General features: G+C 58.5%; 1 protein-coding gene across 2 annotated transcripts; it reads left to right on the top strand.

Annotated features, from left to right (window-relative positions):
* Positions 1-28,374: 28,374 nt before the first annotated feature.
* On the top strand, positions 28,375-65,983 carry HTRA3 (HtrA serine peptidase 3). Of its 2 annotated transcripts, none has more exons than XM_014788842.2 (9): positions 28,375-28,878; positions 41,576-41,675; positions 45,979-46,201; positions 49,497-49,691; positions 50,960-50,992; positions 52,815-52,929; positions 61,391-61,439; positions 63,056-63,151; positions 64,825-65,983. In XM_014788842.2, exons 1-9 carry the CDS (start codon positions 28,494-28,496, stop codon positions 64,988-64,990), a joined length of 1,362 nt encoding a protein of 453 aa, XP_014644328.2. In that variant the 5' UTR covers positions 28,375-28,493; the 3' UTR covers positions 64,991-65,983. The 2 variants fall into 2 exon arrangements, with proteins under 2 accessions (XP_014644328.2, XP_087290993.1); XM_087434867.1 differs by lacking the exon at positions 64,825-65,983 and adding an exon at positions 63,282-64,199 and having other exon boundaries at positions 28,455-28,878.
* The last annotated feature ends 3,316 nt before the right edge of the window (positions 65,984-69,299 follow it).

Below are 69,299 nucleotides of genomic sequence, written 5' to 3'. Positions count from 1 at the left end.
TGTGAGAGAAGAAATTCCTGTCGTTTTAAGCCCCCAGTTTGTGGCCGTTTGTTTCGGCAGCCCTGGGAAACAGTCCAGGACAACCGCTGTGTCCAGTCCCCCTGGACGCCGGGCCCAGGGGAGCCCCGGCGGCTGCAGTGGAGCAGACGCTGAGCGAGCCATCGGCTATGGGGGAGGGAAAGGTGACGGCCCCCCATGCTGCCCTCAGGAATGACGGTGGAGCTGGCCCTGCGGCCTCCCGGTGGTCCTCCCCACTGTGCTTCCCGCGGCTCCTGTCTGTCGGCGCAGGAGGCGTGGGGTTGAAGCGGCCATGGTGGAGGAGGGGGTAGAAGCAGAAATAACCTGGGTGATTTTGCACACTGTTGCCGTCCCGTCTACGAGTGCTCATGGCATTAGAAGTCGGAGCGTAGTACCTGCACCAGGAGGGGCCCGAGGGCCCCTGTGCTGGTCCCACCTGCTCTTGACCTGGGTGACATGGGAGGGTTGTCTGTGACAGTTCACCCAGCCGTACCCCTGTGACAGGCGCCCTTGGCTGCAGCATGCTGCGCGTCAGAGAGAAGATATTTGTAGTAAGAGCCTTTCACGTCCACAGGGCGACGTCCCTGCGTCCCCCATGCTCCTCCTTGTTGAACACGGGCTCAGGTCCCCGACTCCACATCGGCCATGGGTAGGGCCCTTCCCTCCTCGGAGCCTCAGTTTACACATCTGCCAAGTAGGAAGAGAAACAACCCCACCCCAGGGCGTGGAGAAGACCGGGAGTCTGAAATCGAGGTGCACCCAGTCCTGGCTGGAACTCGGGAGTGTGTGTGTCTTTGTTGACTGCCTCTCCTGGGTGCCCCCAAGCTCCGACACCCTCCAGCTCAAAGCGCAGCCTCCCCTCTCCTCTGCGGGTCCTTTTTAGTACGAGGAGCCAGGGACGTTGAGCCCAGTGCCCCCTGCACAGGATCTCAACCTCCTAACCTCCTACAGCCGCGAGACACGGGGCAGGCCCTCTGGTCTAACTCCAGGTTGATGGAGACACTTGCTGGCTTTGGGACGGGGGGACAGGCTTCCCTCTCGGACCCTCGGGTCTCTCACCTATAAAATGATGATGGAGAACGAGATGAACGTGTGTCAGAGCACCAAGAAGGGGATGGGCTCCAAACAGCGCCCTGAGAGGCTGCTCTGTGTCACACGGGTGAGATGGTGGGGGTCCCCACACCCTGGCTCCGGGGGCCCCTGCCAGCCGCTGGGCCGGGGCCGGCTGGGTGCTGCAGAGATGCACCAACAGCACAGGGAACGTGGAGCAGAGTAGACGCCCGCTTCTCTCTCCGTCGTGTGAGGCAGACAGGAGACAGGGGGTGGGCAGAGAAGGGGACAGAAAACCCGCCTGGGGACTGCAAGGCTTCACCAAGGAGGCGAGGGTTCAGTGGGGCCTTGACTGTGCATGACGTGTCGATGTCTCCCGCCTCCCTAAGCTCGCTCAGCTCCCTGAGTATCGTCCATGAGACCTGGACTTGGGGCTCGACCCAGAGGAGGCTCTGGGGACGTGTGTTGATGGACGGGGGAGCCGTGAGGGAGCCAGCAGGTGAGAAGGGAGGAGGGGGAAGTGGACTCAGGCCGAGGTTCTGGAACATGGTAGTTGTAGGCCGTGACAGAGTGTAGGCCACAGGGAGGCCGGTCAAGCAGGCTGCCAGGTGGGAGGGTTTTGAGTGTGAGCAGCTGCTGGCCAGACCCCAGGCGTCATCCCAGAGCACGGGCGACTCGCTGGTCTTCCGTCCTAGACAGCCTCCCCACGGCCTCAGAGGATACACATCCAGCAGGAACCGGGCTGCGGGGAGGTACTGTGTGGCAAATACTCTTTTAAAGACAATACTCGGTGATGGCAAATGTGCACTGAGTTAGGCCCTCCTGCTGGTGGAGGAATAAACCAGTAGAACTTTCTAGAAAGCGGGTTCACTCTCTGTGTCAAGGCTTAAAAGAGCTTATATTCACTGACCCTGCAAGTACTCTTTTTTTTTGTTTGTTTTATTGAGGTATAATGACATACAACATTACATTAGTCTCAGGTGTACGTTATAATGATCTGATATTTGTATACACTGTGAATGATCACAATAAGTCTAGTTAACACCCGTCACCACACATGGTTACAAATTTCTTTTCTTGTGATGAGAACTTATAAGATCTACTCTCCTAGCAACTTTTAAATACACAATATAGTATTATTAGCTATAGTCCCATGCTGTACATGACATCCCAGGACTTATTTATTTTATAACTGGACATTTGTGACTTTCGATGACCCCCTTCACCCATTTCACATCCCGCCCCCCCCCCCAACCCGGTGCCACCAATCTGTCCTCTGTATCTCTGAGCTTGTTTTGGTTTTTTTTGGTGGGGGTTGTTTTTGTTTTTTAGATTCCACATATAAGTGAGATCATATGGTATTTGTCTTTCTCTGTCTAACTTATCTCACTTAGCTTAATGCCCATGTTGTTGCAAATGGCAGGATGTCCTTCCTTTTATCACTGAATAATATTCCATTGTATATGTATATACACACACACCACATCTTCTCTATGCCTTCATCCACTGATAGACACTTAGGTTGCTCCCATGTCTTGACTATTGCAACTACTCTTATCAGACTACATCTCAAAGAAATCATCACAGATGCTCACAAATATTCACACCCAAGAACACCCATCACAGTGTTATTGACACCGGCACCCTATGCAACAATGTGGGATTGATGGAATAGATTATAATACCCACATGGACTAGATGATACGTACCTACTTAAAGCGTGCTTCTGAAAACGATTGACGCAAGGGCAAGTGGTCACTGTGCGACGTACGTAAGTCAATCAGCAGAATGCACCACCGGAACGTGAGCCCCTGCTGCACACTCCTGCTCATGGCCCTGGGTTCTCAACCCCTCCTTTGTCTTCCCACTCTGCTCTGTGTCTCAGAGAAGCCCTCTTCCAGCCATGCTCAGCTGATGGGAGAGCAGCGGGTGGGAGGCGGGGGGATGCCAGTGTCTCTCCACTCAGTGACCCCAGCTCCGGCTAGCAGACCCTAGGGCTCCAGAAATCCCAGCTCCCCTTCTGCCCCCCGGAGTGACTGCGGCTCCCTGCCCTGCTTTTCTGTGCTTCCCTCGCCTCTGTGACCAGGGCCCTCTGTTATTCACCTGTTTGAACTGCTACAGTAGTTTCTGGTTTCTATTTCATTTTTCTTTTTACTTTTTTTTCTGAAATAATTACTGATTTACAAGAAGTTGCAAAGATAGTACAGAGAGGTCCCGTGTTCCCGTCACCAGTTTCCGCAACACTGACTGGCGTCTTCTGTAACGACGGTATGACGTTGAAACAAGGAACATGACGTTCGCACAGCGCGTGCATAGATCCGTGTCATCTATTGTGAGTGCAGATTCCCCCGACCACTGCGATCACCCGTCTCCACCAGCACAGCCGTCTCCTAAGTCACGCCCGCCTCCCCGGCCCTGAACCCCCGCCCGCGAGAATCCGGTGTCCGTCTCTGTGGTTTTGTTGTTCCAGGAGGGTTGTACAAACGGATCATACAACACGTGACGTGGTGGGATTGACCTTTTTTCTCAGCACAGCACCTTGATCCCCACCCAGGACGTTGCCTGTGCCGACGGTCTCTTCCTCTTGTTGTGAGCCGCATCAGCGGTGGGGCTGGGCGGGATGGACACACCGCGGTTGGCATAACCATTCACCGAGGACGTCTGGGTATTCCCAGCTTTGGGCTATTACCAAAAAGAAGCTGCTATGAACGACTTATGTACAATTTTGTGTGGACGTTAAGTCTTCATTACTCTGGATGAGCTCCCAGGAGTGCAACGGCTGGGTCACACGCGCATGTTCAGTTTAGTTCTTTGTTTGTTTTTTTAAGAAACTGCCAAATCGTTTTCCAGAGTGGCTGCACCATTTTACATGTCCTGACAGGATTTTGACCCGTGCACATACCTAGAGGAAAAACACAAAAACGATGGTTCTCTTTGGTTGGCATAGTCAAATACAGTTTTTATTCCTTACGTGTATATTTCTGTCTTCCAAATTCTATGGAGCACACATATATTTTGTAATCAGAAAAAAAGTAAATTATGTAAAAATTATTTGATAGAATGAGAAAATTCTCATGAAATCGTATATTTGAAAATGAAGATACTGCAAGGCCTGTCAGTATGATCTTACCTACATAACACACCACCCATGCACACTCAAGCTCACACACACACACACAGACACACACTCAAGACTCAAGACCAGAGGACAGTAACCCAGACGTCAACAAGGACCCACCCTGACTGTAGGGTAGGGCTTAGAGTTGGTATGCATTTCCTGGGGCTGCCGTATAAACCACCACAAACTCCCTGACTTAAAACAGCAGAAACTTGTTTTCTCCCAGTTCTGGAGGCCAGAAGTCCAAACCCAGGTGTGGGCAGGGCCGGGCTCCCTCCGGAGGCTCTAGGGGAGGCGCCTTCCTGCCTCTCCCAGCTCCCAGGGGCTCCAGAATTTCCTGGCTTGTGGCTGTATCCCTCTAGTCTCTGTTCTGTCTTCCCGTGGACTTCTCCTCCTTCTCCTCTGTGTGTCTCTTACAAGGACACTCGTCACTGGATTTAGGGCCCACCCAGATAATCCAGGATGATTGCACATTGAGATCCTTAACTTAATGACCTCTGCAAAGTCCCTTTTTCCAACTAAGTCCATATTCACAGGTTCTGGGGGTTAGGATGTAGACACACATTCTTGGGGGCCATATTCACCTACTATGAGGGTGCCACTTAAAAAAAATTCTGCATACTCTTTGCTTCTTTCTAAATTATCCACAATGAGAATGGATAAGTTTCATTATTAGATGCAATCAGTAATACATAATACAAATAATAAGTGAGTTGCATTAAAACAACAGTTACTTTTCTCAACTTGAGAGAGAGCCACAAACAGAAAAGGAGAGACAGTTGACAAGGAGGGTGACAGAGTGGGTGAGACCCGTCCTCGGCGTGCAGCAGTGCCCGTGCCTCACCCTCCCTCCCCGCCCGTCACAGAGGGCTGGACGCCGCCTGAGTGAGCGGCTGTGTCAGCATGTCGGGGTGACATCACCACACAGGCATTTCCGGAGCCTGTGGGGACAGGCTGGGGGGTCCAGCGGCCGCAAGAGGATGGGGAGCCGCGGTCAGAAGGCTGTGACAGCTGTTTACTGGGCACTGTCTGGGCAGCACTGTGCAGACCGCATCGCCGGTCACTCATGGCCCCACTGGGTGAGGTCAGCGCCCTCTCCCCCTTTACAGGCCAGGAACCGGCGTCTCAGACGGTTGGATGGTTTGCTCAAGGCTCACAGCTCTGAGCGGCAGAGCTGTGACTTGCACAGGGCACGTGGTCTCAAGGACACTTTCCAACGCAGACTTTGGCTGAGTATAGACTGGAAAGCATGTCCCTTTGCCTGTCCTGGGTGTATACAGTGGTGCTCAAAAAATGTTCCTGGACCCTGTCTCCTCGAAGGCAGGGCTCATGTCTGTGTCTCACCCCGAGGATGAGGGACCCCTTGGGGTGGTGACTGAAGGGGCAGGGGTGGGGGCATGCCCACAGAGGCAGGGTGGGGGGGCGGCGGTGCTCTGAGCTGCAAATTTATGCCCCAACGGTGCCTCCCACTCACTCTGTGATTTGGGCACCTTTCATGCCCTCCCTGGGCCTGTTTCCCCACCTGTGCAATAGAGGCAATGCTCTCTCAGGCCCCCCCAAGCTCTGTTCCTCTGGTCTGTGATGACAAATGGGCTCGTTGGTGGCCCCAGCCTTCTGGAAGCAGAGGTCAGCATGAGCTCTCGGCATCCCAGGCCCCCCCCAGGGCCCAGCTGGAGGCGGTGAGCCTCCCCCCTCACCCCACTTCCCTCCGGAAAGAACCCCAGGACCGCAAGTCTGGGAAGAACTCTTGTCCTGGCCCCGGAGACCCGCCTCGGGGACCAGGACTGTCTGCTGGACGAGACAGTGCCTGGAGTGTAGACGCTGGCACACACCCATCAGAGCATGCACCGCACACGCATACAGGCAATGCACACACGTGCATGCACGCACACATCACACACAATGCACGCACACAATGCACACACATGGACTTGCGCACCCAGACAAAGCAATACACACTTACCACATAAACACGTAGACACACCACACACATGCACACACACACACATTGCTCTAAAATAACTATTAAAAGTTACGCCTTCAATACATATCAGAAGGCAATCTGTAAAAGAACAAGTTGTCCCGAGCCCCACCACCGCAGTGCACACTTTGGAGAATTTCCTCCCAGATTCTGGCAGAGGATGAGTAGGCATCTATGCTTGCTAACTTTTACTAACATGGCATCACACGGTCCCCCAGGCTCGTACCTCTGTTCTCACTCCTGGAGGCAGGGGGACGCCCTTTCACGGCCACCGCGGGGAGACTGCAGGCTGCCCGGCCCGCGGCGCACGGCTCCTCACGCGACCCGCCATGTGGTGCTGAAGTCGCTCCGATTTGTCCGTGTCGTGAAAGTGCTGTGGAGGCACCCACAGCCGAACGTTTGTGCGAGGCCTTAATTATTTCCTCGGGATGAACTCCCGGGCGCCGCGGAGCCCGTCATGGGCTGCGTTTGGCCTGCACGAGAATCTGTCCCCATCTGCCTATCTGTCCGGCTCTCCCCCGCCGTCCCCGAAGCGCCCAGCACAGCTCAGAGCACAGCGGGGCTCCCGGACGGGGTGGGCGGGCAGCACCGGGCCTGAAAGCGCCCTCAGGTTTGCACAAGGGGCCACACGGCTCCTCGCACCGCACGGTGCCGCCACTGACCCACCGCTGCCTGCACCTGAGGCCGGCGCGTCCTGAGCGACCGTCCCCCTGGCCTGTACCAGCGCTGTGAAGGGCCACTCTGCTGGGGACAATCCCCACAGGGCCTTGTCCATGGAAACATCCTTCCAGTGGATTCTGGGGAGAATTCCTCCCCATGGTATGGCCGCAATGCTGCTCACGGAGCCCAGCTCCGGGCTCCTGGCGAGGCCGAGACCACCCGGGCCCGGCTGCGTGCCCAGGAGCAGGGACCCGAGGGAGGGCCCGGGAGGCCAGACGTGGGGCAGAAATGCTGGGATCAGGCCCTACTCTGCGCGCTAACCAGCCTGGGGACCCCAGGACGGACATCCCCCGCCTAGGGTCCCAAAGGGTAACTGTGGCCGAGGACGGACCTGAGCCGAGCCTGCAGGGATGGTGGCGGGGGGAGGGAAGGGACTCCACGCAGAGGGAACAGCCTGGGCAGAGGCCTGGAGGTGGGAAGCGGCCGGCCCAAACCTTGGGGGTGGTGGGGAGGTGACGGGAATGGGATGACAGAGGCTGACTTTGGTCGTAGCATGAGGCCCTTTATTGACAGTAAAGGAGGTTCGATTTTTTTAAATTGTAGTAAAATATATATAACACAAAATTTACCTTTAAATCATTTTTAAGTGCACAGTTCAGTGGTATTAAGTACATTCACATGGTTGTGCAACCCATCCCCACTATCCATCTCCAGAACCTCATCTTCTCAGACTGAAACTCTGTCCTCATTAAACAACAACTCCCATTCCCCGCCTCCCGGCCCCTGGCATCCCGCATTGGACTGTCCGTCCCTATGGATTTGACTCCTCTAGGGCCCTCCTGGAAGTGGAATCATCCAGTGTTTGTCCTGTTGTGACTGGCGCATTTCACTCAGCATGTTGTCCCCAAGGTTCATCCACGTTGCAGCCTGAGTCAGAGTTCCCTGCCTTTCTAGGGCTGAATAATATTGCACTGTGTGGATGGGCCACATTTGCCTTGTTCGTTCGGCTGTCGACGGACACTGGGCTGTTTCCGTGTTTTCGCTTTGTGAATAATGCCGTGTGAACGCGGGTGTGCAAATATCTGTTTGAGGCCCTGCTTTCAGTTCTTCCGGGTCTACGCCCAGAGGAGGCACTCACGGATCACACGGTAATTCCATGTTTGCTATTTTGAGCAATTGCTCGTGCTGTTTTCCGCAGTGGCCGCACCATTTTTACCTTCTCATCAACAGTGCACAAGGGTTCCAATTTCTCCACGTCCTCACCAGCTCTTGTTTTTTCTGTCTTTCGTTTATATAATAACCATCCTCATGGGTGTGAGGCGGTATCTCACTGTGGTTTTGATCTGCATTCCCCGATGTCTAGCGATGTTGAGCACCTTTCCTTGTGCTCACTGGCCATCTGTGCGTCTTCTTTAGAGAAAGTCCATTCAAGTCCTTTGCCCATTTTTAAATTGTATTGTTTTGTTGTTGTTGTTGTGTTATAGGAGTTTTTTCTGCATATTCTGGATGTTAACCTCTTATCAGATACATGATTAGCAAATATTTCCTCCCATTCCACGGGTTGGCTTTTGACTCTGTTGATTTAGTCCTTTGATGCACAAAAGATTTCCATTTCGATGAAGGCCTGTGCTTTTGGCATCATATCCAGGAAATCATTGGCAAACCCAGTGTCTTGAAGATTTCCCCTAAATTTTCTTCTAAGAGTTTTATAGTGTTAGCTCTTACATTTAGGACTTTGATCCACTTTGAGTTAATTTTTACATATGGTGTAAGGTAAGGGCCCAACTTCATTCTGTTGCATGTGGGTATACAAAGTTTTTTAAAGTAATTTTTAAAGTATATGCTGATTAGAAAAGCAGTTAGTAAACATTTCTTGGGGAAATGTGAGGAATATAGAAAACAACCAAAAGAGAAAATTAAAACCACTCACCATCTACTGGGAAATGACAACTTAAACATTTCCTTCAGAAAACACTGCATGTGTGTGTACGTGTGTGTATGTGTGTACGTGTGTACATGTTTGTGTATGTATGTGTGTCTGCGTATGTGTGTACATGTGTATATGCATGTATGTGTGTGCGTGTATGTGTGTATGTGTTTGTGTGTATATGTGTACGCGTGTGTATGTGTGTGTGCGTGTGTATGTGTGTGTATATGTGTGTGTACATGTGTGTATGTATTATGATGCTGGAGTCACACCATACAGACCACGTTCGAGTCTGCCTTTCTCATTCAGCACCCACCGAAGGTTTCCGCCATCTTCCGCGGTCCGTGCCCCTCGCTCTCTCGCCACCCTGAGCCCTTTGCATGGGGCCATCGTCTTGGCTTCTTCCCTGCACCCCTTAGTGGCTCCATTTCCTTCCACTCGTCACCCACGCACCCCTTCCTGGTCTCTTACTATAAGCTGGCATTTTAGGCTGAGATAAGTTGTCAGTTTATTGTTATTTTTTTCTCTGCTCTCCTCTACAGTGAAACTGCAGGAAAGTGAAGTCTCTTGTCTCTGCTCCCTGACGCCCCCTCCCCGTCTCTCTCAGACCCCACAACGAGGCTGCGCCCGGCCACTGCCGGAAGAAGTTCAACCACCACCCGCCTCCCTGCCATGCGGTCAGCAGTCGGTCAGCACCCTTGTGACCGGCCCCCAGCACAGCCGCCCTCCCTCCCGGCCCTCCTGCCTCTCACCTGACCTCTGCCCCCCGCCCTGCTGCTCCCTCTCTGTCCCCTGTGCCGTCCCTCTTTACCTGCTGTCGTAGGCTGAGCTGTGTCCCCCCAAATGTGTATGTGGAAGCCCTAACCCCAGGACCTCAGAATGTGGCTGCATTTGGAGATGGGTCTCTACAGAGGTGATTAAGGTAAAATGAGGTCACTAGGGTGGATTCTGATCCAATCTGTCAGGTGTCCTTGTAAGAAGAGTAGATTAGGACACAGACACATGCAGAGGTACGACCAGGCGAGGACACAGAGAGAGGGGCAGTCATCTACACGCCAAGGAGAGAGGCCTCAGAGGGAACCAACCTGCCGACCCCTTGATCTCGGACTCAGAGACTAGGTCTCTGCCGTTTACGCGCCAGCCTGGGGCCTCCCGTACGGCGGCCAAGCTGACTGAGACTCCTGCCCCATCTCTGTGCGGGGGAGGCCCCGACACCACCCTCGGACTCTTCTCTTCTCCGTCCACACTCACTCCCTGGGTGAGTTCATCCGGTCTCATGGATTCAAACTCCACCTCTGCACCCAGGATGTCCCAGGTGACACGCCCTCTCGGTCACCCTCAACTCGACCCACCACCCCACCCGCGGGACTCAGCACCTCCACCTGGAGGCCAACAGGCTTTTTCGTCTGAGTAATGGCCCCCGATTCTTCCAGACACTCGGGCACAGAATCTCACAGCCTGACTCCTTTCAGTATCTCACATCCCACAGCTTCAGAGGAGACCCAGAACCCCACCATCTGTCACCCCTCTGCCACATCCACCTGGCCCAGGCCCCCATTGCCTCTCCCGGGACACCACAATCGCCTCCTACACAGAAGCCAGAGAGATTCCTCCAACTATAAGGCAGATTGTAAGTCCTCTGCTCAGATCCTTCCAGTGGCCCCAGCTCCCTCGTGTTAAAGTCACAGTGTGTAACGGCCCTCAAGGCCCCGCAACCTGACCATACTCCTTTGCCCATCTCATTCCCACAGCTCTCCCCTCGCTCACTGGGTCTGGAGCACCTCAAACAGGGCCTGCCCCAGGACCTTTGCACATGCCCTCCCCACTGCTTGGAGCCCTCCTCTCCATACACCTGCATAAACCCTCTCCTCACTTCCTTTAAGTCAGGGCTCAGATGAGGCCTTCCTGGCCACCTCAACATAAGAGCAACCCTGGCACACCCCTCTCCACTGAACCAGCTTTACATTCTCCATAGCCCTTATCACCATCGACACACGTTACACTTACCGTCCCTTCTCTGCCTCCCCAGTTGACGTCAGCGCCACAGAGCGGGGACTCAGCTCTGGTCACTGAGATGGCCCCACGGCCACAAATGCCTTCTGCAGGTGGTAAATGCTTTTTTATTTAATGAATGAATGGATTACATATCTTCTCCTTTAAGGATAACGTTTGACACTTGTTATTTTACGACTAAATTTATAATTATTCAGACCTGACTCTGCATTTAACCACCTTCAAAGGTTACTGCCCGTCCTTTATGCCACAGCCTCCCGATTACTAAACGAGTGATTTGAATCGTCTCTCAGGCAACAGGAGTTCGTCTCTAAGTGGTCTTCGTCAGGGAGAGCAGGGGGGCGTATGTTTTCTGAGCCCCCGAAGAGCGAATATGCTTGCACGTTTCCTTGACAAACTGAAGAAACATGACTGGGAATGAAATTCTTGGGGGTGGCGATGCTCCTCCTTCAGAATTCCACACGTTGTCCTGTTGTTTTCTGATATTCTGGACTTCAGAGATATCTAAACGGAAACATGGTTTCAGAGCCCCAGCCAGCATCAGACAGCAGGTCAGAGGAGGCGAGTGCAGAGCGGAGAGAGCCATTTCACAACTACGCGGTCCACGCGTTTGGCTCTCAGCATCCATATACATTTGGACTTCCATCCAACGATAGAACCACCTAACAAGACGAAACAAAGAAGAAAACGTGGAAATAATCAACAAATGAAAAGACAACCTACGGAATGGGAGAAAATATTTGCAAACCACACATCTGATAAGGGGTTAATATCCACCATATATGAGGAACTCATACAGCTCAACAGCAAAAAAACAAATAATCCTGGGGGTGGGCCCCGTGGCGTAGCGGTTAAGTGTGCACACTCTGCTGCTGGAGGCCCGCGTTCGGATCCCGGGCGCACACGGAGGCACCGCTTCTCCGGCCATGCTGAGGCAGTGTCTCATGTAAAGTGGAGGAAGATGGGCACAGATGTTAGCTCAGAGCCGGTCTTCCTCAGCAAAAAGAGGAGGATTAGCATGGATGTTAGCTCAGGGCTGATCTTCCACACACACACACGAAAAAAACCAAACAATCCAATTAAAAAATGGGCAAAGGACTTGAATAGACGTTTTTCCAAAGACGACATACGGATGGCCAACAGCTACGTGAAAAGATGCTCAACATACTAATTATCAAGGAAACGCCAATCAAAACCACAACAAGATATCGCCCCACACCTGTTAGAATGGCTATTATCCAGAAGACAAGAGATAACAAGGGTTGGCGAGGATGTGGAGAAAACGGAACATTCGTGCACTGTTGTGCGAATGTAAATTGGTGCAGCCACTGTGGAAAACAGTATTGAGGTTCCTCAAAAAATAAAAAATAGAACTACCATATGATCCAGCAATCCCATTTCTGGATATTTATCCAAAGGAAATGAGAAGAGGATCTCGAGGAGTCATCTGTACCCCCATGTTTATTGCAGCATTGTTCACAACAGCCAAGACATGGAAACAACCTGAGTGTCTGTCAATGGATGAATGGATAATGAAGATGTGGTACACAGAGGCAATGGAATAGTATTCAGCCATGAGAAAGAACAAAATCCTGCCACATGCAGCAACATGGGTGGACCTCGAGGACATTATGCCAAGTGAGATAGGTCAGACAGAGAAAGACAAATACTCTATGATCTCACTTATGTGTGGAATCTGAAAGAGCCGAGCTTGCAGACACAGAGCAGAGGGTGTTACTGGGGCTGGGGTGGGGGACTGGGGAGACGTTGGTCAGAAAGCACAACGTGGCAGTTAGAATGTGGACAAGTTCTGGGATCTAAGGCACGGCACTGTGATTGAAGATAGCAATAATGTATTATACACGTGAAGGTGCTAAGAGAGCTGACCTTACATGTTCTCACACGCACACAGGAAAGAAAAGGCAGCTACGTGAGTGGCGGAGGCGTCAGCTAACACCCGCTCCCCCGCCGCTGCTCGCCTCGGTAACCGCCGCTCCTCCTTCCCCGCGCCCAGGGGACAACACAGACCCCATAGGCCGGCTTCAGTCTCGGCTCTGTCATGTGGCCTCCAGTGAGACAGGGTGTCCGCTTGTCCCTGAGCCCCAAGACACTTCCCGGAGACTTCTGGAAACACTGGGGCGTGGGGAAGGCGGGTGGGAGGAGGGCTGCACGAGCGGGTGGAGTAAGCGCCAGCAAACTGCGGATTTACTGACAACGCGGCCCATTTTTAGTCCAGGCTGTGGTGGCCCGGGAAAATGCAAGCGACACAGGCCACGTGGGGTGTCCAGGGGACGCCCGGGGGCACTGTGAGTCCAGGGGCGATGGCTGACCCAGTCGGGGGCAGGCGATGCCTAAGCAGAATATGGAAAGATGAGGAAGAATTTTCGATGCCAAGGAGAGTGGACAGGACCTCCCAGGGGGAGAGCAGGGGCCTGGAGGGGGGAAGGCAGAAATGGCACTGCAGGAGCCTGCGAGGCTAGGGAGCCTCAGGAGGAGAGAGGGAGAGGCCTGAGACCCGCCACACACCACGAGGGCCCGGCTGGGGGCCCCGGCACAGGCCTGCAGGGAAGGGGTGCGGGAAGGGGCATGCCTCAGGGCTGAGGTCACCGAGGACGGCTGCAGCCAGAGCAGGAGCAGAAGTGCTGCGTCTGCACAAAGCAGGCGAGGGCCGGGGGACCAGAGCGGGGCCGGGCAGGCCAGGGCGGTGGGGCCTCTCAGGGCAGGGAGCCACGGGGAGAATCAGGGAAACAGGAAAACTGCAGGGGCCCTTGCTGCCCTGGATGGGACCCTTGCTGCCCTGGATGGGACCCGCCGCGGGCTCACGCACTCAGCCACCGCCTCCTGCGTCTTGCCTGGCGGGTTTCAGCAAACACATCTACCCTGAAGTACTAAGGTTAAAGGGGGTGGAATCCGCACCTCAAAGTGCCACAGAAGGGCTGAGCCCGACGCTGGGCACCGTCCTCTCCCAGCTCCAGCCTCCCCTCCACCCGCGCAGTGGCCAACGGCTTCCTTTCAGGACACAGTCAGCCCACTCTCAGCCCCCCAGCAGCCCCGTCACGCTTAGAATCAGAGGCAAGCTCCTCACCAGGCAGCGGCCTCATGGAGCCCACCTCTCCAGCCCCACCTTCCCGGGCAGGCACGCCCCCGCCCACACTCCGTCCGTCACAGAGAGCCACCTTCAGGCTGTTCAAGGCCGGCCCACCCTCCCTCCTGGGGTGTCATGTCCCCTCCTCCAGGGATTGGGACATTCAGGACATGCCCAGTGCTAGCGGGTGGGCGGTTCACGCCCCCATCAGTGCCCTCTGGCTGGGCCTTCAGGGAGAATCCCTCTCCAGGCCTGTGTCTGGTCCAGGGCAGCACCGCTCCAGCCATGGGCACTCTGCTGGGAGCCGCGGGTCCTGGGACGCAGCTGGCCCACCACCAACCGGCTGTGCCTCGAGCAGCAGGCTCCATCTCTCTGCACCTCGGCTCCCTTGCTGGACCACGCTTACAACTAACAGCCATCTGGCAGCCTACGGACAAAGGACCCACCAGGCGGGAATGCAGGTGTGTGTGGGGGGCAGAGCGCTGCTTGTCGGCCCACGGGGTCGGGGGGAAGGACTGTGGACAGCGATACGCGGCCTGCGAGGGAGGCTGCTCTCACAGCCCTGTCCTGGGTCCGGTGGGGGGGGCAGTGCCTCTGGCCCGCCCCCGTAAGCCTTGAATGTGGAGTCGATAAAGAGCCAGCATCCTCGGTGGCGGCTGCGCTCGCAGGAAGGTTGTGGATTTTCCTGGTTTCCCAGCTCCCTCCAGGGCTGGTTCCTGCCCACCCTCGGGCTGTGCCTCCACCTGTCTGACCCCTCACCTCACCCTGCCTCAGGTGGGGTCCCCAGCAGCAGGTGTGAGACTGGCTTTGGTCACTGTGGGGTCAATGTGTGGGGCTGTCCCTGCCCTTAGGACACGCACGCCCAGGACTTCAAGGGTGTAGGGGCAGCACGTCTGCAGCGCACCCTCAGACGGCTCAGAAGGAAACGTGCGGGTGAGAGACAGACACTTGGGGAAGCTGGGGCAGGCGCATGTATTCTTTGGGTTATTCTCGGAGCTTTTCCCTAAGTCTAGAATGATCTCAAAATAACAAGTTCAGAAAATGTGGGAGAAGGTGGCCTCACTGAGGAGGAACGTAGGGGAAGAAGGGCCTGGGAGCCAAGACCGGGACCCCGCCCTCCGGCGCGGGAAGAGCAGACGCGCAGGTGAGCAGGGGGCCCAGGGCATGGAGAGCTCGGGGGGCAGTGCCGGCCTCGAAGCCTGCAGAGCCCCGCCACACTGGCGGGAAGTCGGGGTGAAGAGAGCATCCAAGCTGCACCTCAGTGGGGTGCCAGACAGGTTTGGTCCCCAAGGAGAAAGTTCTGGAGGAACAGGGAGGGTTGAGGGTGCAATGGGGTTGCCTTTGCCATGAGTGCCTGAGAAGGCGAGCGGGAGGATGGAAGGACACGGGGGACAGGTCCCCAAGACAGGGCAGAGAGGGATCGGAACGGCTTCTGCGTTCTGAATGCAGAATGCGGCAAGGTGGCCGCTGAGCGAGGGGGCAGCAGTGGGAGGGGATTGAGCAGGTGGGAGAAGGTCCAGCTCAATGGCCACGATAAAGGCCACACCCACATATGAGTGAAATCCTTCGGTATCTGTCTTTCTCTATCTGACTTATTTCCCTTAGCATAATACCCTCAAGGTCCGTCATTGTTGTCGCAAGTGGCAAGATTTCATTTCAAACGGCTGCTACAGAGATGGGGAGAGACAGGGCAGGGCTGCCTTCCAGGCTGGTGACCGCGGGAGACAATTCCAGTGTGAATCCTGCAACCCACAGTCTCGAGAGAGACAGGAAGAAAGGGGGCGGGTCAGAGTTCCACGGGGTTGAGTTTACAGGATGACCATGACACAGAGAGAGACAGAGACAGAGACAGACAGACAGAGAGGACAGAGTTCGCAAGGACTTGAACACTAAGATCTGAGCTGTCCAGGGGAGAGAGACGGGGAGCTGGATCAGGGCCGACGGCAGAGAAGTGGAGGGTAGGCCTGACTGTCTCCAGGAGGGCAGAGGATCAGAATCATCACAGAGGGCCCGTGAGGACAAAATGTCATAGATTGGAGTTGGGGAGGGGGAAGGCCAAGACCATTCAGTGGGGAGAGAAAAGTCTTCTCAACAAAGCGTGCTGGGACAACCGTGTGTCCACACGCAGAGGAGTGGAGCTGCATCCCTACCTCACACCACACACAAAAATTAACGCAGAATGGATCATGGACCTAAACGTAAGAGCTAAAGCTATAAACCTCATAGAAGAACACGTAGGAGTAAATCTTTGTGACCTTGTGGACTTCTTAGATATGATGCCAACAGCACGAGCAACAAATGAAAAAATAGATAAATGGGACTCCATCAAAATCTAATTTTTGTGCTTTCAAAGGATACTCGAGAAAAGACAACCCACAAAATGGGAGAAAGTATTTGAAAATCACATATTTCTTATGGAGCTTTTATCCAGAACGTATAAATAACTCTTACAACTCAGTAATAAAAAAGACAACCCAATTTAAAAAAGGGCAAAGGATCTGAATAGACTTTCTCCACGGAAGATATTCAAATGGCCAAAAGCACACTCAAAGAGGCTCAGCATCATTAGCCATTAGGGAAATGCAAATCAAACCACAGTGAGATACCACTTCACATATACTAGGATGACTATATTAACAATTGTTTAAAAGACAGAAAATAAGAGTTGGCAAGGGCATGGAGACACTGTAGCTCATACACTGCTGGGGGGACAGTAAAATGGTGCAGTGGTTAAACAGGGTCACCACGTGACCCAGCAGCCCCTCCTAGGTGTGGACTCAAGAGGATGTAAACACACGTCCACACAACACGCGTACATGAACGTTCATAGCACTTTTCACAGTAGCCCCAAATGGAAACAACGCGAATGTCCATCGGTGGATGAGTGGATAAAGAACGTGTGCTATGTCCATGCCATGGAATAGTATTCGGCCATAAAAAGGAGTGAAGCCCTGACACATGACACAACGTGCATGAACCTTGAAAACACGCTGCTGAGTGAAAGAAGCCAGACACAGAAGACCACGTGGCGTATGGTTCCAGGCAGGTGAAAAGTCCAGAGTAAGCGAGTCTATGAAGATAGAAAATAGATGGCCGGTTGCCGTGGCGGGGGACAGGGGAGTGACGGTAATGGGTACAGGGTGGTAAAAACGTTCTGAAATTAATTGCAGTGATGGTTGGACATATCTGTTAATGTACTAAAACCACTCAATTGTACACCTTAAAAGGGTGGATTGTGTGGCGTGTGAATTATATCTCAAGAAAGCTGTTATATTTTCTAAAGCTGAAGGGGGCATTGTTGGAAGTGGAGCAGTTTCTGGTGATGCAAGAGATGGGGTGTGGAGTCCAGACCAAGGAGGGACGGAGGAGGAAGTCCCTGCGGTGAGGAGGCCTGAGGACGGGGAGGCCAGATGTGCAGTCCATGTGGACGTCCAGGACTTGGGAGGGAGAGAGGGGGTGCGCTTGGTCAGGGGAGTGGATGCGAGTCAAAGAGGTGACCACAGGGGTGGGACGCATGCGGTGCACTCAGTCCTGAGGGGCTTAGAGGAGGCGGCCTTCAGGCTGAGAGGTTGCGGCCCCCTGGTTCTTTGCTGCCTGGTCTGCTGGTCCCCTGGCAGCAGCCAAGAGAGACGTAGTGCTCAAAAGGGCAGGCGTCAAGTGTGCCCATTTTAAGGAGGAGGAAACTGAGGGTCAGAGTGGTGAAGGGGCACCAAAACAGTCACACAGCAGGACGCGGCAGAGCCTGAGCAGCTGCATCCCGGAGCCCGCTCATGGTTGTACCCTGTGCTTCCCCACAAAGCTCCAGGCATCCACCAGGCCGAGGCCTCCTGCAGGGACACCCGGGTCAACCAGACGCTCCCCTGACATGTGTAGCCCGGAGAGCGCGAGTGGGCTAGCCAGGCTTCAGGGCAGGGTGGGGTCCACGGGGCAGAGCTTCTCCTTGAAGCCGTGTCAGGCCACAGAGAGTGCCCCACGGCCTCTCCAGTCCCGATGTGCCATGTGGCCTGGGCTCCAGGGCACAGGAGGTGCCCAGGGAGAGGGAACCACCAGGCTCTGGAGGGAGACTGACCGGAGCTCAAGTCCTTGCAGTGTGGCTTTGGGTGAGTCACTTCTCTGCTCTTGGGCTCAAGTCCTCACCTGTAAACTGGGGATCTTGTTGTGTGGGCATAAAGGGGAGAGGGCCCAGCACACAGTAGGCACTCTATAAATGGTAGGTGCATAACCCCCCCGACTTGGCTGAGTTCTTGTGAATCTTGTTTATTGTCAGGATCTGGCTGGGCACGGCCCCTGTACAACAATCTAAGTTTCAAGTAACCACAGGAAACCCCAATCCAGCTGACTTCCACATGATAGAGGATCTACTGGCTCAATCAGCTGATAGTGAGGAACAACAGCTTCAGGCATGGCATGATCCAGGCTCAAGACCAGCTTGCTTTCTCTCCTTCTCTAGTTCCACCCTTCAGGTGCCTCCATTCCAAGGCAGACTGTCCCCTCATGGTCATCAGATGACTGCCGGTCACAGCTTTTCCTGGTTCTCACACGGAGAGAAAGAAAGAGTCTGTCTGGGCAGGAGGACACATTTCTTCCCGAGGTCTCCAGCAAACAGCTCTTCATGGGGAATTGGCTCTCATTACTTAAAGGACGCATGCTGAACCAACTGTGGAAGGGAGCAGGCTCAGCCAATCGGGGCTCACCCTTGGACGGCGCTGGGTCCAGTCCCACCTGAGTTTCAAGATCAGGGGCAGGAAACCGGGCTCCTGTTGACTGGAAAGTGGGGAGTGTTTCTAGAGAGGCACGAGAATCTGCCTCCAGAACTCGTGCTGCCCAGGGTGGCGCTGGGGGGGTCTGCCCTGGGTCCAGGCTGGGAGGCCGAGGCAGTGCGGGTGCCCAGCCTGGCAGGAGAAACACGGGGTGTGAGGTCTGCCCACGGCAGCAGAGATGCTCCAGGAACAAGCGGGCAGTGCCCTGGCGGGTGTGTGTGGGGGGCTCCCATCCCTGAGGGTGCGCCAGCCCATCGGGAGGACGCTTGCTGGGGCCTCTAGCCCCTCGGGAGGCTTCCTTCTGCCGGGAGCATTTCATCTTCATGACTGTGTGACCTCAGCTTCCAACTGGGTGCCTTCAGTATTCCCACCCACCCCACCCTACAACCCACGGCCTGGCTGTGCGGTCCAGTGGTCAGCGCCCAGGTCTGCCACATGGCTGTGTAACCTGGGGAGGGTTGCTTCACCTCTCTAAGACTCAGCGTTCTTCCCTGTGGCAGGGATGGTAGGAGCTCCTCCACAGGGGCGCCGTGGGGATTAACAGGGCATGGTGGGGGCCAGGGAACGGGCAGGTGTTCGGACCCTTGAGCACCTGTGTCCCATAAGCAGCATTAAAGCTTCGAGGGGAGCTCCAGAGGGCCATCAGGTGGCCTCCTTGCCCTTGAGGTCTGACCAGCGTCCTCTCTGGCTCATCTTCAGTCCACCAGGCCCCTGGGGCCCTGTGACACAGCCCAGGGGACCGGCAGAGCAGCACGGCCCCGGGGTGAGGGGAAAGGGGCTCCCAACCCCTGCCCATCGCTCCTGACAAGCTTGGCCATTCCTGACACGCTGGGTGGCCAGAGCGACCGGTCAGCTCCAGCCGAGGATGGAGAAGGGCCTCGGAGGCTGAAAGACCAGCAGCTCCTCCGAGGGCCAGCGTGCAGCCTCCAGGACAGCCACGGTCCTGGAGAGCTGCCTTCCAGACAGGGCGGACAGGACTTACCCTCCCAGGACGGCGGAGGCCGCTCTGGTCCAGGAGGAGGTCCAGGTCCACTCCTCCCGTCAAGGATGGGTGGGGTGGGGTGGTTTCCAAGAAGAGCTGGGGCTGCACGCAGTCAAAGGGAGGGCGGTTGTCTTATGAAAAAGGAAAAAGACCAACCCCCGCTCAGCTGCGGCCCTGATGTCGTCATTTCAGTCAGCCAGGCCCCTCTGCGCTGTGCCCGTTCCTTGCTATCTCGTCCCCTTCTCCTCTTGGAGCCTCGGCGTCAGCTGGTTCCAAACTAGCTTTGTACAAGGGCGCGAGTCCCGCTGCCTGGGCTCCAATCCCGATTCTGTGGCTCGCTCGCTGTGTGAGCTTGGGCAAGTTATTGAACCTCTCTGTGCTTGCTTTCTTCATCCATGGCATGGGCACGTCAATATTAGTACCTCCTCGTGAGGATGGGGTAAGAATTAGACACACACAGTTTGTACCTGATACATAGCAGCGAATCATCAATGTGACCTGTGTTATCAATTAGCCTGGTTATCTCGGCAGCCCGCCTCCCCATCTTGGGCCTCAGTTCTCCCTTTTATAAAATGGACATGGAGCAGGAGTGTGGTGCTGGGGAAAGAGTATGAACTTTGGGGTCAGATCCAACCGTTTTCTAATCCTGGGTCCATCAGCTAACAGCTAAGGGCCTGGGAGAGCCGCTTAAACTCCCAGCTCAGTGCCCCCACCCATGAGATGGGTCTAGCCAGCACCCCGCTCGTGGTGCTGTTCCCAGAACTTAAGGAACCGCCCGAGACAGGGCAGAGCTGGGCCAGCAGGGCAGAGCTCGAGACGGCTCGTCCCGGGGCTGGGACTCCACCTCGAGGTGCAGTGGGGTCCCCCCATCTCCAGGCCTCGCTCCCACCCCCGTCCGACCGCTGTTCCCCTCCACCCCTCCCGGCCTCCCGGACCTTGCTCGCTCAGCCCCGCAGCGCTGGCCACACTCTCGTCAGCCCTCACCTCCTGTGTTTGCTTTCTGTGCTGTGTAACAAATTGCTGCAAACCTAGTGGCTTAAAACAACACCCGTTTGTCGTCTCGCGGTTTCCGTGGATGGAGAGCCTGGCACGCTTTAGCTAGTCCTTACTGGGGTCTCACAGGTGTCGGTGGCTGCAGCCCACTCGGCGAGGGAGGCGTGTTCAGTCCTCAGGTTGTTGGCAGAATCCATCTCTTCGCAGCTGTAGGACTGAGGCCCCGTCTTCTGGCAGGTGTCAGCTGGGGGCCACTCAGCTCCTAGAGGTCGCCCCCAGGTCCTTGCCTCCTTCCTGCCTCTACACCACCTCAGACTTCCAAGCTCTCTACACTTTGAACCTCTGACTTCAGGAAGGGCCAGTCCCTTTTCAGAGCTCACCTGATTGAGTCAGGCCCACCCACACTCAAGGGGAAGGGAACTAGGCAGGGGCACACACCAGGGGGCAGGAATCTTGGGGGACGGCTTAGAACTCTGCCTACCACCTCCTTCAGTCCGTAGGAACCCCAGGAGGAAGTGTCATCCTTCTCATTCTCCAGCTAGGTAGGACCGGGAGGCCCAAGGTCACACCGGGAACACTAGAGAGGACACCACCGGGGACCAGCCTCAGGTGTTCCCAACCTGCTTTGGTAGAATGAGCAGCCGATGTATTCTCAACAGACTTCTGGGGTCCAAGGAGGTCCAAAGGTGGGAGTTACAGGAGCAGAATTTAGCTCAATCGAAGGAGAAACATTCCTGACAGGTGGTGAGCTCCCCAGCACCAGAGGTGTGCAAGCAGAGGCAGGCTGGGCCTGTCAGGGAGCTTGTGAAGGGAACGCCCAGCTCTGCTGGTCTAGTCTCTGTGCGGCTGCTTTCAGCTCAGCCTCTGAGACCCACCTTCCTGCGCGCTGGGACCGTCATCTGGCCAGAAAGTGCTGAGCCCAGCAGGAGGTGATCACAGCTGGACTGGAGGCAGCATCCCGACCGGGTCGGGCACGGGTGGGAGAACCGCCAGGGCCAGTGAGACACATGGAGACTCTTGCTGGGACTGCAGGGGAAACGACCCCCAGAAGATGGCTCTGGTTCTGCTGGCAGCAGTCCTGCAACCACTAGAGCCTGAGAAGGCAACCGGTACCACGGGGAGCACAGCCCAGACGGGCTAGAGGGCACTGGGAGTCCCTGGATCAGGCCGTACCTGATGCCAGATCACTGTGGACCCATCAGGAAGGCGCACCGATAAATCCCCTCTGGTTCTGCTGGCAGCAGTCCTGCAACCACTAGAGCCTGAGAAGGCAACCGGTACCACGGGGAGCACAGCCCAGACGGGCTAGAGGGCACTGGGAGTCCCTGGATCAGGCCGTACCTGATGCCAGATCACTGTGGACCCATCAGGAAGGCGCACCGATAAATCCCCTTTTGCTGAAGCCGGTTTGAGCTGAGCTTTCTGTCACTGACCCCCAGATAACGGGGTGGAGGCATCGCCTTACACCCGGATCCCTGTAGCCTCCTCCCAGGTCTCCCTGCTGCTGCGTACCCCTCTGGCCAGCCCACGCCCTCACGCGGCCAGAGCAAGCTGTCTCAGAACAGCTGACCACGTCGTGCTGCTGCTCTTCTCCTCCAGGGGTCCCCGCTGCCGGGGGGAGAGGGTGTGCCCTCCTCAGCCCGGCCAGGCTCTCCTGCTCCCCTGCACCCTCTCCCCGGGCTCCCCGTCTTCCTGCCCCGCCCGATAAACCTCTTCTCGGCTGTCAGAGCCCCTCTCAAGTGCCACCCACTTGGGGAAGGCCCTCCTCGCCCCTGGGCCCTGGAGAGCCCCCGGCCTGGCCGCCAGGCTTCCCTCTGTCCCAGCGCCCTCTGTGCAGGCCGTCATGGTATGCTTGCCCTGACACAGCCTGGCGGACTGGGCATGCGCTCTGGGGCCGGGCAGCCTGGGTCCTGATCTTGGCTCTGCCTCGGCGGGCTGTGTGACCTTGGGCACATTACTCCACCTCTCTGTGCCCTGGCTGCCTCAAATGCAAAAGGGGGTCATAATAGCGCCTATTTCCCGCGGTCCTCACGAGCGGTAACGAGAGCCAGCTGTTGCTGTTCTTGGTCTCTCCCGGAGGCCGGGGGCCTCGCCCAGCCTGGCAGAGGGCACTGGGGAATGAGGGAGCAAGGAAGGCAGGGCAAGGAGGAAGTCCCCTCTCAGAGTCTGGTGGATGCCAAGGGGCGGGGCTGCAGACAGAGTGCGCCCCACCGCACTGCCCCCCACCCGGCCCTGAGCCGGGGCCCGCCCTCTGAGTCACCCACTGACGTGGGCTGATGAGTCTTATCGCAGGCCGAGGTGTGGCTGAGGACTGTCCTCGAGGTCCCCAAAGTGACATAAGCTCTGACCTCATCTGACGTGAAGCCCGGGCCTGGACAAGGGTCAGGTCATAGGGCAGAGCCTGCCCAGAGTTTGGAGAGCTCGACCCGAGGACCAGGACACGGCCCTGCTGTCCGGCTCTGTGCAGAGGTGGAGGCACCGGCGGGGGTGTCCCGGCCGAGGCAGACCCCGGCCCAGCCCAGGTCCAGCCTGGATAGACTCAACTCCATTCCGATCGTGTATGTAACGTCGGCCAACGCCCAGCAGGCACCAGCCCCGGGGAAATGAGACACTGTCCCTCTCCGCAAGGGGCTGCCATCTGGCGTGGAGTCAGGCACGACCCAGATGGAGATCGTATTATAATTGCAACCTGGAGCGAGGCCACTTTTCATAGCAAGAACCCCTACCTACAGGTGCAGGACCCCGAGCCCCACGCAGAGTACCCCCTTCGCCCAAGAATTTTTCGGTGTTCCCGGGGGGGCGCTTCTCATGAGCTCACAGACAAGGCAGCGTCTGCAGGGGGCTCGGCTGTGTTGGGCCCACTGCTGCTCTGCTGGATGGTCGGGAATGCCCAGTCCTCTGGTGCCAGGCCCTCCGGAGCCCTCAGGATGCCGGGCCGTAAGGAGAACGCCTCGGTCCCCTGGGCCATGTTTTGTTAGAGGATCCTGAAGCACAATGTCTGGGGCCCTTGTTGACACGGTTCTGGTGGCCTTCAGTGCTCACAGCCCTCTCCCCTCTTCTAGAACCTTCTCTCCCTGTTGTGTTTTGTGCCACGTGGACTGACCCCAGTCTATTCACTGAATGAAGGTTCATGGAGCTCCTTACCGTGGTAGTGAGTTAAGTGGGGGAGGACTGACGAGAAAGGCATTCTCACCAGTGAGTGAGTGAGGCCAGTCCTCACCCACTTCAGTATTGCAGGCGCCTGCTCCTGAATTAGCTTCTAGAACTTTCTGCAAAGCTCGGGCACTAGTTGCTCCCCTGATCCCCCAGGAAAATCTGAATCCCACCTGCTGACCAACGGAGCTTCTTGAAGGATCCCTAGGCTGTCTTGCCCCTGGTCCCTACCGAGGAATATTTTATGAGGAGCCACACGATACTTGCTATGGAGGGTGTTGTCAGGACATTCCACAGCATCCTCTTTCTGAGGCTCCCTGGGGAACCCTTCTCTCCTCTCGATAGTGAGAAGAGTTAAGCTGCCTTGGAGCAATGGGCTTGTTTTCATCACATGGGCATCATGTTTCCCTCTTTGCCCTGGCCACGAGGAAGCTCAGAGGCAAATTTATGGGCATGCACTAAAAGAGAGCATCTCATGACAAGAATTTGTATATTAACCTCCCCTCTGGCTTCCCATTATCCTTCTACCACCCTTTTTTGTTTTACTCTATTTCTCTCCCCTCCCTTTTATCCTGTTCTTGTTTGTAAAGAACCTTAAATATTGGGGGCAGGGGGTGGGCTAAGGGGGAGTAAATGTAAACAAATGAATGATAAATTTATTTAAATAAAATAAACCCCCAGCATGTGTGGGAGAATGGGTTGCAATGACGTGAGAGAGAGGGCAGGTGCCTGGACACCCCGGCAGAGCCGGGTCTGGAAGCCTGGACTGACAAGTGTGCCCGTGTTCCCTGTGGGTCCCCACAGCAGGAGGAGCCCCCACCTTCCCTGAACCGCTGCCAGGGCACATCCTAGGCCCTCGAGGAAGGTTCCCCCACACCAGGGGCCGGGCTCTGGGGGAGACTCAGACCCAGGTTCCCGCAGCAGGTGGGGAAGCCCCTCAGGGTGCCCCGCTTTGCTGAGCCAGCGGCGGGAAGGAGAGGGAGCAGCAGGGGGCACTCCTCCCGCCGTCCCCCACAGCGGCCCCATCCTGGAAGCCGACAGAGCACTCCAGGCCTCGGCCAGCAATGCTCACCGCGGCCTCGGTGAGCCCAGCCTGCCCACCTCAGGGAAGAACAGAGCGACCCCAGGGGACTGCACCCCGACTTCCAAGTGGAGGGGGAGCCACTACGTGTCCTTTCACTCTGGGCCTCAGTTTCCCCATCTGTACAAGGAGTAAATATCCCCTTTGCAAGGTGGTTGTAAAGGTCACATCAAGTGACCCTTGGGGGCAGTGTGATCCCAAGGGAAGAGCTTGGACTTAAGTGGCAGAAAGACCCAGATCTGAGTCCCAGCCTGCCACACGCTGTGGCCTCCACCTTCCAGAGCCTCCTTCTAAGGATCGTAACGCCCACCTCCCAGGGCAGCAGCGAATATTGAGTCAAATCACGTATGCAGAGCATCCGAACGGCCTCGGGCCCAAGAAGCAGCAGTTGTCACTTGTAAACTGTAGAGGGCAGTGCAAGCTCTGGTCTGCAGCAGCAGCCAGCCCCAGGAAGCTCCTTGAGACTCAGTTTCCCCATCTGTAGACAAAAGGTTTAGAAGAAATGAGCTCTTGGCCCTGCCCAGGTCTCTGCTTCTCTGTGCACTGGGGACTCCAGGCACGCAGAAGCCTTGCCCTGGGGATGGGCGTCTGTGGCACCGTGTGCCCCCGAAGAGTCTGCTCTGGATCACGAAGCCCCCAGGATGTCCTGGACCTGCAGCCCACTCCCTCTGCCCCTCAGGCCTGAGCTGCCCTGCAGGAGATGGGAGCCAGGAGCCCTGGCCAGAGTCGGGGGAGGCCCAGCCCAGCCCAGCCCTGGGCCCCCAACCCTGGCATTCCAGGTTGTTCAAGGAAAGGCCTGAAATGCCCCACATCTTCAAAGCAAAATGCACTTCCCGTTTTTCAAGGCAGAAACGCACGTCCTATCACTCTCTGTCAAAGGGCCTTTTAGAAGGGGAAGCCCCAGCCCCTTCACCCCCCCATCCCCCCGTTACCCTGCAACCCCACGCTCACGGCCACTGGCCCCCCCCCGGCTCCTGTGGGTGCTCACTGGGCCCCCAGCTCCTCCCTCCTGTGTACTCCCCAGCCCAGGCCACTTCCTCCAACACACACCCCTGCCTGACCCCCCAGCAGTGCCCTGATTGGACCCACCCCATCCCCCCAGCTCCCCCCTCACCCAGCCAGCTTTCCTAACCTAGGTGTCCATAAACTTGGAGGAAAACAGACAACACCTTCACGTCACCCACACCTGCCCTGAAGCCCAGCGTCTCCTTCAGTGGTGAAGCGGGCCCAAGCCCTGCTCCCCGTGACCCGTCCCAAGAGCGAGCACAGGGGTCTCCACAGCGCGCTGAGGATGTGGCGGGCACCTCCGAACCCCCTTCTGCTGGGCGCTGCGCGGAGATCCGGGCGGATGACCCAGCGCCGCGGGGTGGTGGTGCTTTACGTGCCCACAGAGAAGCCGCGCGTGGGTCGTGGATTTGTTTGCTGTCTTATATGTTTTAACAACTGTATTTTAATAGCATTGTTTCCTTTTGTAATGCTTTGCAGGTTGTTTTATGCATTTAAAAATCATTCTGATGTGGTATATACATACAATGGAACGCTACTCAGCCATAAAAAAGACAAAATCCTCCCATCTGCAACAACATGGATGGACCTGGAGGGTATTATGTTAAGCAAAATAAGCCAGACAGAGAAAGACAAACACCGCATGATTTCACTCATATGTGGAAGATAAACTAACACACGGACAGAGAGAACTGTTTAGTGGTTACCAGGGGCAAAGGGCCCAAGAAAGGAAGGGATGCATGTATACGGTGACTGACAAACAATAATGTACAACAAAAATTTCACAATAAAAAAAAAATATCATCATTCTGAGACGGGCTCCCCGGACTCCATCAGGCGACAAAGGGGCTCATGACAAAGAGGGTGAGACCCCAGCTCCAGGCTCGCACAGGACATTTTCACCCAACGGACGAGCCTCTGCTCTGATTTTTTGCTTCTAGAGCCTTTGACCAGGCAGTGACCTGCTCCTGGTTTGTCCTCCGACAGCCCCGTCCCAGTGCTGCATATGCGAACACTCCTCACCCTTGAACTCACCTCCAAAGGGCGCTTCTGCCCTCTCCTCTGACCCCCACAGCCCTCGTCACACCAGCTTGACACCATTGTCACCAGGCTCTGGGCCCCTCAGGGCAGGGCCCGGGTCTGAAGTGGCCCTTCAGAGAATGTGTGTGGAATCAGGAGAGTGAAAGCAGCTTCCAGGTCCTGTAGGCTGACTGCGTGCCAAGCATGAAGTGCTAGGGACATTTCTCCACCTTTACTCCGTGCGGCGCCCCCAACAGTCCTAGGAGGTATCGAAGTGCTACTCACTCCCCTTTCCAGGAGGAGGGAACTGAGGCACAGAGCTGTAAGCCCACCCCCAGGGTCACAGAGCACGAAAGCTGGGCCTGGAACCCCGACAGACTCCGTCCAGAGCCGGGGAGAGCGTGTTTCTAGAAGCCTGAGCTGGTGGATTGAATGAAGAACATGCAGATTACAACCTGATGAATGAGGCGCACAAGCCATCCACACGGGGTCGGCAAGTAGATGAGCTCCCACTTTGGGGAAGTGACACCCATGAGGTCGCTTTGGTTGAAGGTGCAGTTTCAGTACACGCACACAGAGGAAGCAGAGTCACAAGATTTATTACGTACAGATCCCAGAACGGGGGCCAGGAGCGCGGGGGCGGGGGGCAACAAGCAGGTGACGAGCCAGCGGGAGACACAAAGCAGGATAGCAAGCACCTATTACTTACAAGGTGGTTGGGGCGGAGGTCACTAAGTTTTCGTGGGCTTGACTCGAAGTGGTCATTTTAAAAGATGCCCCAGGAAAAGCAAAATGGGAACTGAAGGACCTAAGCTCAGGTCCTTCTGTGAATGTCTGGACTCGTGCGAGCAGGTGGTCATACTCTGAGAGGCCCAGGCAGCAACGCAGAAAAACAGAGCGCATCGTCCAAGCTCTAAAGACTGAGGAGGGAAGTCGGGGCACAAGGCAGTTCCCGAAGGTTTGTCCCCAGTGGAGGTGGGGAGCCAGGAGGAGGTGACATGCATCCATACCCCTGATATGGATGTGCCGGTCCCTATGCTGAGGGCTCCCGCGCTGGAGAGTTGGGGACAGGCTGGGGAGGAGGAGCTGGGGAGATCCGGACTTGTCCATTTCTATGGGGAGAGGGGAGTAGTCAGATCCCTGGAATCCTGGACAGGGACATGGCTGGTGCGGGGACTCCAGGGTCACCCGAGGACTGCGCCCTGGTGGCTCCCTCTCTCCACGGCCCCCAACCCTCAGGGCCCCAGCATATCCATCGCCGGGTCTCCCAGAGGCAGGCGCAGCCCCGCGGCCGGGTGGGTCCAAGCCCAGAAGGCCGGGCGGGGGCCGGTTGGGGCCGGGGCGGGGCTGGCGGAGGGTCCGGGCCGCCCCTTCCAGCGAGGGCGGGCGGGGCCGCGCCTTTAAACGCGGCCGGGCCCGCCGCCCGCAGACCGTCGGCCCGGAGGGAGCGGGCGCCTCTCCCGTCCCCGCGCCCCGGGCATGCCCCTGCGGTCCCGGCGCCCGCCTGCCTGAGCCGCCGGCGCGTGTGGCCGCGCGCCCGCCCCCGTTCCCTCCGTCGGCCCCCGGCGCCCGGCCCCCGCGCCGCCTCGGCGTCCCCGCTGGCCCCGGCCGGTCCCCGCGCTGCCGCCCGCCGCCGGCCCGTCCGCCATGCAGGCGCGGGCGCTGCTCCTGGCCGCGCTGGCCGCGCTGGCGCTGGCCCGGGAGCCCCCGGCGGCGCCGTGCCCCGCGCGCTGCGACGTGTCGCGGTGCCCGAGCCCCCGCTGCCCTGGCGGCTACGTGCCCGACCTCTGCAACTGCTGCCTGGTGTGCGCCGCCAGCGAGGGCGAGCCGTGCGGCCGGCCCCTCGACTCGCCGTGCGGGGAGAGCCTGGAGTGCGTGCGCGGCGTGTGCCGGTGCCGCTGGGCGCACGCCGTGTGCGGCACGGACGGGCACACCTACGCCAACGTGTGCGCGCTGCAGGCGGCCAGCCGCCGCGCGCTGCAGCTCTCGGGGACGGCCGTGCGCCAGCTGCAGAAGGGCGCCTGCCCGTCGGGTAAGCGCTCGGGCCGCGGCATGGGGCGGTGGGGTGGGGGCGGGGAGTGACGCCTTCTCTTCGGGGAAACTGAGGCTCAGAGCTAGGGCGGACCCTCGAGGTCCGCACTCCCTGGGCACAGCTGGAAGACTCTTTAGAAATCATCTAACCAGCCCCCTGGTCTTCCAGCTGGGGAAACTGAGGCCCAGAGAGGTAAACTGCTGTCCCGCAGGCCGCAGAAGTAGTCAAAAGTGAACCCCGGGCTCTGCTGAGAGGGGTTCCTGAGAGAGGCCTGATCCCGCTCTGCGCTTCTCCGTCTTCTGGCCCCAGCAGACCCACCTGTCTTGTGTCTCATTTTCGCTGGTCTGCATATCCCGCAGGGTGCTGGGCGGGAAGCAACCTGGCCTTAAATCTCCAGTCTGGGTACCGTCTTGAGTGACATCCAGTGTTCCCTTTCCTTTTAACTTCACTTAAAAGGCATGTCTCCAGAGGGCTGTTGGGGAATGGCGAGCGAGCTGTGGGGTCCCTGGACTGCTGGGGGCTCCCTGGGGAGAGGCTGTTGGGGTAGCGAATTTCTCAGTCCCTCCAAACCCCAGAACAGCCTCCTCTCACCTGGACTTGGCGCTGGATTGCTTCTTGCCGCACTAACCTTGATGCATAGGTTAACCTTGTGCATCAAAGAAAATGCTAGAAAACCCTGCAGTCCCCTTATTTGTTTGGGGCACCTCTTAGGAAGGCAGGTTCTGGCATTGGTTCAGCAAGTCCTCGTGGACACCCTGTGCTGGGCCCCGAGTCCACCGAGCTGAGTCAGGCCCGGTGTGTGCCCTCAGCCTCCAGCGCCAAGGAGAGATGCTAACCACCAGGGCAGGCTCTACGGCCTGGGGGCGCCACAGTGGGCACGGTGCCTGGGGTGCTGGGAAGCCCTCAGGGACCAGGGGTGTCTAAGCTGACTCTTAAAGGATGGACAATTCTTCCAAGTAGCAGGAAGAATAGGCTTTGTGGGAAGAGGCACTAGCGTGAGCCACCACGTGGAAGCTTTGCTGTGTGTGTGAGGCGTGCTGGGAGGGGCAGAGAGCCCAGAGCAGCTGGTGTGTGTGTGTGAGTGTGTGTGTGTGTGTGTGATACCCAAGGCTGGGCAGGTCGGCAGGCGTGGGATAACAGTGGCCATAAGCATCGTGCCAATGGCTTAGACTTCATCCTATAGGCCAGGGCTTCCCAAATGGTGCCTGGTATTCTGAAATAAGTGTCCTTTGGCCCAAAAAAATTGGGAAAGTGAACACTGTCCCTGCAGTGGGGGATTCATGCTACGCTTGAGGCTGTCAGAGGTCCTGAGAAAACTTGCAGTAAGAAAACACACACGCACACAGTGATAAAACCCAGGGTTTCCTAAGAGAATTTCAACCGGAAGTTCCTCTTTCCTGGCAGAACACACATGACCTGCTCCCAGCACCCTGGGGTTCCGGGGAGCCCAGTTTGGGAAGCATCGCGTGGCACTAGCTGTGATTATGTGGGAGAGCTGTTGAAGGGCTTTAAGGGAGCTGAGGGTGGCGAGGTCAGACTTGTGTGTAGATTGTGCCCAGGAGACGGGGGGCGAGAGCATGGTGCCCCTCGATGTCTCAGGGACGGGCATCATCATTCAGTGAGCACCCTCTGCCCCCTGGGTGGTGGCCCGTCGGGTTTGGGGCTTGGTACTGGCAGGCCCAGCTCAGGCCGTGCTGACGAGTCTGAGAGGTGGAGGGCTCAGGGGGCTTGGCACCTGCCCTCTGAGCTTGCTTGTGTCCATGGGCCTGCCCCAGTCCCGACACCCCCATGTGGTGGACGCTATGTGAATAAGGCGCCAGGGCCCGGGGGCGGGCGGAGAGGTTGGAAGGGGTCCAGGCTTGAAACCTTCGCTCATGACCGATCGAGTCCACATCTGTGAAGCACCTTCTCTGTGTGTCCTTCTGGCCCTGGGCTGGGGATAAGGACGTTGCAACGGGAAGGACCCCGTCTGTGCCCTCGAGAAACCCAGACAGTGGGGGAGACACATGAGGGTGAGAGCTGGGGCACAGCCTGCTGACCACAGGCAGGTGCAGGGGCCGCTCCGCAGGCGGGAAGCAGCTGGGAGCGGGGAGGGCAGGGGCTGGGGGGTCCCAGCGCTTCATAGTGATGGTGTGGCCCTAAACGGGTGCTTACCCCCAGTTTCCTTCTCTGTGGGCTGGGGTGACAGTGGCACCTTCCGGGGAGAATTGTTGCCAGGATGAATGAGCCAGGCATTCGGGCACAGGCCTCCCTGAGCCATCCCTAGACTGTTGATTGTTCCATGTGTTATTGTCACTACCATGGCTGCTGCCACCATTCTGTTGCATCTGCCAAGGTCGGGGCCGCCTCTGTGCTGAGCCTGGGAAGGTGAGTGGGAGCCCTCCGCAAAGGTGGGGAGGATGGAGAGGGCCGGGGTAAAGCAGAGGCAGATGGAACGGCCTCAGGCACAGGATCCCGAAAGCCCTGCCGCTGCTGCTGCCCGAGCCCAAGAGGCAGAGGGCACGTGGGGAGCTGGGCCTGGGGCCGGAGAAGGGGGAGGGGAGGCCTTGGGGCGGGAGGGAGGGCCAGACCGCTCCCGGGTCCTGTGAGCACCGTTCACACTGTGGTCTCATGCGGGTTGTGTGTGTGTCCTTGCTCTTGGGCCTTGTGCCACCATGGTCACCCCGGTGCACAGGGACCTCGGACACTGGCTTTCCACGGGGCCTCACGTGCAGAGCCCAGTCCTCATGGAATGCCCGCCACGTCTCTCACCGGCGCTGTCCCCTGTGCCTCTGTGAATCTGGTCCTCACTCCGGCCCTCAGATGCACTCACTGTGCAGGGGAGGGTCAAGTGATTGGTCTGAGGTCCCGTGGCCGGGAAGTGACCGAGTCAGGCCTGGCCGGGGTCTGGCTGGCTTTGAAGGCCGTGCCCTCGCTGGCCCCAGGCTTCCCTCTGCAGCAGGGGCAGCAGGGTCCCGGAGGATGCGGTCGGTCCCGTCTGGCCCTCCAGCTCCATCGGGCTCTGCCTCCGAGAGCGTCACTGACAGTGTCCCCCTCCCCCCTCCCTGGGCCCGGCCAGAGTCGCTGGGTGATGTCCACACGTAGAGGTGGGTGAGGCGCTACCGCCTCCATGCATTTCCACACAGAAGTCCTGCCAGCTCTGCCCTCACCCATGCCAGCTGTGCTCCCCTCTCCCCCTGGTGGAGGGTCCATATCTTCCCCTCTCCCTCAAGTCCCCCTCCCTCCCCTCCTCCTGCCTTCCACCCTGGAGGGTCTCCGTGGTCCCTTCTCACCCCCAGGTGAGCTGTCTAGTCCCTGCCTCCAGATACACCCCGGGGTCCTGTCTCCAGCCTGTGTCTCTCCCCTGAACTGGAGTCCTGTGTCTCCACTGGCCATGGTGCCCAACAGGAGGACCACCCCCAGGCAAGTCCTTGGCTCAACCTTGAAATGTTTCCCCAGCCAGCCATGGCTCCTACTGGCTCCGGCAACATGGTCTCCACTGACTTCCCCATGTCCCTCATCCTCCCTCCAGTCACCTCTCCATGCAGCAGCCAGGATAACCTTGATAAATCCATCCTGCCTGTCACTGGCAGGACCCCCTTGCAGCTCCCCCACACTTACCGTGACCCACAAGGCCCTGTGCCATCTGGTCCCCTCCCACCCCTGCAAGGCCATCTCATCCTCTGTGCTCCAGCCATGCTGGTCTCCTTCCCACCTCAGGGCCTTTGCACGTCCTGTGCCTGATTCCGGAATTTCTATTTTCTCACCATCACTTGGCCAAGTCCTCATCCTGCCTTGCCTAGATGATCCACCACCCCGAGCTGCCTTCCCTGACCGCCATGCCTACGTCCTCCCCTTCATTAGCCTCATGAGTGTCCTCACCCCGCCTGGTGACTCCATGCCTTGTCTCCATCTTCACCAGGCTCTGAGCCCCACAGGGTGGCGCCCCGGTCCAGGGCCTGGCGCACAGTCGGTGCTGTGGAACGAATGGATGGCCTATGTGATGTGTGAATCTCCTATAACCCTCTCCACCCTCCTCACGTACCCCCAGTGACAGGGGCTCACCGCCTCCCCAGGGAGCCTTGCGAAGTCTCACCTCCACGCTGGGGAGAGCTCCTGCAGTGTGAACACAGACCTGTCGGTGGGATGGGAGAACGGAGGCAGTGTGTTCCGAGGGTCTGCGTGGAGAAGAGCCCTGGAGTCCTCGCAGCCTCTCCGCCTACAGCTGCAGGCAGATGGGCCTTGGAGGGAGCAGCTAGTTCCGAGTTTAGAGCCGGGGCAGTCGAGGCCGGCGTTTAATAGTCAGCTTTTGTTGTGCAAGCCAGGCAGCTTCCAACGAGCCTCTCAGTTTAATTTACTTAAGAGCTTTGGTTGGTTTTTGATTTTTAATCCTCTTAGCAGCTTCCTGGGGCTGCGCACGTCTTGGAATTCAGCATTCGTGACTAGTCAGCAAGATGACCCCTCCCCTGCTTGTCTGCCCCCCGCCCCCAGCGGAGCTGCAGCACCCGGCGGTCCCGAGGACTTGAGCTGCTCAGCGCCAGGGCGGCTGGGAGCCGGCAGTCCAGCCAGAGAGGAGCTTAAGGCCCGGGGCCCCATCAGCTGGCCTTTCCCGCCAGGGCTGGGCGCGGGGAGCACCCTCACCCTCTGCACCCCACCTTCTGTCCTAGGGTTGCAGCTGGGATCCCACAGCTCCCCCTCAGGGTCTGCCAGCCCAGGCTTCTCCCCTTCCCCTGCGCCTCCACACGGAGGCCCGAGGGCGCGTTGTGAGAGACTCAGCCTGCCCTGCTGAAGGCCTGGCCACGGCTTCCGCTGCCTTGATCACACGTAGGCTTCGGATGCGGCCTGCAGGCTCAGTGCCATCCAGCCTCTGCTTCGTGCGCACCCTCACCACCACCAGCAGAGCCCCGTGAAATCCCCGATCCCGTGTTGTAAGGGACGGATGACGATGTGTGGAACCCAGGCAAGGAAGAAACCACTCCAGGTTGGGGAGAGGGATAGATCAGCAAGGGCTTCCTGGAGGAGGTGGTATCTAAACAGCCGTGGAGGGGTGGGCACAAAGGGAGCCCGTGCAGAGGAGGATGGCGGGAAATGCTGAGGATGGGCTGGTGCCAGATGGAGGAGCCGTGAGGGTGACCCATCTTCAGGAGGTGAGGGCCCCTGAAGACGTATGAGTAAGCGGAGTGCAGAGTGGGTGGGGGCCCAGCTAGTGGGAGGCCAGTGCCCCAGGCAGGGAGAGCTCATTAGACCTGAGCTGGGGGGATGGCTGAGGGGGGCAGGCTCCAGAGGCGTTGGGATCTCAGGACTGAGGGGGTGGAGGGTCCTGGGGGGAGTGTCAGGGCGGATGGATGGCGGGACCTCTCCTGGAGGCAGGGCACCCAGAGGAGCAGGTTTGGAGAGGCAGGGTGACAAGTTCAGATTAGGTACCAGCAGGGGATCTGCGGGGACAGTGTGCAGTGGGGGAGCAGGGTTCTATGGTAAGAGCCTGGCTGATGAGTGGCCCCATCCGCGTGTCGGCGTGTCTCTGCGTCATTGGGAGTGCGTGGCCTGGGTCTGGGACAGGGCAGCAGGCACGTCACCTATCCAGCAGGGTCCGTAGAGCCCCAGCCCCGCCCAGCCCAAATCCAGGTCCCGTCCTTGGCCTCACCCCGCCGCGTAGGGGTGAACACAGCTGCCCTGATGTGGTGAGACTGTCTGTGATGAGTGCCTTCGGTGTCTGTGATGAGCCTGGGCCTGAGCGTGCTGGGGTCGGCCCGCTGGCTTCGTCCGCCTGGCCTGACGTGCAGCCCTCAGCCGTCCACCAGCTCACCCGGCGGCCGGGAGCTCTGGGAAAGTGAGGCCGGGCCGGGCCCCGCGTGGCCTCGCTGAGGCCTGGGGTTCAGGCAGACTGGACGAGAGCGGGCGGGCGGCTGGCTGGGAGAGCCAACGTGTCCTGCCAGAGGGTCTGAAGGCCGCCGCCTCCCGAAGCTGCTCCCAGAGAGAGAAGCCACCAGGGTGAGCAGGGTCAAGGCGAGACCTGGGCTTGTGCTCTGGGCTCACGGAACCTTGAACACACACCGTTTTAGTGTTTTTGTCATGGCCCTTTATAAGAAAAGGCTCAGCTAGGGCAGTGAGCTGCCCCAGGTCACTCAGGTGGGGAGGGACAGCACTTCCCTGAGCCGGAGTCCCCCTGATTTTCCCTCTGGTGCTCTGCCTGCTGGACTGGCCTCCAGCGCCTTGAGAAAGCAGCCTCCCTGCTTGGTTTTGTTAAGGATGTTGAACAGGCAGGTAAGAAAGAGAATGAAGTCACAGACCCCTTGTCCTCGGAGCGCAAAGACGTATATGTGAGCGCCCCAAACTAAGCGCCAGGTCTAGTGCAGGGGAGCGGGTGGCCCCTTGAAGTTGTGCGGTGCACACCGTGCCCAACTGTATGTTCTAGCCCCTCTAGTACCTAACAGGCAGAGCCAGGACTGAGACCCAGTTCTGTGCCCCACATCCGGCTGCTCAGGAGTGAGTCCCAGCTCCACCACTTCCCATGGCGAGGCCCTGCATGTCTCCTAAGCTCTCAGCGTGTCAGTTTCCCTGTCTGTGTAATGGGGTTAACTGCGATACCCTCTTCACTGGGTCATCAGACAGTCAACAAGGTAGTGAACTAAAAGTGCTGTGCACAGCGAGGGGGCTAACAAAGCTGAATGTTGACAGGAGGAGTGGGTGAGAGGAAGGAGAGGCAGTCGAGGGGGGAAGGAGCCAGAAGGCAGTGTCTGCAGAGGGGCTGCCACGTGTCCAGGGGAGTTCCACGGGCCTTGTCTAGTCCCCACGCCACAGCAGAGGAGCCTGAGCCCAGAGGAGTCAACTGATGGCCAGTCAAGGCAGCGAGGGCTTCCTGTAGGAGGCAGCCAGGGGCTGACCCATGGCCTCCGTGGCTTGGGCGGCCCGGCCTGCGGCCCGCAGTCCTGCCTCGCTGCAGGACCCCTTTGATAAAGCACAAACAAGCTGGTAGCAGGGCCTCCTGCTCCACGGGGTGGGCTGCAGCCCCAGTGGAGTGTTGCAGCCCGAGGAGCCAGGCTGGCCCCAAGCTGAGGACTGGCCCAGGCTGGGCTCTCCTGGGCGCCGGACAGCCGGTCACACTGGCCGAGGACCAGCACGGACTGGGGTAAGGGCCTGGGGTCGGGGGTCAAGGGCCCTGTCTGGGGGCCTTGGCTGGTCTCGTGACCTCTCTGAGCCTTTTTCCTCGTCTGTGACATGGGCTAAGGGCTCCTGCCTGCAGAGTTGCTGTGAGAGTTCAGCGAAACCACCAGTGCCAGAGCCCAGCCCTGGCAGCTGCTGGAGGGGCCCATGGCGGAGGGGCAGCGCTGTTACTCTCGGCCTGGGCTGCAGCCCTGTCCAGGGTCAGGAGCCTGGGGCCCGAGGGTTGCAGGCAGCAGCACTGCCCCCCTGGGAGCCGCACTGGGGCCTGAAGCCGCTGTCCGTGGCTGGGCAGACAGTTCACTTGAGGACAGGCAGGTTCTCAAGAGGGAGAGAAACACAGGGAGCCATCCTGGGAACTAATTAGACCAGAGCCGCCCCCTGGGGCTTCACAGCCTGCCCCAGAGCCTGCCCCTGGGGAGGGCTGGAGGCCATCCAGGCAGCCCCGGGACTGCTCATCGGTCCCTGTGGGACCTTCACGCGCTTGCTCGCTCATTCACTCATTCTCCCGATGCTCCCCGCTCGCTGCTGTGGGTCAGGGGCACCCAGGCCACCGGGACAGTCCAGAGGGACAGGCCTTGGGGGGTTACGAGGTGCCGTGGGGAGAGGGGAGGTCCAGAGGGGAGAGATCGCTCACCGAGCCTGTTGAGTCCGGGCAGCTCCCCAGAGGAGGTGTGTTGTCTGGGGCCTTGGGGGAGGGAAGGGGCATTCCTGGCAGAGGGACTTGACCATGCAAAGGCAGGTGACACTTAGATGTGTGTGCTTAGGGAAGCGGGCCGGGGGCACCTAGGGGAGAGTGGCCGTAGATGAGGCTGCAGGTGTCAGTGGGACCTGGACGCCCAGGTCCTTGAATCCCCTGCTGAGAAGTCAGGCAGGTTGTACACTGTGCGGCTGTACAGTCTGCAGGCTGCAGTCAGCATTGTGGACAGGTGGGCGCAGCCTGGGACCTCGTGGTCACCCACTGGTGGCCCCTCCATCTCCAGCTCATAGCTGACCTCTGGGTGACAGGGGGTCTTCTGATTGCAGGGGGCAGTAGAAGGGGCAGTGACCTCGGAGTTAGAGGCATAGAACGGGGTCTCAGTCCTGGCCCTGCCCACTGTGTGCTGGAGGGGTAATGCACAGGGCATTTGTACAACTGCAGGGGAAGCCAGCTGCACCATGATCTTTTTTAATGATGGTCCTGGACTTGTGCAGTACACCACCTGTGCAGCAGTACAGAGTGGCTCCGTGGGGTGTCCAGGCCAGTCGCTTTCCCACCCTGGACCTGAGTTTCCCCCTCTGTCCCGTGGCAGTCCTGGCTGTCCAGAGCCGGCACCTAGTCCTCCTGCAGGGCTGCCACTGTCCCTCAGCCGTCTTGGAAGCCCTGCCGGGCCGCAGCATGTGGGCGGTGGGGCCCCGAGCCCACTCCTTCCCTGCTGGCCCTTCTCCAGTCTCCGTCCCGGCTGTGCCCCTTCCTCTCCCCGGAGGCCCCGCCGGACACCTGGCCTCCATTGCTTTGCTCTGTGTCAAGTTCCTCCGACTGTAACTTCCAAGGCCTGTGGATTTCAGTTTATTTTTGAAAAAAACAAAAAAGCTAACAGCTGAATCTGGTCGAGGCTGACCGTTGCCTTCAGAGCTTTGGCTCGAGGACGAGGTGGGGGTGGGGTTGTCAAAACCCCCAAATAAACAGAGTCTGCTTCCCAGCCCGGGCCCGAGGTTTTCATGTGGAGAGAGGCGGTGGGAACCCGTCCTCCCTTCCCACTGATTCAGGGGTGATTCATCCGTGTGGGGAGGAGGACCAGGAAGAGGCTTGCCCCCCGCCTCCCCACCATCCACCATGGCGGCTTAAAGGGACAGGGCCTGCAGGGCCCATGTCACCAGCGGCCCACCCTGGGGGGCCCCAGGCACCAAGGTCAGTGAGGGCCCAGGGTCTGACGTCCATGGGACCTGGGGCCAGTGCCAGGCCTGCTCCCCCCACAGCAGTCTTCACCTCCAGCCTCAGTTTCCGGGGACATAATATGGGCCAGTGTTGCCACTGAGGCCACTCTTGTGAGCCTGCTCCTCATGAGACTTGTTAATAGGCTGAACAGTGTTCTCTGTGGTGGTGTTTGTAGACCTACTGTGTGCTGGGTCAGAGAGGATCCTTGTTCCCTCTCCCTCCCTCCCTTTCCATCCTCTTCCCTCCCTCTGCTTCTCCCTCTCTCCCTCTCCCTGCTCCTCCCTCTGTCCCTCCCTCCCAGAGGCTGCCGTGGGCCTCCCCTGGGCTGTAACTGCCAGCTGTGGGAGGACCCAGGCGTGTCTGTCCCAAAGGAGCTGGTGCCAGGGTGGGAGCTGAGCCCCGCGGGCTCCTCCTTGAAGCTCCTGAGCCACGAGGGCCCTACCCGCCGGCAGGGCAGTGGGCACACACCACAGCCCACCCCACAGCCCCTCCACCAGGAGCCTTCCTTTCTCCCTTCTTTATTTTTGCAGGTATATCTGCATATATTTGCCTATGGTAGAAAATTTGCAAAGTCCATGGAAGACAGAATCACACACAACTCCAGCCCTGCCCTTGAATAACCGCCACGGAATATTCTGGTGGGTTTCCCACCAGTCTTTCCCTTATGGATGTTTTACAGAGGGTTTCTTTGTAATCATCACATATGAGGGTTTTTTTTAATCATCACACATCGATTTTTAAACATCAAGCGTCGCCTATTTTAAGTGATGTCTGGAGAGACCACACTAGAGAGAGGAGCGTTGGCGCAGAGGCCGCCGCGCCGTCCGGGTCTCAGGGCCGCCCAGTCGGAACCTCGGCAGCCGCGTAGCTCGGGGGCTCGAGGAGCTGGGCGTCTGCAGGACCGGGACCAGGTGGACAGACATGCCCGGAGTCTTCCAGCCCCGGAGTTAGACCTCAAGCCTGTTCTGATCAGACATGTCTCCCTCCTGTTGTTCTGTTCCCACGGGGCCCAGTGTGGAGTGTGCCAAGTCCATCTACAGCTGCCTCCACGCTACTGTCTCTGCACACGCGGTTCCAGGCCTGGATCGGGGACCCCTGGCTCCCCTCTGTCCCATCTCTGGTCACACTGTGCTGTGCCTGGCTGGTCACCGGCCTGTCCTCAGCACAGGGTGTGCACACAGAAGGCACTCAGCACGCGTGGCCCAAATACACTCCACCGAGAGCGAGTACTGTGGGCCAGGGAGCCCGGGGAGGGAGAGGCTCGTTCTGACTGGGAGAAGCCTGCCGGGGGACTGCCTGGAGGAGGTGGGATTTGAGCTGTGCCCCGGACAGCTGGAGCGTCTTGTTGGGGAGGGGTGGGGAGAGGTCTGTGGGTGGAGGCAGAGTGGTGGCTGACAAGCAGAGACGACAGGTTTACAGGGGGAGGGGTGACACCAGGCCTCATCCACCCACCCAGGACTGCGCCCCCAGCACCGCACGGTGGGCACTCGGCTGGGGCAGATCCAGGCTTGGTGCCCGTGGGAGAGCTGCAGACCTGCCCAGTCCCCTGCCGTGGAAGGAGAAGGGCCTGGGTTTGGGATCCCCCGGGGTCCAGGCTGTGGGGCTTGCCGGGCGGGCGAGCCTCCGGTCCGGAACCGGAACCTGGGTGGGGCAGCAGTGTGGGTGGTGCTTTCCTTCCCCATGGCCGGGAGGCCCGAGCACGAATGTGAGTCCCTGGGCCTGGGAGCGGGGACAGAGCGGGGCTCAGCCCCCACAGGCAACAGCAGCCTCACTCCAGAGCTCCCAGGAGGATGAGCCACCCCACATGGGAACAACCGTGCAGAGCACCTGCCATGGCTGGGGGTGGAAGCCTGGCCCAGCGTGGGCCTGCCCCTGACTGTGACCTCTGAACCCTAGACCCTGCCCCGCCAGGGGCTCTGCCTCTGGGACGGACCCGGCAGGGTGGGCCTGGCCGCCCGCAGTTTGATCAGCGAGGAGCGGCGCAGGGGCCAGCAGTGGCCGTTCTCCCAGCTGGGCTCTGGCCAGCCCGGACAGGCGGCCTTTGATTCCTGCTGACCACAGCAGGCTGGGCCGTGCGTGGCCGGGCGGGGCTGGCTGAGAGGTGGTCATCACAGGACGGTGGGGTGGGCCCTCCTCGCCACCCTGACCCCCGTGGAGCTGGCGGCAAGCTCGCCTCTGGGCCCGCGTCCCAGCTCAGGCTGCGTGGACGGTCGGGGCCTTGGGGGGCCACAGGGGGAGGTGAGGGCTCCTAAGGAAGCCCTGTGGCCAGCATTCAGAGCCCGTTTCCCCTCAGCTAGCTGTGTGTCTTCAGGCAAGGGAATGCGTCTCACTGAGCCTCAGTTTCCCCACCTTAAAGTGGAGACCGTGACCCTGCCCTGGCTGTGGGCGGGGCTACACGCGCCCGCACGTGTGTGCGGGGCACAGACTCCGGGCCTGTGCCTGCTCCCAGGGCTGCACTCAACGTGGGGCCTCCCCTCCCTTCAGACAATCTGGAAAACCAGATTTTCTCTAATCTTGGTGCTCGGTCACTTCCCAGAGACCATCAAGAGAAGTAGTGGCTGCAATACTGGACTCTCCAGGCCGGGCCCTCTTTGCTCAGCACCATTGGGGTGGCAGGGTGGGTAGTGGGCTCCCCCTGGGCGGGGAGCTTCATAGTGTGCAAGTCACATTCACCCCTAGTTCCCACAGGCTGGGGTGGGGTAGGGGAGGGGGATCTTCAGTCTCATTTTTCCGATGAGAGGCTCAGAGAGGGTAAGTGATTTGCCTGAAGCCACACAGCTGGAGAACAGCAGCCCTGCGTGGGTGACCCTCATTCCAATGCTGAGTCCAGGCCCCAGGAGCCACTTACAAGCAGCGCAGACAGCGTGGGTTCCAGATAGCACCAGTCTCTGGCGGGGACCTGGGGGACCTCAGCACATGCCTGAGCAGGGAGACCAAAGGGCTGTGGGCCTCGTGCCACCCACACGCCTCAAGCCTGTGGTCCCGGCAGGCGGCAGCCCCCGCTGCTGATGGCAGCAGAAATCTGAGGCAGTGAAGGTTCCAGGGAGGTTCACAAACCGCCTGGCAAGTCGGACTGGGGCTTGGCCAAGTTAGACGCAAATAGGGGCCCTGGTAACTCAGACATTGGCAGCCCAGTGAGGCCCAGGATTGGGCCACACTGTGGTCAGGCGGGGCCAGCTCAGAAGGGATGACCTGGGAGCTTCTGCTGTACCCTTGTCCAGTCACTGCACTAGCCCAAGGGCTGGAGGGACGGTCCAGAGTCGGCAAGGCGGGGGGACGGTTTTCTGTGCCAGGGCATTGCTGTTTATGAGACCAAGGGCAAGGGCCCGGGGGCACCAGCTCAGATTCAGCCCGAACATTACGTCACTGCTGTGCAGCCCCAAGGCAAGTGTCCTAACCTCTCTGAGCCTCCTGGCCAGACTGGTGATGTCAGGAAGCTCAGCATTAACTATTCTTGGGGTGAGAGAGCCCCCTTTCCAAATGTCTGGATGTCACTGCACTGCAAGGTGCTGGATGTCCCCAGGGGGCTCTGCACCCTGTGGGGGTCTCCGGTGGAGCTCCCACCTCCCTCACCCCGGGTGGGGCTTCTGGGTGGTGTCTGGGTCTCCCTAATACGCCTGGTTCTTCCTGCCAGCGTAGGTCTCCACCAGCTGACCAGCCCGCGCTACAAGTTCAACTTTATCGCCGACGTGGTGGAGAAGATCGCGCCGGCCGTGGTCCACATAGAGCTCTTCCTGAGGTGCGTGAGGCCCCCCGCCCCTCCGAGGCGTCTCCTCTGTCTGCTGGGGCTTAAACTAGACTCGGTCTGGCACTGGGGAGCAGTCGAAGCCAGAATGGGCTTGGGGTCAGGCGGAGCTCATGCAGAGCCCCGTGCCTTGTGCCCTGGGGAAGGACGCTCCCCTCTGACCTGGATCTCCTCACCTCTGGAGGGGACAGGCGGCCTTGCGCCTCACAGAGCTGTGGGCACTAAGCAGGTGCAAGGCGGTTGGCAGCTGTGGGTGTCCATTCGTTTATTCATTCATTGTTCCTCGAGCACCTGCCATGTGGTTGTGTTCCGGAGGGGCCATGGAGTAAAGCACAGATAACAAGTAACCAAAGTATGAAAGAGGGTGGAAGGTGCTAAGAAAAGCACAGTCGTGCAGCAGGGTGGGGCCATCAGAACGCTGCGGGTGGGGTGCCCTGCGAAACTGGGGTTCAGGGAGGCCTCACTCATCTCAGCTTGGAGCAAACACCGGCGGAGTTAGCCCAGAGGACGTGTTGGGCGCGACGGCCCGGTTCGCACCAAGGTCCCGAAGTGCTTGTTTCAGGAGGGCAATACGGCCAGTGTGGCCAGAGTGGGGGGGGGTGGTGGTGGGGGTGGTGGTGGCTGCCTCTCCAGCCTCAGTGTCCTCATCCGGACCCTTCTGGGCTCTTGTGACACCCCAAGAGGGACTGGCTCGCTGTGGAGGGTCTGTCCCTGCATTTTTCCTTCTGCTCCTGCTGTTCCTATGGCCTGGGCACCCTCTTCCCACCCCCTTGTCCAGACGGGAGCTCCTCAGTTGGACGAGACTTAGGTATCCCAAAGCTCTATCTTCCAGAAAGACGAGGACGCCAGCTCAGAGCGGGGCGGGGATGGCCAGGCTCACATGTTGGTGAGCAGCGGTCGGGACCGCTTCCTGCCGTCAGAGCTCTCCTGCATGTCTCTGATCTCTCTCAGCCTGGCTCATGTGCTCACCGCGTCCCCGGCCCGCCCCTGTTAGCCAGCTGGGACAGATGGCCCCTGATGACACAGGACAAGAACATGAATGAGGAGGTTCTTGGTTTCCCACCAGACAGTGGCCTCTTCCGGCCATAGACTGCGTCCAAATCATCCTGGAATCCCCAGAGCCCAGGATCTGCTCCAGAGTGGTGGCTCAGTGAGTGAGTGGGTGTGAGAATGGATGAGTATGTGAATGAATGAGTGGGTGGGTGTGAGAATGGATGAGTATGTGAATGAATGAGTGGGTGGATGTGAGAATGGATGAGTATATGAATGAATGAGCAAATGAATGCAAGTGTGAAGGAACCCATGAATGAGTGAATTGACAATAAAATGAATGAATGAGTGGGTAAATGAATGAATGAGTGACGGAATGAATCACAAGAGAAGCAGTGTGTAGTGCAAACTGCCTCCTTGTGGAGCCAGGGGCGCAGGCCCCTTCCTCTGTCCCTGGCAGGGTCTGCCCTGGTTCCCCCCACACACTCACATGCACCCCCACGCACACCCACCTCCCCCTCCTCCCCAGTGTCACAGGGCCTGTGAGCTGGTTCTGGAAGCCCTGTCCTCTGAACTCTGCTGCCTTGCAGACTGCTGGCTCACGTGGAATCCTGGGGTCTCTTCCCAAGTTGACTTAGACGCCCTACAGGGAAGACTGACAGCATGGCTTCTCAAGTTTAAGGCATTCCTTCCATCTGTCTCTCCTCCTTTGGGCCCCTGTGTGTGGAGGGGCCAGCAGACGGCCCGGATGGGGCACGCAGTCAGAACCCCATGCCGTCCTGACAGGTCGGGGGAGCCGCCTCGCCTGTGCCCTTCTGCCGGAGTGGACAGTCCCCAGGAGGCCTCGGGCTGCGACTCCGGGGCCTTGGTTGTTCTCGGAGCACCTTCCCTGAGTGGCGGGGGCCAGCCGACCCTGAGGGCCAGAGGAGCAGGCGGCCCATGGGGTGCCCGGGAGCGGGCAGAGCTGGCTGTGCCGATTCCTGGGCCCAGCACAGGGCCGCCTGCTGGCTGGGTGCAGAGCTTGCCCCGTGGGGGCCCTCGTCACTGGGTGTCACTGCCCCATCTCTGGGGGGCAGGCACTGTGCTCACCACCGACGGGGCTCCGTGGGGGCAAGCGGACCAATGGCCTGGGGCCACTGTCAGAGCTCCTGCTGTGTGCCCGGCCCTGTCGGCTGCTTTGCCCGCATCACTCAGAACAGCCCTGGTGTGCCCCCCTCTTAGAGGACCAGGCCCACCCCTCAGTGCATGCGCACACCACACCCCCAGGCCCTTCCCACTCCCTTGCCCACGGCGTCTTCCCATGAACCCCAGAAGGTAGGCTTCATGTTCCCATTTTCCAGATGTGGAAACAGAGGCCTCACAGAGCTGCTGAGTGCCGAGATGGGGTGCCCCCAGGTGTCTCGGACCCCAGAGCTGAGTCCATCCTTCTGCAGCAGCTGACCCCTCACTGGCCTTGCCGTGGGCCCCGACCCTGAGACGTGTCACTGGGGAAGTCACAACTGGGCACACTAAGTGGCACTTCCCTGCCCTTGCAGGTGGCTCAGACGGGGGCAGTGTCTCTCCAGAAGGCCCCGAGTACCAGGCCTCGAGCAAGCTAACTGCTGACTGCAGCCCAGCCTGGGCAGGCGGTAGTGCCGTTTCCACGTCAGTCCCAGAGGCTGTTGTCTGAGTGGGTGGGTGAGTGAGGCCAAGACAGGAGAGATCCCAGACGCAAATGAGACGGTCATTGATCGCGGGCGGCCGGGTGTGACCCCTGACCCAGGTGAGGAGGCCCATGGGCTGCCTGGACGCTTCCACACAGGCGCCAAATCCTACATGTGAGGCGGAGCAGGCAGGTGGGGCTTCCGGAGGTACCCTGTGCAGCTCCTGCTCAGGGCACACACGGAGTTGGGTGGACAGATGCTGTGGTCACCTTGCAAGGGGGCCGAGTGGCTGGGCTGCCTGGTTCAGACCCCTGGTCTGCCCTTTGCCTGCCTGACCCAGGCACGTGGGTCGTGTCTTTGGGCCTCAGTTTTCCCACCTATAAACTGGAGACCTCCCTACCTTGTAGGGTGGCCATGAGTATGACATGACCATCCCTGGGTCAGAGGGAGCACTTGGTGACATTAGCTGTTGTCACCTGTCTTGTCGGCCAAGGCAGGGCATCTGCACTTTCCAGTCACTTCCCTGAGAGATCCCCACCTTCTGTGCTTTCTCTCCTGCGTGGCTACCGGCCCCTTGGGGCCCATTTTTCTTGGAGCAGCCTCGGAGGCTGAGCACCTGCTCCGTCCAGGCCCTGCACCGGGGCCCAGAGGCTCCGCCCCGGACAAGTCCTGAGCTACGTCCATTCTGGGTGCGGGCTGTGGTTCCTCCTCTGAGGGCTCTGGTGAGGGTTGAGCCTTGTCCCCGTCAGGGAATGCTGACCTCGGGCCCCACGCCGGCTGCATCGCCCATTCGATCCCATTTTACAAGGCAGTTGCTGAGGCCGGGTGTCCCCTTGTGTCTGTAAGCACTTGCCCCATCCTGCCACGTCTAGTGCTCCTCGTCCCGTGTCCTCAGAAGGACAGTGGCTGGTGTGGAATTCACCGTGCAGAGCCTGCCCTCAACCCTGCTCGTTACGCCATTTGGGGCTTCCAGGCAGGCAGCCCGAGGGCAGGGGCCGGAGGGTGGTGGGAACATGTCCCCCCAGTCCTTACTCTCTTTCTGCCCAGTCAGAGATCTGGAAAGCAACATTCCCTGGGACCTGCTGTGTGACAGTCCCAGCGGATGCTGCGTGCACGGCAGCCATTTTCCCCGTGCCGGTAACAGCCGTGTTTGTTGAGTGACTGCTTTCCTCAGGCACCTTGGATTCTAGGTATCACTCAGCGGGGTAGGTGCTGTTGTCCCAGTTCCCAGATGAGGAGACCGAGGCTCTGAGGTTAAACGCCCTGCCCACAGTCAGGCAGACGATAAGCAGGGCCCGGACCTGAGATTAGAATCCTGGTCCGTCTGGCTCTGGTGCTGTGCTGTCGCGGTTGGCCGGGGCCTGCTGCCTGGCGTCACCGGTCTAACATTCATGGGTCTTGTGTCTCATCCGGCAAATTGCAAGTCAGAGGTTAAAGCCGCTCCTTATGACTGTGAAATGGGTCTAGACCTAAGTGTCCTGGCCAGGGCCACAGCCGGGAAGTGGCAGAGCCGGGATCCAAACCTGGGCCCAGAGGACCCCAAGCCCGTGTTCATTCACCCCCACCCTGGCTCTGCTCCTCGCTGGCCAGCCCAGGGCTGCTCCCGACCCCCACATCCGAGTCCCCGCCGGCTCTGAACGCCCACCCATGCTGTCTGCCCGCAGACACCCTCTGTTTGGCCGCAACGTGCCCCTCTCTAGCGGCTCGGGCTTCATCATGTCGGAGGCCGGCTTGATCGTCACCAACGCCCACGTGGTGTCCAGCACCAACGCCATCTCAGGCCGGCAGCAGCTCAAGGTGCAGCTGCAGAACGGTGACACCTACGAGGCCACCATCAAAGACATCGACAAGAAGTCGGACATCGCCACCATCAAGATCCACCCCAAAGTGAGTGGGCCGCGGCGGGAGGGGCACCTTCCCAGACTCCAGGGCTCGGAGATGCGCCAGCCCAACCTTCCCATCGGACACTTGGAGGAACCGAGGCGGGGGGGGACCAGCAGCTCGTCCCCAGTTGTGGGTCGAGTCAGCCTAGAAGCCGGGTCTCTGGGTACCGGCCTTGTGCTTCCCTGAGCCGCCAGGTGCAGGCAGAGTGAGGCTGCCGTCCAGGAAATGTGCCGCCCACGTCACCCCACACGGAGGGCCTCCACGGCCCAGGGACACTTCCGTTGTCCCCCCCCGGGCCCACTCCAGGAGATGCAGCTGTCCCCATGGGAGTGACGGAGGCAGGTGGGGAGCACTTGGGATATGTGCCCCAGTCCCTCCGCCTCCACATCCGGTCCCCCCGTAGCTGACCAAGCAGACTTCCCCTGGGGCTGTCATGACCCTCCCGTCATACCCCTGGCCGTTTCCAGGAGGCCTGCTGTGCATACTCTGTCTCACCACAGCCCTTGGCAGACGTGGCGGCAGTGTCCTGCCATTTCAGAGGGGGAGCTGAGGCTGGGAGAGGTCAGGTAGCTGCCCAGCATGACGCTGACCGAGGGCATGGCTGGCCTGCTCGGCTGAGTCCCGGCCTCCCCTGCATGTCTCTTCTTGTCCAGTGTTGTAGTGACAACTGTGAGAGCCCCTGTGGGCATTCCTGCGGTGACCTTCAGTGACCTGCCCGTGCCGAGAGGTCAGGGGGTGGCAGGGCCGTGTGCTGGCGAGTCCAGCTGGGCTGAGCTGGAATCTGGCTTCCGCTCTTTCTGAGTACAAGTTGACAGCATTCTCGAGGATAAGTCTTTTGCGAGGTGGTCTCCTCCTGCCCGATTAAGGGAGAGGAGATTTGGTGGCTCCATGAAATTATTCTATCGCAGACCCTTCCCCACCTTTGAGCCCTTTCACGGTAGTCATTGAGTCTGGGGGTGCCACCTCCATTTTCAAGAGGGGGAAACGAGGCTGGGGCACGAGGGGTGCTCTCAAGGACAGAGGTCGACAGACTTTTCCCGTGAAGCACCAGACAGTCAATAATTTAGGCTTTGTGGGCCTCGTGACTCTGTCGCAGCCTCTCACCCTGCACTGTAGTGAGAGAGCAGCCATAGGTGCTACAATGGGTGTGGCTGTGTGCCAATAAAGCTTTATTTACATTTTGTGACCCCTGCCCGAGAACCCCTGTGGGCTGAGGCTGGGTCTCTCCCCTTCCGAGCACTGACAGAACCCCAGGGGGGCAGAGGGCATGCCCCAGCAGCCACCTGTGCCCAAAGATGCCAGTAGAGTGTCTGGGTGCCCCAGATCCCCCGGAGCCTGTAGGCGTCGTCCACACCTACCACTTCATCCCAACAGTGGGACCCTCTTAGCCCGCGTCCTGGGGGGCCATCAAATCGAGCTTCGGGGAAGGTGACCTGCAGACCGCTCAGGCCCAGTGAGGAGGGGCTGAATCGCAGCCTTCTGGACTCACCTGTCCTGGAGGCCTCAGACATTGTTATCTCTCACTCTCTGGCCACAGAAAGGGTCGTCTCTCCAGGTCCTCGCCCCTAAATGTGTCGGTCCGGTTTCTGCACCCGAGACCCCCTCTGCCTCTTACAGAGGCTTCACCCGCCCCAGCAGCACAGAAAGTAGCGCCACGAGGCCCCACTCCCCCCCCTCGGGGGCAGACACAGCGCAGCGCCTCCTGCAGCCGCCTGGTGGGCCCCGGCTCACTCCCGTTGACAGGCGTTCGCCTTTCTTCTTTTACTGATAGTGTCAGCCTACGAAAACAGAAACCAGTAAGAGGCAAAGTGTTGATTTGGGATCAAAGAATTGCAGCTCGAGGAGCACAAGTTCAGGCAGAAACCCAAATAGTGTCCCGATTAAGGAGAGAGGTTCAGGGTTTTTATGGGAAATGGAGGAGATGAGGTAAGTCGTATTAAAGAAGAGTTCACTGGGGCTGGATGAGGCCGGGCTAGGCTTGTGCTTCATAGACTGGTTAGTGATCTGGTCACCAGCAAAGCCCAGTTCCATCAGTCCTCACAGACAGGATATTCTCATCCTCGCTGACTTCTTGGGATGCTGGCGGTTTGGTCCGGTTTGGAAGAGACAGAAAAAAAGACGGTCACGGCAGTTCTCCTGAGATGGCTGCCCCGGCTCTGTTTTAGTATGGCCCCCCTCGTGTCGCCTTTCGCCATAGCTGCTATGGAAAGTGCCTCCTTAAGAAAAAGTCCTTGTTTGACACGGTGGCACACCGTGAGAGGGACGGCCGCTGAAATGGGAAGGAAGAGCAGTGGCAGGTGGGTCAGGCGGTCCAGAGGCCTGTGGGGTGTGTCCTGCCCCCCAATCTCCAGATCTCCTCTCCAGTGAGGCCCCTGGGCTGGGGACACGGCCGTCTCCAGCACCTTTCTAAAAAGCTTTTTATCTGGAAGTAGTTCCGGACTCACAGGGAGCTGCGGCCGTGTGCCGAGGGGCCCCCGTGCCCTCCTCCCAGGTGACCTCTGACATGGGTGGACACACGCGGGAACTTGACGTGATGCAGGCACCGAGCCTCGGCATCCGCCGGTTTCACGTGCATGGCGTGTGCGCTGCAGCACCTCCTAACACGCGGGGCACCCCCTCTGGGCGAGCTCCCCAGACACGGCCTCTCTCAGAGCCCCAGTCTAGTTACAGTCAGACAGACGGACAGACGGGCTCCAACGGCGCCGTGTGCAAACGAGGGGGTGTGGGTGTCTGGGTGTGCAGGGTGGCGCTGGGGCTGGTTGAGTCGCCTTCTCTCTCTGGGCCTCGGCTTCCCCAGTGTCTTTATGGGGAGATCGGGTTGAGTTGCATCAAAGATTTTTAAACCAGGGTTCCCAGGTCCTCAGGGGCTCAGGACTCCCGCAGCTCTCTGGACTGTATGCGTCAGATCGCATGTGACGCATTTTCCGGGTGTTGGTGTCCATAGCTTCTGCCAATATTCAGAGGGACCTGTGACTGTTGAACCAGTGAGCTCGATGACGTCGGAGGCCGTGCCCAGCTGGACCCTCTGGGCGTCCTCCCCGTGACGGACCCCTGTGGCCTGCCCTGGGCAGACCTGCGGCCCCTCGTGGGGCTGAGCCTCTGCTCCATGAACGCTGGCCCTGGGTCTCTTGCCCACCGTGGGTCAGCCGGAGGCCGCCTGGCCTTGTCTGCATTGTTGACTTGCTGTGGTCCTCACCCCTGACTGTTGTATCCAGCTGCTCCCCGACCACCCCGCCAGGGGCCTGGCTGTGATCTGAATGCTGAGCCTCTCTCCTGTGTTCTCCCCCTCTCCCCCCAGAAAAAGCTCCCCGCACTGCTGCTGGGCCGCTCGGCAGACCTGCGGCCCGGGGAGTTTGTGGTGGCCATCGGCAGCCCCTTCGCCCTGCAGAACACTGTGACCACGGGCGTCGTCAGCTCGGCCCAGCGGGACGGCAGGGAGCTGGGCCTCCGCGACTCGGACATGGACTACATCCAGACGGACGCCATCATCAACGTGAGTCCTCGAGCGGCCTCTGACAGTGCTCGCTGCCTGTCCCCAGAGCCCCTGTCCCCGGAGCCCTGTCCCCAGAGCCCCAGTCCCCAGAGCTCCCTGTCCCCAGAGCGTCTGTCCCCAGAGCCTGCTCCCTGTCCCTAGAACGTCTGTCCCCAGAGCCCCTGTCCCCAGAGCCCTTGTCCCCAGAGCCCCAGTCCCCAGAGCTCCCTGTCCCCAGAGCGTCTGTCCCCAGAGCCCCTGTCCCCAGAGACTGCTCCCTGTCCCCAGAGCCTGCTCCCTGTCCCCAGAGGCCCTGTCCCCAGAGGCCCTGTCCCCAAAGCCCCAGTCTCCAGAGCTCCCTGTCCCCAGAGCGTCTGTGCCCAGAGCCCCTCTCCCCAGAGCCTGCTCCCTGTCCCCAGAGCCCGCTCCCTGTCCCCAGAGCCCCCCCGTCCCCAGAGCCTCACTCCCTGTCCCCAGAGCCCCTGTCCCCAGAGCCTCACTCCCTGTCCCCAGAGCCTGCTCCCTGTCCCCAGAGCCCCTGTCCCCAGAGCCTCACTCCCTGTCCCCAGAGCCCGCTCCCTGTCCCTGGAGCCTACTCCATCGTTCAACATGTCTACTTGCTAGAAGGTCCTTTCTTTACATTAAGTGGGCTCTGATCCCTGTGACTTCTACCCACGGGTGCCAGGGCAGCCTTGGGAGTTAAAGGCTGCTGCCTGACCTGGAACAGCCCTTCAGAGAGGTAGGCCATAGCCAAGGCCCCTGAAATATCTTTGCCCAGGTTGCACACTGCGGCCGACATTTCTTTGTTATTGTATTGTTGTTGCATTGGACGGCACCTTTTGCGTTCACAAAGCACTTTGTGCAGACGCCCCAGTGCCCTCTCCCTGGGCTTGCCCTGGTTCAGGCTCTCTTCTGGAAGTGTCAGTCTGTAGCGTCTGTAGAGACTCCTCGGGGCCACAGGCTGACGGCTGGTGCCCCGTCCTGCGTCTGCCTGCTGCTGCCCAGCCCACGAGCAGTGGAGACAGCGAAGCGGGGCTGGAGGGACCCTGTGAGGCCTGTGCGGATAGCACCGGCCCGGGTCACCCCCGGCCATCAGACGGCCGTCCACCTGGCCTCTGTGGGCCTTGGCTTTCTTGCCTGTGAACGGGGACGGCAGTGAGGCTTGTCGATGCTACTGGGGATGAAATTCGGTTACATGTCTGCTGGTTAGAATGATAACTGGAGGAAGCCTCCTGAACCCTCGGGCGGGGCTCCTGGCACAGCTAACGTTGTGTTTCCTCCCCTTGCAGTACGGGAACTCCGGGGGACCGCTGGTGAACCTGGTAAGTGTCCTCTAGAACAGGGACCTCTAGTTTTCTTGGCTTGTGGTTTTCGTGGGGGACATGGCCTGGAGGAGGGGATGGGAGCCAGGCGCCTTCACACCGGATGGTCAGGAACGCGCTGGGCTGGAGGCCCTGGAGGAGAACATGACCCCAAGGCATGCCACCCTGTGCCCCCAAGGGATGCTGGTGCTGTTAGAGGAATAAGGGATGACTCGAGAACCGCAGCCCAGGCAGGGGCCGTGTGCCCATCGAGGACCCGGGGCAGGGGAGACGCGTTCAGGGGCCAGCCACCCCCCTGGACCTCCCCGTCCTCGTGTTTTCATGAGATGAGATGAGATGGGCATGCCACGCGACTCAGCGTCCAGGCTCCTTGGGGTTGGTCCTTGGGTCTGGGCTGTGTAGGGATAGACCGGGCCACAGGCAGGGACTTCTGGGGACCACGCTGCACAGCCAAGGTCCAGCCCGCTCCAAAACAGAGAGGCCTGTCCCCCTGAGGGCAGATCTCAGGGCAGCTCCTTAGCCTTGCCATCCCAGGTGGGGCCGGGGAGTCCAGTGCAGTCCCACCTCGGGGAGCCCCCGTCCACGGAGGGGGTCAGACACGGACACACCCAAGCGCGATGTGAGGAGCAGTGAGAGCTCCGGAGGGACGCCGGGCAGGGAGGCCTTGCAGCTGATTGGGACCAGGGAGGGCTTCCTGGAGGTGGGAGCATCCAACCTGGGCTGTGAGGATCGAAGGTTTGGGATGGATGGGGACATGCAGGAGAAGGATATTCCAGGGAGAAGGCACAGCACGGGCACGGGGATGGGGGCGCAGTCAGGCGCCGTTGCTGGAGAAGCTGCGGGAGAGGTCAGCCGGGGCTGAGGGGCCCGAGTCCTGACACAGAGGGGGAAACCCTGCAGGCTCAGCAGAGCTGAGGCCTTTGAGCTGGTGTTTCAGAAAGCTCACGGGGATGGACCTTAGGCTGGGGATCAGGAGGCTGCCACCTGTCATGCAGGCCATGGGGACGGACAAACAGGGCCCGTGAGGGACCATCTATCCCCTGGGTCCTCCACTCGGCTGGTCCTCCCACCCCACGAGCCCCCGGGGACCAGGCAGACCACGTGTGCCCTGATCCAAAGCTCAGCCCCAGGCCCCAAAGGGGCCTCCGGTCAGCTGGGCAGGCCATGGCCTGGATGCCACGTGCAAACATCACCCCTGCGATGGCCAGGAACACTGGTCTGGGGGGTGTATGCCAGGCTGTGGGGAGGGGCTCAATCCTAGGCGTGTGTCCAGAGTGAGGTCCCTGGTGGCCGGGGCAGATGCGGGCCAGGCTGCACCAGCCTCGGGGGGTGACGGGTAGGGGCAGGGTGGGAGGCCAGCTCCAAAGGGACAGAGAGAGTGGGGGACGCTGGGGAGCTGCCCTGGCCTCACTCGCCCCCACCCTGCTTCCAGAAGGAAGGGATAGATGGGGCCCTCATCCCTCAGGCCTCGTCACATCCCTCTCTCTCAGCTTCGGCCCCTCCGAATGCTGCCTGGGGTCCTCAGTCAGTGGACACTGCTTCTGAGGGCACGAGCTTCCCCAGCCGACTCTTCCAGGCAATGAAGGGGTCGGGGGTCAGGTTTGGAGGGAAATGGTGGGAGAGGCGGGGGGCCCCGGACCCAGGTGTGGACCCCAGGTGCCTCTCCAGGACAGCTTCGGGGCTGCTCAGGGAGCTGCTCGGATAGGGACACTGACGGCCAGGGTCAGCTCCAGGAACCCAGCTGCGGACGCGGTGCTTTGCAGCTGAGGTCAGCGGCTGCTTGGGCTCCCCGACTGACCGCCCACTCTGATCTCCCGCCCAGGACGGCGAGGTCATCGGCATCAACACGCTCAAGGTCGCAGCTGGCATCTCCTTCGCCATCCCCTCGGACCGCATCACGCTCTTCCTCACTGAGTTCCAGGACAAGCAGGTCAAAGGTAAAGAGCTGCTGAGGGGGGGCTGAGGCGGGGGCACTGTGCCAGGGCGGATGCCCCACAGCTTCCAGCGGGGGCCGGGCCCTCCTTCTGTGCTGTGTGCCCTTGCTCACTCCTGACGGGGCCCTCAACTCCTGGGACCCCATGGTGGCTCAGCCTCAGCCCTCTCAGGGCTTCCTCCCTGCCCTCACTTCATGGCCACTTTCCCCCCCGCCCCTCCAGACTGGCTGGGGGTCTCTGACCTCACCTCCCACCTCCAGCTGCTTGGGCTCTCAGGGCCCCACTTGTCTGGGCTGCTCCTTGGTTGTCAGAACCTGGTGCTTCCTTCCATCCACCCACCCACCCACCCACCTACCCACCAATCCACCCACCCACCCACCAATCCATCCACCCAACCTTCCATCCACCCACCCATCCTTCCATCCATCCATCCACCCATCCATCCACCTTTCCTTCCATTCGTTCTTCCTTTCATCTATCTCTCCTTCCTTCCTTCCTTCTGTTCATCCACCCATCTGCCTGCTCACCCACCCGCTCACCCTTCCTTCCACCCGCCCGCCCGTCCCCGGGTAGTCCGTGTTTCAGCCCTCTGGCCGTGCAGACTGCCTGGTAGGGCAGCCTCTACTCCGGGGAAGTGGAGCCCAAGCCCCTGATCCTTGAAAGTCCCTCTCCCCTCAGCCCCCATCTCCTCAGCCCCCATCTCCTCACCCCCGTCCACACAGGGCTGTGCAGCCCACCCTGCCCACTCCTAGATGAGTGTCCATCGGGAGAGGCGGTGACCGGCGCGGGCAGCTCTCCCTAGTGAGGGCATGCCAGTCACCTTGCTCAAGTCGGTGGTCACAGCTGCTTTCCAGAGGAGGGTCACACTTCTCCTGATCTCAGGACCTTTCCTGGTGGCCTTCACCTCCCCAACTGTTGTTTCAGCCCAAGAGAACTCCCTCCCGCCATTTTATCTCCCGTGCCCACCTCCTGGCTAGTACCAGACCTGACTCAGCCCTGCTACTCACACCCTAAATTGCTTCCCTGTCTCTCCCCGCCCCCTCATCAGCAGTTCATTGAGAGCAGGGGGCTTCTTCATGCCCTCCCTATCCTCCACAACCCTGCCAGTCAAGCACACGGACCCCAGTGCAGCCCAGACTGGTGGCATGAAGACTGGTCACAAGAAGAACTGCTGTTGAGGACTCCATTTGGTTCATCAGTGTCCGTTATGTGAAGATAGCTGGAGCCAGGGCAGAGGCAGTCTTCCCTAAAGAAGCTGAAGGCTTCTGCTAGACGGGGGCATCAGCCAACCTCTTGAGCCCTTTTCCCCTTGGCTGCTAGGAAGCTCAGAACTTGACCCAGGGCTGCACCTTCGTACTGGTCATAGCCTTGGTCCTTTCTCTAATTGCTGAGCTTTTCCAGTGTGGTTATCCTCTGCTCCAGGGGTCCCTTTGAGTTTGGCACCTTCCCGGAAATTGGTGGAGCTGCACTTTGCAGAGATCGAGCTGTGAGGTGACTGTTTTGTTAGAAATGGGGTGATAGCATCCTCTTCCTTCTCGCCTCTCTTCCTTTCTGCTCTCAGACAAGAACCTACCGGGGGCCGGGGTTTGCTCCTTTGTTGTACCTGGACTGTCAGTGCTGACCTCACCCGAGACCCCTGGGAAACGCTCACCCCGTTCCCAGAGCTGTCACCTCCCCCCGGACATGTGGACTAATCAAAGATCCCCATCAGTCTTAGCTGAATGACTGAATCTATAACTTAAAGTCCTTCTGGAGTTGACTGGTGTTCCCTTTTGCTTCCTTTTTTAATAAAAAATCAAATTATCCAAACCCAGTTAATCTAAATTTCTTTAAAACAAACCATTCTTTTATTAAACCAGGGAGACGTTAGTTAAGGTGCACGTCTTGTTCCCGTCTAGGAGCTGGGGTGCAGAGGCCTCTGGGGGCTTTCAGGGTAAGAGAGACTACCATGCTCGTCTGGGGGAGCCTTGGACTGGGGCCCCAGGAGGGTCTGGGGGTTCAGCCAGCCTTAGGACTAAAGTGTACCCCCACGAGGGTATTTGTTTTAAGGGGGCTGGCAGTTATGGGTGTCTGCCCCTCTGTGAACTGCGGGAGATGGCTCCTCAGCGGTCATCTCCAGCCTGGGGAGAGGAAAACCTCACTCCTCTCCTGATCTGGGGGTCTCTGTGGCCTGGGAGCCGAGGAAGGGCTGCAGGGAGGCTCTGGGGGAGGGGGGAGTGGGCACTGAGGAAAAAGGGCCCGAATGCACATTCCCTGGTCTCAGGGTCACAGGCAGACTCGGGGGACCCACGAGCTAGGCTCCTGAATCCTTCCCAAATAAAGGAGGAAGGAGGGCCGCAGGAGCAGAGGCTGGGCCAGGGGGCCCGTGTTATGGAGCGCTGGCCCAGCGCCTTGCTGATGCTCTTCGAGCCTCCCCCGTGTCCCTCCTCGAGGGGCCAGAGGCTTCAGTGCCCCTGATGTGAGTGCCATCTGGGCTGTCCCCCAGCTCTGCGATGGGCCACTTTCCGCCTCAGCCCTCTCATCTGCAGAGTGGGGCCAGGTTCAGCCCAACCGCTGCCCGTGTCTGAGAGCCTGCTGGGCACGTGGGCTCCGGTGGGTCTCTGCCCCCTGAGCTTTCGTGCTAGTGGGGAGGAGGCCACGAGAGCGCCAACATGTAACATGACGTCAGGGTAGTGCCGCGGGGGCCCGCAGGAGAGAGGGGCGTGGGTGAGAGCGTCAGACCGTGGACGCTGGGCTCTATTCTAAGTGGTGGGCTGAGGAAGTGACGATTTAAAGAACCCCACTGGCTGCCGGGCAGGAAGTCCACTGTGGGTGGCAGAGGAGATGCTGGGGTCCACGTAGGGCCCACGGCTGCCTTCCCGGAGGCCTGGCTTGGGGTAGTGGCAGCGAGGGGTCAGGAGTGGTTGGGTCCAGCAGGACTCGCTGGAAGGTGGATGTCGGATGTGAGCAAGGAAAAGAAGCTGAAGTGACAAAGGCCGAGCACTGGGTGCTAAAGGGCCGTTTCCTGGGGTGGGGTCGGGGGCAAGGCAAGGATTAGCCCCGATGCCCCAGAAGCCTCAGGCGTGCGCTTCACTCTTGTGTGGTTTTTTTTTCTTGTTGAGATGACATTCACGTGATACACGGTAACCCCTGTAACATGCACGGTTCAGCCGCGTCAGTGCACTCACGGTACAGCTGTCACCACTCCGGTTCCCAGACTGTCCCAGCTCCCCAGAGAGCACCCTGCGCCCCTTAAGCAACCACCCCCCTCCTTTGCTGCTGTTTTATTCCCGTCGTTGGTGTTCTTGCCTCATATCCGGTCCAGAGTGGTTCCATGACATGTTTAGAAAGAAACAAACAGGACTCTCGACCCCCTGCAGCCTTGTTTCCAGGGCGGCCTGGCCGACACACATCATTTAGGTGACGCTCCAATAAGGGTGGAAGACGAGGGTTGATGGTTATGATTCTGCTGACCCAGAAATTCAGCCAGGCCGCCTGCACCCCATGTTTCTAGAGAACCCGCGTGTGCCCGGGCCTGCTGGCTCTAGGGTCGGGGGAGGTGGGGGTGCTCTGCTGCCCAAGGACTCTAATGGGACGGCCGAGGTGGCCCCGGGCCGCACTTCTGCCCCGCCAGGGCACTGCTCACTCACAGGCACAGGGAGCGCAGCTTTCTTCCTCTTTTCAAGCACGGCCTTGGGGTTATGGGCAGAGCTGACCAGTGGCAGGACCCACCCCAGGGCAGGAGGAAGGGCCGAGGCCTCAGTCCTGGGCCTTTCCCTTTCCTCTGAGAACCTCATCCAGGCTCGTGGATTTAAATGCCATCTAGAGAGTGACTCCCCCAAACTTACGTCTCCAGCCCCCCACTCCCTGGGCGTGCCCGTCGCTGTGCCCCCTCTCAGTTAGGGGCAGCTCCATCCTCTGGCTTCCCCCCCTACGTCCAATCCATCAGCCAGCCCTGTTGGCTGTACTTTGGGGATCTGTCCACCTGGCAGCTGCCCTGTCTCCAGCTCCACCCCCGTGACCGCCACCAGGAGCACTCACCTGGGCTTGTTGCCTCCTCCCTGCTCCTCTGCCACTGCCCTTCCCCCACAGACCCTTCGCACTGCACTGCCGAGTTTCAGAATTTAAGGCAGACCACTCACGTCTCTGCTCGAAACCGTCCACAGCCTCCACCTCTTTTGGGGTAAACACCAGAGCTTTCTATGGCCCACCAGACCCGTGGGGCCAGGCCTCCGGCCTCCCTCTGGCCTCAGCTCCCACTTGGTACCATCCATTACCATCCATCAATCATCTTTGGTGAAATGTCTGCTTAAATATTTTGCCCATTTAAAAAATTTAGGGTGCTTGTGTTCTTATTATTAAGTTTTGAGAGTTCTTTATACATCTGGATCTGAGCCCTTTACCAGATAAGTGGATTGCAAATATTTTTGCTTGTGACTTGTCTTTTCATTCTCTTAACTGTCTTTAAAGAACAGTTTTGTAAATTTTGATGAAGTCGAATTTACCCATTTTTTTTTATGGATTGTGCATCTCGTGTTGTATCTAAGAAATCTTTGCTAACTGAAGTCAGAAAGATTTTCTCCTACATTTTCTTCTGAAAGTTTTACTTTCTGAGCTTTTAGATTTAGGACTATGAAGCATTTTGAACTAACTTTTTAAAAATAGTGCAAAGTATGAATCAAAGTTCTTTTTTCTTGTTTTGGATATTTGATTGTTCCAGAACCATCTGTTGAAAAGACTATCCTTTCTCCACTGAATTGCCTTTGCAACTTTGTGAAAAACAAAATGAGCGAGGCCGGCCCAGTGGCGCAGCAATTAAGTGCACGCGCTCCGCTGCAGCGGCCCGGGGTTCGCAGGTTCGGATCCTGGGTGCACACTGACTCACCGATTGTCAAGCCATGCTATGGCGGCGTCCCAAATAAAGTGGAGGAAGATGGGCACGGATGTTAGCCCAGGGCCAATCTTCCTCAGCAGAAAGAGGAGGATTGGCATCGGATGTTAGCCTAGGGCTAATCTTCCTCCTGAAAAAAAAAAAAATGAGCATATTCTGTCCACTTGTCTATTTGTCTGTGTTACACCATCCTGATTGCTTTGGCTTCATGCTGAGTCTGGAAGTCAGTCCTCCAACCTTGTCCCTCGCTTTCCAAGTTGTTTTGTTCTTCTAGATCCATTGCATTTCAGTCTGAGTTTTAGAATCAGCTTGTCAATTCCTACTCAAAAATCTCCCCCTGGTGTTTTGATTGGGATTGTGTTGAATCTGTAGGTCGATTTGGGGAGAATTGTTATTTTGACAAGATTGAATCTTCTGACCCAGGAACACAGACTATCTCCCCAGTATTTAGGTCTCCCCGGACTTCTGTCAGAGTGTTTTCTAGTTCTCAGGGTACACGTCTTACACGTCTTTCATCAGGTTTATTCCTAAGTATTACATAATTTTGATGCTGTTATAAATGGTATATTCTTTTAAATTTAAATTTCCGATTGTTTGTTATGAGAATATACAAATAAAATTGACTTTTGTAAGTTGATTATGAGAGATCCTGCCACCTTGATAACTTACTCACAAGTTCTAGTAGCTTTTTTGTAGATTCCATCAGATTTTCTACATAGATGATTTTGTAGTTTGTGAATAAAGACAGTTTTACTTTTTTCGATATGGATACATTTTTCTTTCTTGCCTGGCTAGACTCTCCCATAAAATATTGAATAGAAGTGGTGAGAGTGGACATCCATGCCTTGTTCCAGACCCCAGGGAGAAATCTTGAGTCTCTCACCATTAAGTATGATGTTAACTGAGGGTTTTTCATAGAAGACCTTTATCAGGTTGGAAATGTTCCCTTTTATTTCTAGTTTTAATTAGGAATAGATGTTAGATGTTTGTCAGATACTTTATCTGCACTTTTTGACATGATGGTTTTCCTGTTTAGTCTGTTAATGTGGTAAATTGCGTTGGCTGATTTTTGAGTGTTAACCATCCTTGCGTTCCTGGGGTAAACCTCACTTAGTCATGATGTATTATCCTTTTTAGGTATTGTTGGATTTGATTTGCGGGAAACGTGTAAGGATTTTTTGCATCTATCTTCATGAAGAATATTGGTCTAGTTTTCTTTTCTGGTTTTGGTATCAGGATAATGAGCTGAGAAGTTGTTTAAGAAAAACACTCCTCTACTGTGAATTCTCTGCTATAACACTGATTCACTTCTAGCACTTCTGGTCACCAAATGTGTGACCATTTCCCACACCAAGCTGGGTGTCCTACAATTTAACTCAATTCTGACACTGTCTACCTGGAGATAGCATCATACCCCACAGGTTAAGGGCTCAGTCCCAAAGACTGCCCCACCAACCCACCTTCAAATGCTAATCGAAAGTCAAGGTTGTCACCTGTGGCTATAAATCAGTTTCCCGTGAGCCCCTCCTTGGTTCAGTCATTTGCTAGAGCAGCTCACAGAACTCAGGAGGGTAGTTTACTGACTAGATTACCAGTTTATCATAAAAGGATGTGACTCAGGAACAGCCCGATGGAAGAGATGCACAGAGCACGGTATGGGGGAAGGGGTGCAGAGCTTCTATGCTCTCTCTGGGCACATCACTCTCCCAGCACCTCCACATGGTCACCAACCCAGAAGCTCTCCTATCCTATCCTTTTGGGGTTTTATGGAGGCCTCATTATGTAGGCATGATTGATTAAACCATTGGCTGTTGGTGATTCATCCCTAGCCCATCTCCCCCTGCAGAAGAGGGAGGGCTAGGGCTGAAAGTTCCAGTCCTCTAATTACATGCGGTTGGTTCCCCTGGCAACCAGCCCGCATCCTTAGGGGCTTCCCAAAAGCCACTTCATTAGCATAAACTCACAGGTGTTTGAAAGGGACTTGTGAATAACAAAAACCCATTTCACCGTGATAGTTATGCAGCTATTTCAGGAGCTGGGAGCAAAAGATGCCCCTTATAGCTCTTATCACTTAGGAAATCATGAAAGTTTTAGGAACTATGTGCTGGGAACCATAGATGAAGATCAAAATATATATTTCTTATTATAAATTATAATATCACAGAAGTATTCATTCACTTTTAGTTTTCTAGAGGAGTTTGGGTAGAATTGATACTATTTCTTCTTTAAACAGGTGATCAAATTCTCCTGTGAGACCATCTGGGCCTGAAGTTTCTTTGTGGGGAGACTTTTAGCATGATTTCCATTTCTTTATTGAATATAAGGCTGTTCAGGTTATCTATTTCTTCTTGAGTGAACTTCGGTAGTTTGGAAATTTCAGGAAATTTTCTATTTTGTCTAAGTTGTGAAATTTATTGGGATCAAGTTGTTCATGATAGTCTCTTATCCTTTTAATACCTGTAGAATTTGTGGTGATGTCCCCTCTCTCATTTCTAATATCAATAATTATATCTTTTCTCCTTTTTTCCTATTAAGTCTTGCTAAAAGTTTATCAGTTTTATTCATCTCAAAGAATCAGCTTTTGGTTTTTATTTATTTTCTCTATTGTATTTCTGTTTCTTATTTAATTTATTTCTACTCTTTATTATTTCCTTTCTTCCCTTTACATTGGGTTTCATTTGATGTTCTTTTTCTAGTTTTTAAGGAGAAAGCTGAAGTCATTGACTTGAGAACTTTCTTCTTTTCTAACATTTAGTACTATTAATTTCCCTCTAAGTACTGCTTTACCTACATCTCACAAATTTTGGTATATTGTATTTTCATTTTTATTCAGTTTAAAATATCTTCTAATTTCCCTTTTGATTTCTTCTTTGAAGATGGGTTGTTTAGAAGTGTGTTATTTAGTTTTTATGTTATTGGGAATCTTGTTAATACCTTTCTATTATTGATTTCTAGTTTAATTCCAGTGTGGTCAGAGAGCATACTTTCGTGACATGAAGTTTTAGAGGTGTACCGAGACTTGTTCTATGGTTGAGAATATGTGAATGTTATTTCTGGGTCTAGGATGCCAGCTGAGTCATGGGCAGCTGGGGGACAGAGGTGCCACACTAGTGAGCTGTGTACCATGCTCCAACTGGAGGGCCTGGCACACGGGTGGTGCTCACTGGGCATTTAGGGTCAATGTTATCACTTATGGGAAGGCGGGGAAGTGACGAGTCCAGATCTGAGTGAGGCAAGTTTGGGGAGCCTTCAGGTGGAGGCTGGAGAGGGACCCCCCACTGGCCACTGGGGGCCGGGTGTGGGACTCATCGGGAGAGCAGGTGTGAGAGCTGATGGGGTTGGCGGGTGCCTGAGGGTGAAGGTGGCGTGAAGCCACCAGACCAGAGCCAGGACATTTCCCAGCCCCTCAAGAGCAGCCAAGGGGACAGAGGCGGCTCTAGGCTCTAGGTGCCTGACCACACAGGGCTGGGTTGGCCCAAGCAGGATGGCTCCTGCTGCTTTCTGCTCCCGGGGGATCCTTGGCCCTGCCTGGCCCCTCAGGGGGCAGAGGCTTTCACGGCAGCTCTCACCGAGTCCCGTGGTCTTTGTTTCCAGACTGGAAGAAGCGCTTCATCGGCATACGCATGCGGACCATCACACCCAGGTGAGTGTCTGAGGGACGCTGCCCCCTGCTGCCCCTCCATTCTCGCCCCTCCCTTCGGCCCTCCTCCCAGACCATGGCCCAGCTTCGCCCAGCCACCTGCACGGGCTCCAGTGGGCCCGACACACTCAGGCTTCTGAGCCTTTGCTCAGGCCTCTCGCTCTGCCTGACATGCCTTTCCTTCCTTTGCCTGACAAATTCCTTCGGCTCCTTCAGGACTCCATTCAGGTGCCCCCTCCTCCAGGAAGCCTCCTGGATTAGTTTTCTGTGGCTGCCATAATAAACTACAACAAACTTGGTGGCTTAAAACAATAGAAATTCATTCTCTCACAGTTCTGGAGGCCAGAGTCCAAAGTGAAGGTGTCAGCAGGGCTGTGCTCCCTCTGAAGGCTCTAGGGGAGGGTCCTTCCTGCCTCTCCAGCTCCTGGGGGCTGTAGGTGTTTCTTGGGTTGTGGTTGTGTCACTCCAAGCTCTGCCTCTCTCTTCACACGGCCTCCTACCTGAGCGTCTGTGTCCAGATCTCCCTCTCCTTTCTCTTATAAAAGTACCAGTCGTTGGAGGTAGGGCCGCCCTAAGTCAAGATGATCTCCTCTAGAGATCCTTAACCACTTATGTCTGCAAAGACCCTGTCTCCAAACAAGGTCACAATCTGAGGTCCCAGGTGGACGTGAATTTTGGGGGACACTATTCTACCTCCCAGGCCACTCAAGTGGGAGGAAGTGCCTCTGTCCCCAGCATCTCACTGGCCCCATGGTGTTGGAATTGCCTGTTGTTGCCGCCCCACCTTGACTGTGAGCTCCTTGGGAGCGAGGACTGTGTCCTGCTCATCCCTCTGCCCCAGCACCAGCTCTGCAGCAGAGCGGGTGCCTGGAAATACTGAACGAGTGAACTAAAGAAGGGTGGGGAAGAGGAGGGACAGGGAGGAAGGAAAGGAGGCAGGGAGGAAGGAAAATGCAAAGTCGAGTGCAAGGATTGGAAGGAGAAAGAGCTCGCTGCGCTGGGGAGCTCGGGGAAGAACTGTTCAACTGACCGCACGCTGAACCCCACACAGTCCCTAAAATGATCGTTCCTCCTGTTTCAGCAGCTCTCAATCTAGGGATTAAATCAGAAAGTGATTTGTAATCAAGACCAGTATACCAATTTACCTTTTAAATGTGTTCTTTCTTTCTGTCTTTCATCCGTCCAGCCAGCCGTCACACCATCCGTCCCGTCTTCCCTCTATCCGTTCTGTCATTCACCCCTTGTCTGTTCGTCCTCCTCCCATCCGTCCATTTATCCCTCATTCCTTCCTCCTTCCATCCGTCCATCCATCCTTCTTCCTTTCCTTCCTTGCTCGCATCCCTCCCCCCGCCCATCCTCCCATCTGTCCATCGTCCTCCCCTACCCACTCTTCTACCCACCCACCTGCACTAGGGTTTCCCTGGAGGAGCTGTGTCGAGTGGGGGACCCAGACAAGAGCAGTGACACCCCAGAGTGGTCAGTGGCAGGCCAGGGCAGTGTGGGTGGCAGCCCGGAGGAGGCTCCTCGTCTGGCCTGGGTGGTGGAGGGAGGGGCAGCGTTGCACCAGGAGCCAGTTTAGAGACTCCGAGGATGTGCTGACAGTGGAACCGTGCTTTCAGTGTGGTGGAGGAACTAAAGGCCGGCAACCCAGACTTCCCGACCGTCAGCAGTGGGATTTATGTGCAAGAGGTTGTTCCGAATTCACCTTCTCAGAGGTAGGCTCCCAGGAGGAAGTGGGCGGGCCTGACGGGAGGCGCTCAGACATCCCGGCGGTGGGGTAGGTGGGCGTGGGGCCTGGGCTGGGCCTGCTTCACTGACCTCGAGTGATCTTGATCTTCTTGGCAGCATGACGTGACGTGGGTGGGATTGTGGCCTGTCTTCTAAGCCAGGGGCGGCTGGAGAGATGAAGTACACCGTAGAGCTCAGGCCACGCCCTGTCCTGGCCCAGACTGTCCTTTCCTTCAGGTCTGGGGAGACCATGGGGGAGGCCCCGTCTAAGCTGAGAAGCCCGCTCCAGCCTGACTCCCCCAGCCAAGGGGGCCAGCCTGGGTCTCTCTGGGCCTGTTCCCTCGCCTGCAAAATGGACATGATTCAGCCCTCTCTTTCTACCCCAGGGGACTTGGGACTTTGTCAAGATCAAATGAAATAAAGCGTTGCTTTCTTTGAACCGTCAAGAACTAGAGAAAGGTTGAGGTTGCCACCCCGTGAGCCGAGGCAGGCAGAGCAGCGAGGTTTCTACACCTGTGCGTGTTGATCCAGTCCCCGAGATGGGCTCCGAGGAGGTCCCCTCCCCTCCTGTGCCTGGTCTCCAGCAGCACAGTGGGTGGGCTGCACCAGCTCGGTGGTTCTAACCTGTAATTCCGGGAGCTGGAGGTGGTCTGCGCTGGGGTCTGGCTGCTTGGGGAGCCAGGACGGGGTGGGTGGAGACGAGCCAGGCAGGCCGGCCCCAGCCCCCACGGCCCCTTCAACCCAACAGGACACCTTCTTTCTGTTTTCTGAACTTTGCTGCTTCAGGAGGCCGTGCTGGAAGATGTGGGCCCCGCGTGTTCCTCTGTGACGGACACAGATAGCACACGTGCTCAGCCCACTGCCGGCCCGCAGGAAACACTGTTGAAGTGCAGATCCCTGAAGAACCACCACGCTCAGGCCCTTGATTCGGGGCCGCTGCGCACCGCTGCTGTCAGCGGCAGCGGTTACGGGGAGCGGCCGCGTGCAAGACCAGAGAGTGAGGCTGGTGGGGCGGTGGCTGCCGCGGACCACGGCTGCGTCGTGAGCCAGGCGTGCCCCACGCGTCATGGCCTTAATCATCACTGCAGCCAGGGGGGTGGGCCACTGCGCCCAGTCCCTTTCACAGATGGAGACAGGCTTAGAGAAGTCACTCCCCCCGGCTCACACGGCCGGCACGTGTGGATCTTGGCGCCGTCACCCACACGTCTAACCACCATGCCACCCTGCCTTGTTCTGGGTGGAGGAGAGGGTCACGGCGAGTCAGATGCAGGAGGGAGGCCAGCCCAGTGAGCTCTGCCTCTTCTGCGCAAGTCTTAGCAACAGCAGTAACGTTAGAATCAACACCCTGGACCTCGTTGTAATTTGCAAAGCATGCCCCCACGTGGGACTGCGTGTGTGGAAACTGTGGCTCAAGGGGGCCGAGTGCCTGGCCTGAGGCAGCCCAGCTAGGAAGGCTGCAGCCAGAACTTGAACCAGCCCTTCTGAGGTGTAGACAAAGTAGACTGAGAAAGCACTTGCCCGTCCTAGGACGCTGGTGTCCGTCCGGTGTGAGAGCCTTGCAATCAGGACGCTGGTCTCACCTGGTAAACCGGATGGTGCCCCGACCCGGGCCCGGGCCTCGAGGCACTGTGCAGTGACCATATGTCTCTCCTGTTGGCAGAGGGGGCATCCAAGACGGCGACATCATTGTCAAGGTCAACGGGCGCCCTCTGGCCGACTCGAGCGAGCTGCAGGAGGCCGTCCTGAACGAGTCCCCGCTGCTGCTGGAGGTGCGGCGGGGGAACGACGACCTCCTCTTCAGCATTGCGCCCGAGGTGGTCGTGTGAAGGTGGGGCCGACCTTCTTCTGTGGCCGAGCTCCAAAGCCTGCAGCCGAGGACAGGTGCCAGCTGAGTGGTTCCGTCCAGAACCACTGGCTCCCGTGGGATCAGGACGAAGGACCGGGATCGGTCCTCAGCAGAGCCAGCAGCCTCCTCCTGGCCATCCAGGGGCAGAGCCTCAGGCTGGGCCTCGCCAGGGGTCCACATCTCAGCCTTTGGGGAGCGTTGGCTCCCACATCATGGTGCCCATGGGGGCAGCCCAATGTCCCCCTCATACAAATGCTCCTGAGGGCCACCTTCCAAGTTCTCGGGATGTCTAGAAAACTCCTCTGTAGTTCCCCGGAGGTCCCATCCTCTCTGCCACCTTCCTGCCTTTGCACCTGTCGATACCTCTGTCTGAAATGCCCACCCTGCTCCTACCCCACCTTCCCCTCACCGACTCTCACCTGCTCAGGTCTCAGCTTTCCTCCTCCCCCAGGAATGCCTCCCTGGCCCCCCGGAGCCCGAAACCACAGCACCCACCACGTTGAATGCCCAGGGCTGTCTGCCCCGCCAGCCTGGAGTCCCTGGTGGGCAGGCCCCCTCTGACACCCTCGAGGAGGCACCGAGGGGATGTTCCCTGGCTGCCCAGTCCAGCTCTGCGGCTGGCGATGAGGTTCCCCCTTCCCAGACGGGAGCGCAGCTGGAAGCGGGCAGAGTGTGTCTGACACGCTCTGGAAGGCCTGCTTGTCCTCCCGGAGGTGACCATGGGGCAGAGGGCAGAGGAAGCTGGGACCTGTCAGGGGGAAGGGGTTGCAAGGACTGAGCCAGCTTCGCCTCCCCTCGCTGTTCTGGACGGAGTGGCCGACGCACGGACTCGTCCCAGGAGCAGGGCGGGAGGCACCCCCTCAGCTGGGGAGCGTGTTTTGGGGTGTAGTTGTGAGCTTCGCTGTTCGTTGATTCCCGTGTTGCCTGTACTGTAAGTTTCTCTACTGTACGGAAATTAAAGTTTACAAGCGCATGGTGCCTAGCCAGCAGGGTCTTTGGGGTGCCCACCCCCTGCCGGACGCAGCTTTTCCTGGGACCCACAGCCCACACACCAGGAGGCACAAAAACCTGGAAATCGTCTCGAGCCCACAGACAGCACCGCACACCAACCCCCCGGCCACTCTGGTCCCGGCTCCCCCCCTTATTCCAGCCCCGTAGTCTCGGGCAAGACGCTCCCCTGGCCCTGCCTTGGCCTCTCCCCCATCCAGGAGGGACACTGCGACGGCCCACGTCCTGGTAATTCGGGCAGACCAGCTGGAAAGGTGCCTGGCTTACAGCGAGCCCCCGTGGAGCCGGGCTTGTGTGCCAGGGGGGTGACAGAGCTCTCCCTGCATCTGCTCTGTGTCACCCTCACAAAGCCACCCAGCAGTGGGGAGTGCGGCGGAGAGAGACAAGGCAGGTTGCCCAGGGACAACGCCGGGGGGGTGGGGACAGGGCAGCAAGTGGGCACTGCAAGCTTGAACTTGCCCAGGGCGAGCTCCTCGGGCAGACGTGGGGACATCAGGGCGGAGGGGGAGGGCCTGGCCTGTGTTCTGGACCGCCGAGTCCAGAAGGATCGAGGCCCCCGGGCCAGCCCTCGCTGAGGGGCAGGGTCTGGGCAGCTGTGTGACCACGGGCCACCTTCTCTCCCTGGGGGTCGGGGGGTGAACTGCAGACCTTCAAGCCCCTCCAAGCTCTGAGAGCCTGCGATTCGAGGGTCCGGATATAAATGACCCCACCACGGGGCTAATTTTAGGAGATGGCTTCAGATGGCTGTGGCAGCAGCTGGATCCTGTTTGTCACCCAGGAGGGACCCGCAGGACATCCCTGGAGACAGGCACACGGGGCATTGGTGACACCAGGTGTGGCCGGCTGTGTGCACTACAGCCCGCCAGACGGGGGGACATCAGACCAAAGAGCAGCGGCACCCACGCCCAGAAAAGGACCGGACACGGTTGCCAGCAGCTTTTAATGCGGGCGCTGTGATCTGGTTCACCATCCCGTTGTCGCAGTCCGCAGGTTCAGGTTATCTCGTGAGCTGAGCACCCCCTGCACCCCGGTCACACCAGGCCCTGCTGGGGACGCAGGGGCCGGGCACAGAGGTGGCCCCGCCAGACGCGTCCCACCCCCACCCCGCCTCGGTCTCCACCTCTACCCCGTCTGTCCTGATCTAAGATGCTGGCAGTGGGACACTGTACCCCATCCTGCTGCAGGGGTCTTCTGGAAAGTCAGAGCCTGGCCAGGAGCCTGGTTCAGCCCGCACCATGGGGCTGCCCACCTCCCAGCTCGCCCCCACCCCCTACCTCCCACCCAGAGTGGGCCAAACCCAACAGGCTGGGTGCCATCCCAACCTCCCTTTGCCCCTGCCCACCTCCCTATCTAGAAGAGTCCTAATGCCCAAAGTCCGTCCACCTTCCCAGGCCTCTGCTCTAGCTCCCACCGGGCAGGCGGGCCGTCTGCCTTCTGCACACGCTCTGCAGGACGCTGTGAGAGTAAGGAGGCTACAGAGTAAGGTTCCTGAGAGTCAGGAGCCCGGCGCTGGTGTCACGGCAGAAGTCTGGAATGAGACCGCCAGTGTGTGGGCCTGGACTTGGGAAGAGGGCAAGCTGGAAGCAGGGCATTGAGAGCCCGGCCGTGAACTTGCCCAGGGCCAGGCGGCTGAGAGGGATCTGGAAGTCCAAGATCAAGGTGGGGTCCTAGCTGGCTGTAGCTGTGTGCTCACATGGGGCGGGAGGGAGCGGGGGCTCCCATGTCACTTCACGTATGGGCGGCAACCTCGTCAAGAAGACGACACCCTCATCTGCCCTGCTCACCTCCCAAAGACCCCACCTCCACAGCACGTCGCACTGGGGTCAGGGCTTCAGCATACTGGGGGGACACAGTCCAGTCCGTAGCACAGGGACTGAGGCAGGAAGGGAGAGAAGCCAACTGAGGCTTGTGGCACTGAGCTGGTGGCCTCTGGGGCACCTGGGGGTGAACCCCGCTGGAGACCCTCAGAGGAACTGTGCAAGATGAGCTGAGAGGCGTCCCCTGAGGCATGGGGAGACGGCGGTGTTCATCCACAGACCCCTCCCTCCCGCACTCGCGGGGGCTGCCCTGGGGTGTTAGGTCCTGGGCGCCTGGGCTGCCCTGCTGGGGGCTGAGCAGTGTCCACAGTGCTGGAGAGAACCCTCAGGCCAAGGGGCAGAGGGACACAGGCACCGGAGGTGGTGCTGACAGCCAGCCCAGAACTGTCCCTCACGGCTGCAGGTGAGCTCAGAGGTGCGGGGGCGTGGGCACATGCAGCCCTGCCCGGCACCTGCCCGATAGATGTCAGTCGGTTATTCCAGAGCCCAGACAGGCCGCCCGGCTCCTGCCTGTGGGCATCTCACAGAGCTTTCTTTGCCCCGAGGTCTGGAGCAGTGGGGGAGGGGCGGATGCGGTGTGCACGAGGTGAGGGAGTGGCCACTGCCCAGACAGGGAGCAGGGCTGAGACCATCTCCTCGTCTCTAAAGCCGTGACAGTGCCTGTTTGCTGCAGTAAACACTGGACTAAATGTCACATAGGAGCCTCCTGACTTGGGAGCTGCCCCAGATGGTCACTACACATCCTCTCGCTCCCTGTCACCAGCCCCGAGGTGACCACGGCCACCCCCCTCTGGCCTCAGGCTGTCCATATGTGACAGGGGCAGGTGGGATATAGGGATCTCAGAGCTGGGAGTCAGCGGGCCTGGGCTGTGCTCTCTGCCCTTCGCTGGCTGACCTCTGCCAGGGCCTCAGCTCCGAGCTTCTGCATCCAGGGAGGCCTGTGGTTGCCCCCCCGGGAGGAGGGACCCCTCACTCGAGGCTGGGGGCTGCCCGCTCGCCCCCCCTGGCTGGCCCTGCAGCCATGAAAGTGGGCTCTGAGCCTTCAAAGCCTCTGTCCTCCGCCAGCCACCCAGCCCTGACCACCCCCAGCCAGGCAGAGCTGGCCTCCCAGCTGCCCCTCCAGCTGTGCTCAGTGAAAAACAACTTTTTTGGAGCCTGCCAGCTGCCGCCAGAGCCATTCATTGTGCAACCCTCCGGGCTCCTGACGTAACCCCCAGGGCTGGGCTCGCAGCCCACCCTCTCCTCTGTCTGCCTTGGAAGCTGGAAATGGGGTGCTGACCAGGCCAGAACCCACGGGGAGGAGCACCCTGTTCCAGCCTCGGGTCCCTCCGCAAACACTGGAATCCTAGAAGGACGGCCAGAAGGAGCGTCCCTGTGACCAAACGCCCCATTGGACAGAGGGAGAAACCAAGGCCCAGAGAGGAGAAGGAGTTGGGGTCACACATGGGCAGTGGCTGGCCTCCT

This window comes from Ceratotherium simum, chromosome 8 (assembly GCF_057802395.1).
Source record: "Ceratotherium simum simum isolate JZ-2026a chromosome 8, ASM5780239v1, whole genome shotgun sequence".
Lineage (NCBI taxonomy): Eukaryota > Metazoa > Chordata > Mammalia > Perissodactyla > Rhinocerotidae > Ceratotherium > Ceratotherium simum.
The sequence above is the reverse complement of the archived record's forward strand: the minus strand, read 5'-3'. Positions and strand labels throughout refer to the sequence as shown.

What these genes read in the sequence shown, in the direction of transcription:
- HTRA3 (XM_014788842.2), top strand. Translation starts at nt 28,494, where the DNA reads ATGCAGGCGCGGGCGCTGCTCCTGGCCGCGCTGGCCGCGCTGGCGCTG. An exon ending in CACATAGAGCTCTTCCTGAG is followed by an intron (nt 41,676 to 45,978) that starts GTGCGTGAGGCC and finishes GTCTGCCCGCAG; the next exon opens with ACACCCTCTGTTTGGCCGCA. An exon ending in AGACGGACGCCATCATCAAC is followed by an intron (nt 49,692 to 50,959) that starts GTGAGTCCTCGA and finishes CTCCCCTTGCAG; the next exon opens with TACGGGAACTCCGGGGGACC.